The 72,089-nt window shown below is 42.7% G+C and overlaps 2 protein-coding genes across 6 annotated transcripts in view; both read right to left on the reverse strand.

The window, feature by feature from the left end:
* Window positions 1–13,394: 13,394 nt before the first annotated feature.
* LOC110503840 (T-box transcription factor TBX4-like) lies at window positions 13,395–45,799 on the reverse strand. 2 transcript variants are annotated; one of them, XM_036962006.1, is made up of 9 exons: window positions 45,539–45,799; window positions 38,477–38,619; window positions 38,145–38,239; window positions 28,723–28,842; window positions 23,097–23,244; window positions 18,114–18,266; window positions 17,791–17,879; window positions 16,885–17,123; window positions 13,395–16,635 (listed from the first exon to the last, which is right to left on the reverse strand). In XM_036962006.1, exons 2-9 carry the CDS (start codon window positions 38,615–38,617, stop codon window positions 15,956–15,958), a joined length of 1,665 nt encoding a protein of 554 aa, XP_036817901.1. In that variant the 5' UTR covers window positions 38,618–38,619; window positions 45,539–45,799; the 3' UTR covers window positions 13,395–15,955. The 2 variants fall into 2 exon arrangements, with proteins under 2 accessions (XP_036817901.1, XP_021438069.2); XM_021582394.2 differs by lacking the exon at window positions 45,539–45,799 and adding an exon at window positions 43,145–43,487.
* A 23,063-nt stretch (window positions 45,800–68,862) lies between these two features.
* LOC110503841 (T-box transcription factor TBX2b) overlaps window positions 68,863–72,089 on the reverse strand; it is a 9,731-nt gene continuing 6,504 nt past the window's right edge. For 3 of the 4 annotated variants that reach the window (XM_021582398.2, XM_021582396.2, XM_021582397.2), the window contains exons 6-7: window positions 71,341–71,948; window positions 68,863–70,496 (exon numbers count right to left, since the gene is read on the reverse strand). In XM_021582398.2, the coding sequence (XP_021438073.2) occupies window positions 70,062–70,496; window positions 71,341–71,948 (1,043 nt within the window). In that variant the 3' untranslated portion in view covers window positions 68,863–70,061. The remainder of the gene's footprint in view (window positions 70,497–71,340; window positions 71,949–72,089) is intronic. The other variant, XM_021582399.2, reaches the window with a different exon arrangement.

The raw sequence follows: 72,089 nt of genomic DNA on the forward strand, positions 1-72,089 counted from the left end.
TAATACTGTTGATGACGATAATACCCTTTTAAGGTAAGAGCTGAAATTTCAGATGGAGTTTTGGCTTGTCTGGTGACATCACCAGGCAGTAATTTAGTTGGTAGACCAATAATGAAGAGAGTTCCAGGACTTCCGAGAGGTGCAGCGGTCTAAGGCATCGCAGTGCCAGAGGCGTCACTATGGACCTGGGTTTGATCCCAGGCTGTATCACAACTGGCCCAGCATCGTGAGGGTTTGGCCGGGGGGGGGCTTTACTTGGCTCATCACACTCTAACAACTCCTTGTGGCGGGCCGGGCGCCTGCAGGCTAACTTTCAGGTTAAGCGGGCGGGTGTTAAGAAGTGTGGTTTGGCGGGTCATGTTTCGCAGGACCCATTGGGGAGTTGCGGCAACGAGACCAGATCAAAAGAGCGGATAAACATTTTTTTTTTTACAAAAAAAAGACATTTCCAAACCTCTCTGCCAATAATCAGTTACTTTTTAGTTTCCCCCTCTCCACTCAGACCACCAAGAAGCAATTTGTGTTTGTCTTTGATCATTTCAATTGAAAACAATCACAGTAAGGGACATAATTGTTACATAAATGATTTGATGTTGAGGTAAAAAAAAATTGTCTGCATTGGACCTTTAAACAAGTGCACAATCGGATAGTTACTGTATCTGATGCTACATTAAATTGGACCAGCAGTCCACTTACTTTATGACCAGTTCAAGCTAGTGCATACAGCCTAGTCGTGCATCCCCTTTCCCCATACTCATCTAGGGGGTGTTTAAGCCAAGATGACCATGTGTTAAACCTTGATGGTGTATGACAAAACACTAAAGGCAATCTCATTTTGTATTATCTGTGCACACAATTGCTGAGCACTCCATCGCTCTCCTCCTCAGCTCTTAGTTAAGCACACACTTATCATGCAATATGCCTGCACAGCAAACCAAAAATGCTTCTGTGAGAGTTCCCAGAACATTCGTTGAGTTGCGGCAAATGTTCTCATAACACAAAAACAGTTGAGTCATAGTGATGATTACAGAATGTCTGTATACAAAACATTCTGATGTTGCAAGAATGTTCCTAGAACACATTTCATCTGTTCTTTAAAGTGTCTCAGCATGTGTCATTAGGAAAGGGAAAGGGGATACCTAGGTTGTGGGAACTGTCTTGTGTGAACAATAAGGGGACAAAATATTTGTTACCAAAACACAATGTGTCCATTTGTACAGATACATACAATGTTTCTGTTAGGGTGCAAAAAAACATTCACCTGATGTTATAATAAAGTCCCCAGAACACGTTTAATCTGTTCTTTAAAGGTTCCCAGACTGTTTCATTAGGTTGTGTGAACAGTCTGGTGAGAACATTGTGGGGACATCACAAAAAATAGGTTCCCAAAACACAAAAACTGTCATGTTGTGCAGATGATTCTACAATGTTTCTTTTAAGGTGTAAAAAACATTCACCTGATGTTACAACTACGTTCCTGGAACACATTACGTCTGTTCTTTAAAGGTTTCCAGAATGTTTCATTAGGTTTTGGGAACATTGTATGGACATGACGATATCTTCCCAAAGCACTCAACTGTCCAGTTGTTCTGATTATTACAATGTTTCTATTGGGTTGCAAAAAAACACAGGCTCAGATATACTCTACTAAAAGAGGGAATCTCTTTATTTTGTCAAGATTCATAGATCCAGTCAGAAATGCATAATGGGTGATGGTGAATAGCCCAGTTACCAGTATTTCCCTGGGTTAATTATGTCTAAGACGGCTAAAAACGAAGAATGGATTTCCTGATTGACTATACTGCCATGGTTATATACTCAAAAAATAAGCCATAAGAGAGCTTCCCTGGTAGCGCAGAGGATGAAGGACCTGGCTTGGAAACCAAACATTCCAGGTTCAAACCCAACATGTGCAGATTGTCAACATATAAAGTGTATTAAAAAAATTTGGTTGTGTTTGTATGATTAAATGCTGTTCAAATGTCCTATAATTTAAATTAAAATGCCACGTGGCTCTGTGTCACTTACAATATAGTCCTCAAATGAGAATTGCTATTAAATCTGGAGAGAAACATAATGGAGATGTATTTGAATCTGCTTTAATTTGCATGCTGGGAATGGGGTAAAACCTAAATATAATATTTTCTAAATATTCTTAATGTACTGAGGTACTCCAAGACAATACATATTATGTGAACATCAATGCAATATCACGTTAAACCTAAAACACATATGCTATGAACATCATACAAACGTACTTATTTCATTCCTACAATATTAAGAGAATATCCTTTGCAACCTCGTTTAAACATTGTATGAATGTCATCACAACTGTATTTCTTGTAATATACCCACACTGTTCCCACAACTAAATGACATGTTCTGGGAACCTTTAAAGAACTCCGAAAGGATGTTCTGTCAACATTCTTGCAACATCAAATGAATGTTTTGTGCAACAGGATACAAACATTATCTGAATGTCAGCACCACTGGAACTGTTTTGTGTTTTGGGAACATGTTTTGGGAACAGCACGATCATTACAAAGGTACACCTTGTGCAAGGGACAATAAAAGGCCACTCTAAAATGTGCAGTTTTGTCACAACACAATGCCACAGATGTTTCAAGTTTTGAAGGAGCGTGCAATTGGCATGTTGATTGCAGGAATGATGCATATGCATATCTTTATTCCCAGTCATGTGAGATCCGTAGATTAGGGCCTAATTAATTTATTTAATTTGACTGATTTCCTTCTATGAACTAACTCGGTTAAATGTTTAAAATTGTTGCATGTTGCGTTTATATTTTTGTTCAGTATAGAACTTAATGGGAATCTTAGCTAATGTTCTGGGAATGTTCCTAGTTTGCTGGGTTGTCAGCTGCTCTCTGGAATTGTCTATTACTGCCTACACATGGCATTTTTTCCTCAAGGATGTCCTGAACTCCAGTGTTTATCAGAGTTTTAGATACTTTTTAAAGAGCAAAGCATGTTTCCCACGTTAGAGAATGGAAACTACTGTGATCGTTCAGTTACCTCCCCTGACCAGTAGAGGGGATAGGCACTCCAAGTGTGGCTGTCCAGGCTGCTCGGTTCATTGTCTCACTGCGCAAGGTTGTCATTGTTCCTCCTCCCCATATCTAACAGCCCATCTGTATGTGGATTGATGTCACGCCTCATCACAACACAGCAGCAGGAGAGGAGTTGGCCATTTTGAACCGAACCAGCCTTCTCCCTCCAGTGTGTCTCTGTCAGCTGGTGCCAGTTCATTTGTCTCTGAATTAGATAAACAGAAACCTGGCAGTATTTGAGATGGATCTGTCTCCCTATTCACGGGTCAGCATCAACAGAGACCCACAGGGAAAACAGAGAAGCATAATCCCTTTAAAGGGGTGGTGGTGGTGACTGTATTGTTCCACAGTCTGTGTCCTAAAGGGCACCCTATTCCCTATATATTGCACTACTTTTGACCTGAGTCCTATTGGCCCTTTGTGCCATTTAGGACTCAGCCACAGATTACCAGGGAGTCTGTCGGGAGGAATTTCCTCATTGGCTCCCAGTGGCTTACACACACAGCGGAGCACATAATGGCAATCTTGTCACCAAGCTGCAGTGAACCTGAAGAGGGGAAAGGTGAAGGAAGGAGGCGGTAAGATGGTTGGAGCCATGGTGCTTGCCTTGGCCGGCCAGACATCAAATAGGCTCTGGCTTGAGGTGGCAATGGGCTTAGCTGGTGGGGGCTGGTCGGCAGTATGGGTATGGGGGGTGATGCGAGTGGCTAGTTATAGGATGTGGCTAGCGGAGTGTCATGGCGGGGTGAGGGGGCTGGCCCTGCCCTTACCAGACCTCCGTCATGGGTCGGCAGGTAGCCTAGTGGTTAGTGTTGGACTTGTAACCGAAAGGTTGCAAGATTGAATCCCTGAGCTGACAAGGTAAACATATGTCGTTTTGCCCCCTGTTCCAAGGCCGTCATTGTAAATAAGAATTTGTTCTTATCTGACTTGCCTAGTTAAATAAAGGTTAAATCACAAAAAATAAAAATCAGTGACGAGAGTAACCCTCATGTTTATATGCTTGTCTGGCGTGGCTTAGACCAAATGGCCTTAGTGTGTCACTGTGATATTGAAGCCGAAGTTAATGGTATACATTGAATATATGGCAGATAGCTTATCCCAGGGGAGAACAACTGCCTCCTCTTATTGAAGCCAAAGTTAATGGTATACATTGAATATATGGCAGATAGCTTATCCCAGGGGAGAACAACTGCCTCCTCTTATTGAAGCCAAAGTTAATGGTATACATTGAATATATGGCAGATAGCTTATCCCAGGGGAGATCAACTGCCTCCTCTTATTGAAGCCAAAGTTAATGGTATACATTGAATATATGGCAGATAGCTTATCCCAGGGGAGAACAACTGCCTCCTCTTATTGAAGCCACTGAAGTTCAAGGCCGACCGTAGTACTGCATGCATTGTTAGCAAAAAAACAGGATCCCCTTTATAGTGAACGGACAAATGTCAATTTTCCTGGTCAATCTTTGTATTCTAAACATTTGTTTCTATTTACACAATCATGTTACCAATAATTGCTTGTAATACACAAGATAAATGTTATAGAACCGATCATTAAAAAATCGCACACAGAAGTTAAGGACAATTTGGTTGCTAATGGCAGCCTGCAGTACCCTGATCGGCCTTCAACTTGAGTTACTCAGAGAGGGCAGCACTGGGCTAGCCTGCAACATCACTTCCTGGAGTTGCTCAAACGGTCTCCATGAGCAGGGACGGATTAAGAAATCATGTTTCCATTGCTTCTACGGACAGATTAGTCTTTTCCTTTCAGCAGTAGGCATTTGTTTTCCAAACTGTACGTTTTCCCCGCGATTGTATTTTGAAATCTGCAAAAGACAAAGTGACAGCTGCAACCAACCATAGAAATTTAAGCCATGACTGGCATCCATTGTAATACCCTTTTAAGACACTTTATATTGGTGTTTCCTTACTTTTGTCAGATACTTGTATGTGCTTGTGATAAAACTTATGGAATCATGTGGTAACCAAAAAAGTGTTAAACAAATCAAATTAAATGTATCTTTGCGATTCTTCAAAGTAGCCACCCTTTGCCTTGATGACAGCTTTGCCCACTCTTGGCATTCTCTCAACCAGCTTTGAGAGAAGCACACAGCCAAAACAACACAGGAGTGGCTTCGGGACAAGTCTCTGAATGTCCTTGAGTGGCCCAGCCAGAGTCCGGAATTGAACCTAATCAAACGTCTCTGGAGAGACCTGAAAATAGCTGTGCAGCGACATTCCCCATCCAACCTGACAGAGCTTGAGAGGACCTGCAGAGAAGAATGGGAGAAACTCCCCAAATACAGATGTGTGAAGGTTGTAGAGTCATACCCAAGAAGACTGTAATCACTGCCAAAGGTGCTTCAACAAAGTACTGAGTAAAGGTTCTGAATACTTATGTAAATGTAATATTTCAGTTTATTTTTCATAAATTAAAAAAAAATGTAAAACCGTTTTTGCTCTGTCATTATGGGGTTTTGTGTGTAGATTAATTAGGGGAAAAAACTGTTTTTAATCCATTTTAGAATAAAGCTGTAATGTAATTATTTTTTTTTAAGTCAAGGGGTCAGAATACTTTTAGAATGCACTGTACACAGTCATTATCTTATCCGCATAGAACATCCTATTTTTCTTCTCTATTCTAATGATCACCGTTTTGTGTTGTTACTTTTAACCTCTTCTGCACCAATAAGGAACAACCTACGCTACCGTTCAAAAGTTCGGGGTCACTTAGAAATGACCTTGTTTTTGAAAGAAAAGCACATTTTTGGTCCATTTAAAATAACATCAAATTGATCAGAAATACAGTGTAGACATTGTTAACGTTTATATGACTATTGTAGCTGGAAATGGCAGATTTTTTAATGGAATATCTACATAGGCGTACAGAGGCCCATCATCCGCAACCACCACTCCTGTGTTCCAGGAGTTGTGTTAGCTAATCCAAGTTTATAATTTTAAAAGGCTAATTGATCATTAGAAGACCCTTTTGCAATTATGTTAGCACAGCTGAAAATGGTTGTACTGATTAAAGAAGCAATAAAACTGGCCTTCTTTAGACTAGTTGAGTATTTGGAGCATCAACATAAGTGGGTTTGATTACAGGCTCAAAATGGCCTGAAACAAAAAACTTTCTTCTGAAACTCATCAGTCTATTCTTGTTCTGAAGGCTATTCCATGGCCAAGAAACTGAAGATCTCGTAGAACGATGTGTAATACTTCCTTCACAGAACAGCGCAAACTGTCTCTAACCAGAATAGAAGGATGAGTGGGAGGCCCTGGTGCACAACTGAGCAAGAGGACAAGTACATTAGTGTCTAGTTTGAGAAACAGACATCCTCAACTGGCAGCTTCATTAAATAGTACATGCAATACACCAGTCTCAACATCAACAGTGAAGAGGCAGAGTTGCAAAGAAAAAGCCATATCTCAGACTAGCCAATAAAAAGTAAAGATTAAGATGGCCAATAGAACACAGACACTGGACAGAACACAGACACTTTTTTGGGAAAAGGTGTTATGGACAGACAAATCTAAATTTGAGCTGTTCGGAACACAAAGAAGAACATTCGTGAGATGCAGAAAAAAATGAAAGATGCTGGAGGAGTGCTTGACACCATCTGTGAAGCATGGTGGAGGCAATGTGATGGTCTGGGGGGTACTTTGGTGGTGGTAAAGTGGGAGATTTGTACAGGGTAAAAGGGATCTTGAAGAAGGAAGGCTATCACTCCATTTTGCAACGCCATACCCTACCCTGTGGACGGTGCTTAATTGGAGCCAATTTCCTCCTTCAACAGGACAATGACCCAAAGCACAGCTCCAAACTATGCAATAACTATTTTGGGAAGAAGCAGTTAGCTGGTACTCTATCTATAAAGGAGTGGCCAGCACAGTCACCGGATCTCAACTCTATTGAACTGTTGTGGGAGCAGCTTGACCGTAGGGTATGTAAGAAGTGCCCATCAAGCCAATCCAACTTGTGGGAGGTGCTTCAGGAAGCATGAGGTGAAATCTCTTCAGATTACCTCAACAAATTGACAACTAGAATGCCAAAGTTCTGCAAGGCTGTAAATGCTGCAAATGGAGGATTCTTTGACGAAAGCAAAGTTTGAAGGACACAGTTATTATTTCAATAACAATCATTATTTATAACCTTGTCAACGTCTTGACCATATTTCCTATTCATTTTGCAACTCATTTCATGGATGTTTTCATGGAAAACAAGGACATTTCTAAGTGACCCCAAACTTTTGAACGGAAGTGTATGTGTCCCTCAAGTTGGGGGTACTTGTGTAGGTTTTTTTCTGGGAATGTATTATTGTTTTGTGTAGTGATGGGGGGGGAAATCGATACAGTTACATATCGGGATATTATTTTTGGATGATATTATATTCTGATTGATATTATACCACCCACCACTGCGACCTGTATGCTCTAGTCGGCTGGCCCTCGCTACATATTCGTCGCCAGACCCACTGGCTCAAAGTCACCTAAGTCTATGCTAGGGAAAGCTCCGCCTTATCTCAGTTCACAGGTCACGATAACAACACCCACCTGTAGCACACGTTCCAGCAGGTATGCCTCACTTATCATCCCCAAAGCCAACACCTCATTTGGCTGCCTTTCCTCCCAGTTCTCTGCTGCCAGTGACTGGAATGAATTTAAAAAATCACTGAAGTTGGAGACTTTTATTTCCCTCACCAACTTTAAACATCAACTATCTGAGCAGCTAACCGATCGCTGCAGCTGTACATAGTCCATCTGTAAATAGCCCACCCAATCTACCTACCTCGTCCCCATTTTGTTTTTATTTTATTTACTTTTCTGCTCTTTTGCACAACAATATCTCTACTTGCACATCATCATCTGCTCATTTATCACTCCAGTGTTAATCTGCTAAATTGTAATTATTTGCTCCTATGGCCTATTTATTGCCTTACCTCCTCATGCCTTTTGCACACACTGTATATAGACTTTCTTTTTTCTACTGTGTCATTGACTTGTTTATTGTGTTATTGGCTTGTTTATTGTTTACTCCATGTGTAACTCCGTGTTGTTGTCTGTGTCACACTGCTTTGCTTTATCTTGGCCAGGTCGCAGTTGCAAATGAGAACTTGTTCTCAACTAGCCTACCTGGTTAATTAAATAAAGGTGAAATAAATACAAAATAAGTAAAAATATTTGATTTCAAGTAAACCCTTTTTTTGCAACTGTAGGTAGCGTTAGCTAGCGCTAATCGGCTGTACCTGACCCAAAAGCTTGTTCTCCATCTTCTTTTTCAAATAGTGCAGCAACAGGTTTTCAGCACTTATTTCCCAGACTGTCCGAAACGCGTTCTCATGCTCTCTCTTGTCCACCTGCAGCAGACATATAGTAAGCAATCTGTTTGGAACATCAAATCACATTTAATTCACAGTATCAGATTGCAATACATATAGAATTGTGAGAATCGCAATACATATCATATCTTCACCTAAGTATAGGGATAATATTGTATCGTGAGGTCCCTGGCAATTCCCACCTCTACTTTGTGTGTGTGGTATGTGAGTGTGTGTGTGTGTGTGCGTGCATTTGTGAGAGAGAGAACTATAGACTTGGACACTGTCATTGGGCATGTTTGTTGTTTTCCTTGTGCCCACTGCTCAGGCTCAGGGACATTGCTGTTTTCGTGGCTGGAGCAGGGATAGAGGAGGAGGGAGGAGAGGGTAGGGAGACAATAAGAGAGGTGCTGATTGGCTAAGGAGACTCAGCCTTGGCAAAAAAAAACGGGAGGAGGGAGGAGGAGAAGAATGCTGGACACGCAAACCTCTGAAAATGAATGTCTCACCCACACAGTGTATACTCGTGCAACATCACACACATATTCCAACACACACACAATACATTCACTTCGATAAACACTGGCTTTAATCAGAGCTATGCGGAGAAAGATGAGGTCATTTTCAGACCATGCATCTGCATCATCAAAGCAGTTCAGAGCCTCCTTCCACCACAACAGCCCATAATGAGATCCTGTTCTGTTTGCTCCCTCCAACAACGTGCATATTTCGCTGAGCTGAGGTAACTATGGATTTGGATGGCAACCCGCTTCTACCACGTTATAAGTGCTGTGCTCTGATTGGTTTTAGGGCCAATTAGATTGAGCCGTAATGCTAAAGCAGAGGGTTTCAATCTTAGTTCTTAAAAGTTCTAGAGCTTGTTTGTTCTGTGTTCCACTGCCATCACCATCATTCTACTCACGTTGCACAGCGACGACTCAGCGATCGCAACAAAGCTCGTGGAACTCTTACTTAATCTGCTGGATACAACACTTAATCCACACCCCCCATTTCATCCCTAACGCCCTAATCCAGGGAGCACTCACAATATAATTGTTCATTTTTACTGATGCTTTTATCCAAAGCCACTTATTAAAGTGGGAGCCCAGTTTCATACAGTGGGGTTTAGTGGAGCCCACCAGATGTAGGCTCTACCTTTGATCAAGAGACACCGCCACAGTTAAGTGTCCCACCACCGGAGAGTTGAACCCGCCGCAGGCCCCGCCCCCCCCCCCCCCCCCCCCCCCATCAGCACACACACATCACATACATACATACACTCCCAAAACACCTATACACACCCTTCAGAAGGAAGAATTCAGAGTTCTTAGGGTTCCCTCTATGTGGTGTATTAGGTTGACCTCAAGATGGGTAGCTAGATGAGTTAGAGGAGGATGTGGGACGATGCACCAACGCCACCACTCTACTGGCCTCCTACATCTTCTACCTGCCTACCCTACCTGGTGCTCAGGGCAGGGAAATCTCTGTCTCACCCCACCAGCTCCAACGTCAGTGGCTTGAGGGAAACATGCCAAACCATGCTGCACACACACTCCTCCCACCGTCCTCTTCTCTCCTCCCTCCTCCCCCACAGCGGATCTCTCTGCATGTGGATCAAATCAGAATCATCCACTAATTGACTATTTACAGGGCACCAGAAAGGCCGTAATGGACTTGTTATTAAATCCCCCCTCCACAATTTAAAGCGTGTTTTCAGAGTGCCTGGGCTGGGCTGAAGGAGAGAAGGAGTCAGAGATTTTTTACAAGGCAGCCCAGTTAAGCCCATCAGAGTGGGTACCACCCAGCCCAGGTGTGTGTTCAAAATAGCACCCTATTCCCTATGAAGTGCCCTACTTTTGACCAGGGCCCATATGGCTCTAGTCAAAAGTAGGGCACTATATAGGGAATCGGGTGCCATTTGGAACATACCACCAGGCAGCTCTCAAATGGGATTATGGGACGACAGCGGTATGGGAAAGAAAGGGCAGTGTGGAGTGTAGAGAGGCAGGGGAAAGAGGCACCGGCACAGCCAGATCTCAGAACCAATGAGTTCCAGATGGAACCCTAGGCCCCCTGTCAGGTTCTCACAGATAGGTTGCATCCCAAATTACTTTTGAAAGGTAGTGCACTATAATGGGAATAGGATTCCATTTGGGACGGAGACATGCAAAAAAAGAAATGTCCTCTCACTGTCAACTGCGTTTATTTTCAGAAAACTTAACATGTGTAAATATTTGTATGAACATAACAAGATTCAACCACTGAGACATAAACTGAACAAGTTCCACAGGCATGTGACTAACAGAATGGGAATAATGTGTCCCTGAACAAAGGGGGGGGTCAAAATCAAAAGTAACAGTCAGTATCCGGTGTGGCCACCAGCTACATTAAGTACTGCAGTGCATCTCCTCCTCATGGACTGCACCAGATTTGCCAGTTATTACTGTGAGATGATACCCCACTCTTCCACCAAGGCACCTTCAAGTTCCCGGACATTTCTGGGGGGAATGTCCCTAGCTCTCACCCTCCGATCCAACAGGTCCCAGACGTGCTCAATGGGATTGAGATCCGGGCTCTTCGCAGGCCATGGCATTCCTTTGACATTGACATTCCTGCCTTGCAGGAAATCACATACAGAACGAGCAGTATGGCTGGAGGCATTGTCATGCTGGAGGGACATGTCAAGATGAGCTTGCAGGTAGGGTACTACATGAGGGAGGAGGATGTCTTCCCGGTAACGCACAGCGTTGAGATTGTCTGCAATGACAACAAGCTCAGTCCGACACACCGCCCCAGACCATGACGGAACCTCCAACTCCAAATCGATCCCACTCCAGAGTACAGGCCTAGGTGTAATGCTCATTCCTTCGACGATAAACGCGAATCCGATCATCACCCCTGGTGAGACAAAACCGCGACTCATCAGTGAAGAGCACTTTTTGCCAGTCCTGTCTGGTCCAGCGACTGTGGGTTTGTGCCCATAGGCGACGTTGTTGCCGGTGATGTCTGGTGAAGACCTGCTTTACAACAGGCCTACAAGCCCTCAGTCCAGCCTCTCTCAGCCTATTGCGGACATTCTGAGCACTGATGGAGGGATTGTGCGTTTCTGGTGTAACTCGGGCAGTTGTACCTGTCCCGCAGGTGTGATGTTCGGATGTAGCGATCCTGTGCAGGTGTTGTTACACGTGGTCTGGGTCTGCCACTGCGAGGACGATCAGCTGTCCATCCTGTCTCCCTGTAGCGCTGTCTTAGGCCTCTCACAGTACAGACATTGCAATTTATTGCCCTGGCCACATTTGCAGTCCTCATGCCTCCTTGCAGTATGCCTAAGGCACGTTCACGCAGAAGAGCAGGGACCCTGGGCATCTTTCTTTTTGAGTTTTTCAGTGTCAGTAGAAAGGGCTCTTTAGTGTCCTAAGTTTTCATAACTGTGACCTTAATTGCCTACCGTCTGTAAGCTGTTAGTGTCTTAAAGGCCGTTCCCCAGATGCATGTCCATTAATTATTTATGGTTCATTGAACAAGCATGGGAAACCGTGTTTAAACACGTTACAATGAAGATCTGTGAAGTTATTTAGATTTTTACTAATTATCTTTGAAAGAAAGGGTCCTGAAAAAGGGACGTTTCTTTTTTTGCTGAGTTTAGATACACTGCCGTACCTCCGCAGCTCTAGAGTGGGGATACACTGTGCTCTGCAAGTGGCTTAAACTTGGCTTCTTTATAACAGAGATAGACTGTGTTTTATGTGGAAAGTTAGTATAAATGTAGGTCTACTGCTACGTCTGTCTTTTTATGCTCTATTCGAGCTACAGCCGAAAAAAGGTCATTATAAATTTAAGAATGAGAATTCAACTTTTTTCCCAGCAGGTTCTTAAGAGTGGCTTTTGGGTGTTTCCTGTTTTACAGAAGTTTTTTGTTCAAACCACATGATGCTTTTATTTATTTGTCCTCACCTCTCACACCATAGCACGGTTTCTGTTAGCCATCGTTGGCCTCTCAGCCATCGTAGGACAATCAAATCAATTATTTTGTAGTCAAATAACTCTTGACTTAGTCTGAATTACTTAGTTTTCTGATTATAACATCGTCAAATTCTGCTCAATACTCCAGACCTATTGTCCCTCCCAGTAGAACCACCTGTGTTCAGTTGGACATCCTCCATAGACACATGGAGGTCAGTCTAACGCTTCACAACCACCATACCCTTCACACATACACGGCCATCCTAACCATATTTCCTCCTGGTGTGCACATGTGAGAAGAACACACTTGTGTATATTACAATACACATGGTTTGTTACTAATTATAAACTGGGTGGTTCGAGCCCTGAATGCTGATTGGCTAACAGCCTTGGTATATCAGTTCGTATACCACGGGTATGACAAAACATTTATTTTTACTGCTCTAATTAGGTTGGTAACCAGTTTATAATAATAATAAGGCACCTCGGGGGTTATATATAGCCAATATACCACAGCTAATGGTTGTACCCAGGCACTCTGCATTGCATCGTGAATAAGAACAGCCCTTAGCCGTGGAATTATTGCTTAATTATATCCTGTATCTAATTTTTGTCATACATGTGATTTGTATGATGCTCTATGTCATACATATGTCTCTTAATTAATTATATATTTTTATTTAACGTTTGTATAACTAGGCAAGTCAGTTAAGAACAAATTCAAATTTTCAATGACAGCCTACCCCTGCCCAACCCTAACCTAACCTGGACAACGCTGGGCCAATTGTGCGCCGCACTATGGGACTCCCAATCACAGCCGGTTGTGATACAGCCTGGAATCGAACCAGGGTCTGTAGTGACGCCTCTAGCACTGAGATGAAGTGCCTTAGACCGCTGCGCGGAAGCCCAATTAGGCCAGATATTTTATACTGTATATTACTGTAAATATGTATTATGGTAAAATGATGATTTGTACCCACAGTGGTTAGGTTCTCTTGTGTAGACACACTGCAAGGCCCCACATCCAATAATTTCTACATCCATTTCAGAGAGGAAATTATCTTTATTTATTTTATCTGTGGTGTATGTATTGTGGGATGTTTGTCACACCAGTAAAAGTGTATACTTAACCTAAGTTGCCTATACAGCATATGGGAAATACATGCATAGCCACTGTCATGTTAAGTACAAATGTAATTAATGTTCAAGATACTAACATGATCTCTGTTTACAAAAAATAAGCACCTCTCACCCACCGTTTGACAAGGTAGACATTTCATCCTGTTTGAAGACCCTAGATCTCTGAACATTGATTTGTTGGAGTGGGAAGTTCTCCTAGAGACAGAGAAAGAGAATGAGGGTGAGAGAAAGAATGAAGGCAAGAGAGAGAGAGAACAAGGAAGAGAGAGAGAGAGGAGGCACTGACAAGAGCCAGGGCAGAACCATAACTCAGGACCCTAATGATTGCTGTGTGTGAGAAAGCAGAGGGCTACAGTACCGGTATGTATGTATGCCCTGGGATGTTGTACCTCACCCATTCATTTACATACTGTACTGTCCAGCCAGCTGCCCTGACACACATACACACACATACACTGACATATGACATACACACAAATTATCTCACTTGACAGATAACTAACTAACCCAGTCAATGTTCATGGTTTGATGCCATTTAGGTGGGTGTAGTTGTTAATGTTTAAAAATGTCGTTGATAGCTTGATTGGTTTTTAATAATAATAATTTGGTGGGTGCTTATTTGTCCTATTACACAAATGTACAACTGTGAATTGGAAATGTGTTTTTTTGCATATCCCACCTCTCCCCGAGACACCCTCGGTGAGTGGGGTCATGGCCAGGATTTTCCATTATCTGCGGCGACCCTGGAGCAATTAGGGTTAAGTGCCTTGCTCAAGGGCACATCGAAAGACGTTTCACCTTGTCGGGCTAGAGGATTCGAACTAGCGACCTTTTGGTGACTGGCCCAACAATAGAAATATAATTTATATTTCTGTGGGCCCAACGCTCTAACCTGCTAGGCTACCTGCCGCCCGTAATGATTGATGTGAGCCTATGTGTCTTAGATCACCAATGACAAGAAGTGCTAGTGGAGGATAGACGGAAGTTAAATTCAGACTGAATCCAAGATAGCCAAGGTAATAACCATTAACATTATTACCAGTGCAATACATCCGCAAAGGTACTCTGTTGACTGTTTATTTGTTTTACATAACGCTAAGCAACAATGGGAGGCATTCAAATATTTATTTCATCATGTTTGGGAGAAAAAAAATTCAAAGAAGTTATATGGAGAAAAAACATGTAATAATGAAGAGATAATGTGGGTCTGCTAGGTAATAGACCCACCATATTGTTCTATTATTACCCATCCCTACTTATCAAGGTCAGACAGGCCGGGCTGAATGTTACCCAGTCGTCCCTGCTTCAGTTCAGCTCAGCTTGACTTCACAATGTGGCTCCTCGCCCGCCCCACTCGGGCTGTTTTACATTTGCAGTCTTGTAAGGATTTTTCCAACGCAGTCATTTGGGGCTGGGATTTGTGCGGAGCTCTGTGTTCTGCACTAGCGTTGGCTTAACAATGATTCCTTAAGCTCCCATCTGGTTGGCCAGGGACCTTCTCTGAAGTCTCACTTCAACAGGCGGGAACGCTGCTTCGGAACGGACCGCAGGTTTGGAGCCAAAGTGCTAAGTGATTACTGCCCTATTGTGGTTCAAAGACTTGGGTTACCGCTAACTAAGGGCCGTTTGGCTTCATGCTTAGTAGTGTCACGCTAGCTTACAATATGGCTAGCAGAGGAGTATGGTTGAAGATGAGATCTAGAACTACACTCACTTAAGCTCTGCTCAAATGGACTGCATGGGTGGGCTTGTTGTGTAGTTTACCTGCAGCCCATGTTTACAAGTTCAACAGATTTCTAACTGGCAATGTATCTCAATACAAGCAGAGATTGCAAAATTAAATGAAGGCTTTACTCAAAGTTTCAACAAAACACTTGGCCTGTTACTTCAATCTCTTTACACATACACATCCATGTCCCACTCCCTCGTTTGCTGATAATAATATGATCAAGTTTTGCATTTAAATGTTTTTCTTAGAAACCTTAATCAATTCATTACTGGTACTTGTCCATCTTTACCATAAACACACTACTTCAAAGGCATAATGGATATTTTTCACTTTGCTGAACACATCTCCTTTTGGCAGTTTGACATTGAACGTTTTAGATGATTTTTTTAAGCCATTATATGGCAAGCTTTTGCATAATTCTATAGAGGGGTTCTTCCTCTGGAATACTCATTATCATCATCACAGGCACAATGCTCCTCCAGTCAGGACAACATGGATCTGAAGGAGCAGATCTTTTAGGCAGATGTAGGCTTCTATTGGAGTTTGGTCACTCTGATCTGCTTCTCCTCATGCTAAACTACTATGGCTTCATCATGGTCATCATGGCTGTATTTCAACATAATCTAATTTCAGATGCCTCACAGGCAGTTCAAAGTTGGCTGGCTGGCTGATTCTGAACTGACCGGATGGGTGGACATTGCCGCTGCCTCAGGAGCCACACAGCACTCCCTAGCCCTAGCTATCATTCCAGTGGGCCCCTACACTGCTCTGCCCCATCTGGTACTGGTAGGACGGGTCCCGGATGGATGGGAGGGTGCTCTGTGTTGGGAAGGCCGAGAACTCCCTGTGAGGCCGGAGAGGAGACCCAGGCCCAGGCTTCCTGTGGTACAGAGGAGGTTGGACCACCGGCCTGCTACCCCTGGAACCAGGAACCGGTGGAGAGGAAGACGAGATGGAGGACGACGAGGGGATGGTGGCCAGGCCTCGCTGTGCTGTGGCTGGACTGTAAATTCCTATGTCGGACTGGGGGCGAGGGGGTCCGGTGGGGGTGTGGTGGGGCACCACGGAGGTGGCGGTGGCAGTACTGGTGAAGTGAGCAGTGAAGGGCTGGTAGGGGACAGCCTCCACTGTCTGCACGCTGTACCGCGGGTAAGGCTGCACCGACGCCCACATGTTGCAGTTCAGAGAGGGGGGAGCCAGGTCGTCAGCACCCCCAGCCCCGTGCCCGTTCTCTCCCTCCATCCCTCCGTACATACAGGCCTCCCTGGAGCTTATGGCCTCACCGCAATAGGGGTGGGACAGCAGTGGAGGCTCGTAGGTGGGAGGAGAGCAGAAGTAGTGTTCCTCTGAGACTGCTGGAAGTGCTGTGTCCAGATATGGCCGTTTACAACCCAGTTCCAAGTGCCTGGTGTTATCTGTAAAGAAATTAAGATTAAATCATCATCACTGAGTGAAAAAACTCAATGTATCAACCTTGTGACCTATGATGCTTCTTTATACTGTTTGAAACTGTGTACCAAGCCATTTATATTGTGTGATATTGATGTGTAGCACCAAAAGATGTGTTGCAAGACAACAAAGTTTTCTGAAAGACTAATGAGGACTGCCCATTTTCTGTGATTGACAGGTGTGGAGATGTTCAGGTAGGCCTGTATCTAACCCACCTCTGTGTTTGAAGCAGTGGTAGAGCAGGCTGGGCTCTCGGCTTGGAGGGAAGGAATTGGAGATGTGTTCCTGGTGGTCTGAGTTCCCCAGGGGCACCCCACCCTCGTACTGGTAGTGGGAGAGGACCTGGGGGTGCCCCGACAGGTGCACCCCAGCTCCCAGCTTCCCCGTCCGGTGACCATGTGAGGAGAGGAGCCTCTGGCGAACCATGTTCTTAGAAATCACTGGGTAGTCTTTTCTACGGAGAGGAAGAAGGGAAAACAAGAACGGAAGGATTAGTGTTAGTGTTGGGGAAGCTACTCTGAAAATATAGTTTATCAAGCTACCAGTTACTTCACACTGGAAGAAGTTAACCTACATAAAAGCTACCCTTAAGAAAAATATAGCTTACTTAACTCAATTTTTCTTAGAAAAAGTGGTTAATTACATCCAAACTACTTCTAAATCTAAAATGTCAGACCACAAATTGCAAGAGCAGTTCACTCTGGAGCCAGCTGTTAACAGAATGTGTAAAAAGTAAATTCTTGCCTACTTCACCAATATTTTATTTTTGTTAAAGTGTGTCTGTAGTTCCAGTAGTTAGCTTCACCACTACATGGTAAAACACGACAAAGATTTGAATTTAGTTCAACTACGACCAAGCTACTGCAAAATTTAATTAAATCACTAGTTGAACTAAACGTAGTTCACCACTACTTGCGTTACAGATTCTACTTAGCAGAGAGAGAGTGCTGTATTAAAGGAAGCAAGCACAGATAAAGGAAGAAATGGAACAAGTTCCAAAAGGAACAAATGGTTCCAAGGAATGATGTACTGTCCCAAAATAATAATTGTTTCTATGATAAAGTAAGTATTCCATATACTTTTTATTGAGTGGCACATTCCCATAAACATACAGAACATACCCCTGGAGTCTGGAGACACGCAGGTCCCCTTCGTCGCTACCACGGAAACCCTTGGCAAACGGGTTGTTCTCGATCTTCAGCTGAGTTATCTGAGAAGACAGCAACATATCTTGTCACTGCACTTGAGACTCATCATGAAATGTGCAGCTAGGTTCAGTCAAAAATAGTCTTTCTATAATTTGGAACATTTCTCCTGCAGATAGTGTTTTGAAGACATGCTCTCGTATTACTGACATTAGAAACGTGTCAGACTGTGTGTGCAGCAGACGTTGAACATCAGATAGCAGGTGGCACACATAACATGGGTGGCACACATACTGTACCTTATGGTTCTGGTAGGAGGTGACAGAGATGAAGGCTGTCTCGTGAAACACGTGAGTGCAGTAGGCTGTGTTCTTAGACCCAAAGGCGTTGTTCTCGTCGGCCTTGACGATGTGGAGCCGAGGCTGGTACTTGTGCATCGAGTTCAGGATGATCTATCAGGGGGAAAGATGGAAAGTACAGGGTCAGACGAACGACAGCTGAGTCGATCACAGCACACAGTCCTCTTAGTGGCATCAGTGAATGACCAGACACCACCACAGGTTTAAGACTGTTTAAGACGTTTTTATTTCTTTTTTAAGGCTAGTTGTTCCTCCTTTAAATGAATGGTTGTCCCTGGCCTAGATGTTAAATTCCAAGTGATGTAATTGTATTGACTTGAATAGATTGGGGTGCTTAAGATGCTCAGGTTTTCCATGGCTAGCCTTTTTAGCAGGTAGGCCTATTGTAATACTATTGGAGTCAGCATTAGTGGGCATACAATGCCCAACTTTGTCCATACAATGTGGAAATTTGTCAATATACATACTGTAGTTCAATGTGTTGATACTGAAAAGTGGGCACCCCTTTGTCACACTTGAGTTGCAACTGTATAGTGCATCAATCAGCACGTGTGGAGCGTGCTCAATGTTTGGGTTGGGCGGGGCTAGGTCAGCACATCGGCACCAGTCTGCTCAGACTAGCCCAGTAGCCTAGCCACGTGCTCACTAGAGTGTCAGCAGGGTTGGAGCAAGGGTTATCTCCAGCGCAGCTCTGTCAGGGCCGATGAGCATCAAGCTCTCCCCCACTCCCACCTCCCCTACATTCTAGACTCACGGACCAGTAGTACAAGGGCATTATCTTAACAGGCGAACCCCTCCAGGAGGCTACCACAGAGAGGGGTTAAGACTATCAAGCACAGGCGGGCCGGTTCACCATAATTGGGGAGGATGGGCTCATAGTAATGGATGGAACAGTATAAATTGAATGGTATCGAACACATCGCTACAAATCACTTAAGCTATAGACTTATATCTCCTGCTCTAACTTTAAGCATCAGCTGTCAGAGCAGTTTACCGATCACAGCCAATCTGTAAAAAGCACACCCAACTACCTCATCCCCATATTGTTATTTATCTTTTTGCTCTTTTGCACCCCAGTATCTCCTTGCACATCATCATCTGCACGTCTATCACTCCAATGTTAATGCTAATTTGTAATTATTTCGCCTCTATGGCCTATTTATTTCCTTACCTCCCTAATCTTCTACATTTGCACACACTGTACATAGATTTTTCTATTGTGTTACTGACTGTACGTTTGTTTATATGTAACTCTGTGTTGTTGTTTTTGTCGCACTGCTTTGCTTTATCTTGGCCAGGTCACAGTTGTAAATGAGAACTTGTTCTCAACTGGCCTACCTGGTTAAATAAAGGTGAAATAAAAAATAACATCAAACGCATTTCCATGTGTTTGATACCATTCCATTCACTCCATTCCAGCCATTACTATGAGCCGTCCTCCCCTCAGCAGCCTCCTGTGCTAATCAGGGCACAGGCAGCCGGGGTCATAGTTGCACCCTGAACAGCACAATGCTCACATGCCGTTGCACCCTTTTGCTGAGGCAAGGTTCAGACAGAGATAAACAATTGGTTCATTGGCTGCCTAGAGACCTGAGGCAGAAAACGGATAGAGTTAAGCTACTGGTTGGTTGACTAGAGACTCTCTGGTGATGACCTTTGTCTAGTCTGCTAGTCTGGCCAGTGTCTGTCTGGGGGGAGTGCAGGAAGGAGTCTGACTCTCTCTGTGCTGTCTGGTTGCATTGAGCAGGACAAGCTTTCCTTGGATCAATCCAGAACCAAATCATGCATTCTCTCTTTTATCTTGTGGGTGAAAATGCCAGCCCCAGACAGTCTGCTAACTGTTTTTTAAACCAAGACACTCAGTGACAGCTGGGAAGTGACAGCATTTCAGGAGTGATTCCTTGGACCATCTCTTGGTCAACAGTAGCATGGGTCAGTGGGAGCCCAGATCCCAGATCAGTGATAGTGTTTTTACTGCTGATGCTGAGCAGGTCAGCCTCAAAGGGAAGGGAAGGGCAGGGCAGAGTTTGTGGGGGATGGTCAGAAAGGGGAAGGTCTGTCATAGATATGAGACACCTGGGTTGAATCAAGCTGACGGCCATCCTGCTCTGGACTGGACTAGCAGCCATGCTGACCCACATACTTGCACACACAGTCATGCAGACCGCATACTCTCACATATATAAACACACTTGAAAAGACACACTCTCAAATGCACAAACAACAGAGTCTGTCATTGACTGTCATTTGCTCACTTCATTCACAGGCTGTTTTATTTTGGCTGTGGGTCAGTTAAGAGCAGTGGTGTCAAACAAATTTTTCACCGGAGAATGCATTCAGTCTTCAATGAGGTCCGGAGGGCTGCATTGAAAATATTTTCAATGCTCCCTGACTGTCTAACTTTCATTTCAGTGATTATTAGCGAGCTGGATTTAACCCCCCATGGGCCGTATGCTTGACACCCCTGGTTTAGTGGGTCAGGTGGGTGGTGGATCCAGTGCTATGCAGGGCAGGGAGGAGAGGCTCTCTGGCTCCCCTGCTGGCGTGGGCTGTTCTATGGCCATCAGCAGGGCTTAGCTAGACCTGGCCCCTCTTTCTCTCTGTCCTCATTACTCGCCCTTATCACTATCCAGGCGGCGGACTCAACCTGACAGCGGGCCCCGCCGCTGATCCCAGAGGTTATGAACCTAATGAGTTCTCCTTCTGACGGGATGGCTTTGGACAAGCCTGCTCAGAGTTCCTCTGGGCAGCACTGCTGCCTCCGTCACAGCAAGACACTCACTTTCTCTCTCTTTCCCTCTCTTCTCTCTCTGTCACTCCCTCCACTTCACTCCCTCTTTCACCCTCTGTTCCTTTTCCACTCCGGCCATCTTTTCTCGACTCCTTCCCCCTCTCTCCTCTCTCTCTTTTTCCCTCTCTTCTCTCTCTGTCACTCCCTCCACTTCATTCCCTCTTTCACCCTCTGTTCCTTTTCCACTCCGGCCATCTTTTCTCGACTCCTTCCCCCTCTCTCCTCTCTCCCTCGCTTTCCATAAAGACAGCTTCATGACTCAGTCTCTTATTAAAAAACGCTCTATCCTGCTGTTGTTTTAACGCCGGTCTGTTGAAGTCTCATCCACTGTGTAGTTTTTACTAAATGAGCCGTATCCAGTCACCTCTCTTGTTTTACATGGCCAAGAGAAGTGAGAAGCTATATTGTGTGAAATGACCCAGTGCCTTCCTGGGATGTGACCTACATTGTGAGGCCTCAGTAGCTAACCATCCCCCTCGCTCTCACTCTCTCTCTATTCCTTTACAGTTAATTGAGCTTAAAGATTATAGACGTTGTTGACATTATTCAGAGCAGTCAAGCTGTTGATCAGTTGCATCAGCAGGGCCAAGTGATGTGACAAGCAGAACACTTCGCTCTATGACAAAGAACTAAGTGGCTTTAAGGGCCAAGTGTGAGGTCACATGGCCAAAGTACCTGTTGTTGTTGGGCAATTGTCCAGCATATACCCATAGTTTAGTTGTGTACTGTTACAGTTGAAGTCGGAAGTTTACATACACTTAGGTTGGAGTCATTTAAACCATTTTTTCAACCATTCCACAAATTTCTTGTTAACCAACTATAGTTTTGGCAAGTCGGTTAGGACATCTACTTTGTGCATGACACAGGTAATATTTTCCAACAATTGTTTACAGACACTAGGTTAAGCTAGCTAGCTTCTGTCCTCCTCTGGGTACATTGACTTCAATACAAAACTTAAGAGGCTCGTGGTTCTCACCTCCTTACACAGTAATTATGACAACTTCCGGAGGACGTCCTCCAACCTATCAGAGCTCTTGCAGCATGAATTGACATGTTGTCCACCCAATCAAAGGATCAGAGAATGAATCTATTACTGATTCATACGCTACAGCTAGCTAGCACTGCAGTGCAGTGCATAAAATGTGGTGAGTAATTTCCTCAAAGAGAAAGACGATAGTTTAACAGTTTTGAACAAATTAATTTCTTACAAAATTAAGGAGAAGCGAGAGAGAGAGAGCTATATTTGGTTGTATTTTTTAAATTTTATTTCACTTAGCTAGCAAATGCAGCTAGCTAGTTTAGCCTACTCAAACAGAGAGGGATGCTATGTCAGCTAGCTGGCTATGGCTATCCAACACTGGAACTCTTCCACGTCAAGGTAAGCTTTTGGTTTTATTAATTTATTGCCACCGGGGTCCGCCGGTGTAACTGTAAAACTACTTTCTTACTGTACACTGGGTTTACTAAAGCATTAGTTATTGTAGTTCTAGTTGACTATGACGTGGCAATGATGTTGGCTGTGTGTAGTGGTTTAGCGGTCATGATATGAAGGTTTTTTCGTCTGGTGTCAGACAGCTGATGTGCTGTGCACTGAAGTCCACAAGCGAAGGGAAAAGGTGTATCACGTGTGCTATGAAAGTGAACTGTTAGTGTGTTACCAGGGGTCTATTCATTGCACCGATTCTGTTTAAAAAGGTTTCTTAAATGGAAGCAAACGGAACGAAACAGTGATAAACATTCCTGAATTTGTCCAACAGAAACTCTCATTTGCAACTGTTGGACTAATGATTACACCCTAGATCAGCTAGATGCAGGCAAGGCAGTATTGAATGTGTCACTGTCTGTCACCTTGATTACTCAAATTTCTCTCAACCTGTGCACCTGCGTCATGAAGGGTACAGGGAAAATTTGAGTATCATGTAGTAGCCTAAACCTATCACTGTTACATTGAACTAGGTGAATGGAATATGAATGACAGTCATCCAATATGCTATAATAGAAATAAGGCTGTGCTCATAAAAAATATATATATAATCCTCCCTCATCTTAAATGGCACCGACAGCCACTGATTTGAGTGAATGTTAGACTGTGTGCTGGGATGCTGTAGGTAGGTAAACTGAGGGTCACTCACATGCCCAAAGGGGTCCAGGTGGTTGTTGGTGAGTTTTAGCTTCTGAAAGGACACCAGCTGCCTCATCCAGTGGGCTCCTGTAGCTGGGGAGTCTGGGTGGACATAGAGCCTCCCTGGCATGGCTGGCTCCGCCTTGCCTGCCACCATCCTGAGTAGAAAAAGGAGGAGAAGAGAGAAGAACGAGAGTGGGAAAGTGAGAGGGAGATGAAGAGACAAATTAAGGTGCAACATCATCATCCTCATAAAGACCCCTTGGCTATCTGCAACCAATGGTCATTACTCTGCCAAGATGACTCAGCCATTGCGGTAATCCTGCAGCCATATACAACCCAGCAGCCCTGTGATCTACCAAACCATATTGTCACAGCATGGCCAAATCCTCCAGCAGCCACACGACTCCATTCAGGCTCACTGATAGGCCACTGAGACTTAAGGATCCCTTTTTATACTAAACACATGTAGCTACAGTCAGTAATCATAAACAATTACAGCCGTTTCAGCCCTCACTCCATGGGCTATAGGAACCATTCTCTCAGACTGGAGATGCTGGTGGTTGTTTCAACCGTAACATCAATGCTAATTACGCTCCTCCAAGGTGTCGCTGAGAGAATCCAGAACACCACACTGGCAAACGCTGGGATTCCATGCCCTCCCAGGCCATCCCACAAAGATCTGGAACAAATGGCCGTTAAAAAAAATAAAGAATGGCAGCTGGAGAAAGCAAAGCACGGTGGTGCATTTTATGGAGGCTTTGTCTAAGTCTCAAATGGTACCCTATTCCCTACATAGTGCACAACTTCTGACTATGGGCCCTGCGATTAGGGTGCCATTTGGGACGTAGATTTTTCATGGCATGACTAGGGTTCTGGTTTCAGTACACCCTACCCTGGATATGGTTGTTTTGTCATTTGCACGGCCGGCAGTGCTAATGATTGATACCGCTCCGGTGGGCAGTGGCAGATGCAGGCTGTGGTGGCATCACTAGTCATGGCTAGAGGAATACAGATTATGTCAAATTGACTTCAAAAGTAGATTTGGTTTTGCATTTTAGCTAACCCTAACCCTAACCGTAACCTAATTATCCTAACCTGCTAAGTTAATTATCCTAACCTGCTGCGTAAGTTGCAGCCAGGCGCTCCTTTTCACAAGAGCAATGGTTAAATTGACAGAAACCTGTCAGTTTTCCTCCTTATTCAACCACAACAGACTCAATGTTACGAAAAGTCAATTCTTTCTGGTCAAATTATTTTTTTTACCCCTTTTTCGTGGTATCCAATTTGTAGTTACAGTCTTGTCTCATTACTGCAACTCCTGTACGGACTCAGGAGAGGCAAAGGTTGAGAGACATGCATCTTCCAAAACACGACCCCGCCAAGCTGCACTGCTTCTTAACACAATGCTCGCTTAACCTGGAAGCCAGCCGCACCAATGTGTCAGAGGAAACACTGTATACCTGGCGACCGTGTCAGCATGCACTGCGCCTGGCCTGCCACAGGAGTCCCTAGAGTACGGTGGGACAAGGACATCCCTGCCGGCCAAACCCTCGCCTAACCAGGACGACACTGGACCCATTGTGTGCCTCCCCATCGGACTTCTGGTCATGGCTGGCGTCGACAGAGCCTGGACTTGAACCCAGAATCTCTGGTGGCACAGCTAGCCTTAGAACACTGCGCCACTCAGGAGGCCCTTGTTCTGGTCAATCTGACATAAGCTGTATCCCATCTAGTCAAAACCGGCATCACCCAAGGTATAGGGTCACTGGAAGGACAGCGGGTACAGCCCAGCAGGCAGCTTGCTAATGACAATCTGCAGCTACAGTTTAGTTAGAGCAGCGACTGAGACATGAGGCACTGATCTTGCTGTGCTCAAGGAGCATGCATGGTTTGGCATAATATTATAACATGACCTCAATAACAACAAAGCTGTCTGTGGACAGACTTGTCACAAAAAAATATTACAGTACTAGAGATTTCGATGATCATCATACTGTTTTTGTGTCCTCTCTCTCTCGTTCTGAGAAGTGGTGATTTTCTCTGCAGCCAGGCGCTCCTTTTCACAAGAGCAGTGATTAAATTGACAGAAACCTGTCGGTTTTCCTCATTATTCAACCACAACAGACTCAATTTAGGCTGCTTGCTGAAGGCAGCAAGTGCCTGGACTCATACTCCATCTCTCCATTCCATCAATGAATGTATACAAATGAATGAATGAACAGATGAGTTGGAGATGGACATCACACATGTTGGTCTTGAACACAAAGAAAATGTTGTTAACCAATACACACACAAAAATAAGGGTTCCTCAAGGGTTCTTTGTGAAGGGTGATGGTTCTATGTGGAACCATACTGACCCAAATAACCCTTTGAGTCGTTAAATGGTTATTTGTAATTAGCAGAGTCAAAAAAGGGTTCTTTCCTCTTTTAGTGCTAATTAAAATGTAGGGGTGGTGGATCATTAGAAAAATTTGGGGGCGTGGTTTGAGCACTGCTCTTTTTGTAAAACCGAGTGTCATTACAGTTTATCTCATCTTTTTTGCTATGCCATATTGAAAATGACTATGGCCAATGACAGTGTTTTGTGAAAGACTCATGTATGGCCTTGTGTCAATTGAGAACTGTTGCTTCAGTCAGTGGTTCTCAATTCTCTCCTTAAGGGTCCTTAAGGAGAGAATTGAGAACCACTTACTGAAGCAACAGTTCTCAATTGACACAAGGCCATTCCAGAGCTAGCACACCTGATTAAGCTTGTCAATGAACACAACAATAAAACCTATGGAATTTTAACACTATAATATGGCTAACCAGAAAAAAATAACCCTGTATGGTTCTTCAAAAGGTTATTTGGAGAACTTTTGAGATTGATTATGGTTCTATAAAAAAAAACTTTCTCCATATAGGTTCTATAAAGAACCATCAAGGGTTGTAATCATAACACCAAAAAGGATTCTGCTATATAGAACCTTTTATAGTGCTTTATAGGAAAGGGTTCTTTATAGCAACATAAAGCTTCAATTTAGAACTGTATTAGCATGGTTCTTTATCGAACCTTCAAAAAAGGGTTCTATATAGCACAAAAAAAAGGGATTGACTGTGGTTACAACCCTTTTTGGTGCTGTATGGTTCCACATGAAACAACGTTACATTATCCAACATGACATTTGTGGGGGGGGGGGGGGGGGGGGGAGAAAACATGGTAATTTCTACCCTTCCATTAATTTGGTTTGCATAATGATGTCACAGCATGTAAAGTGTTTGTTCAAGAGGGCCCTCTGCCTGGGATGTGTGTGTGTGTGTGTGTGTGTGTGTGTGTGTGTGTGTGTGTGTGTGTGTGTGTGTGTGTGTGCATGTGCGCACATGTGTGTGTGTCTGTCTGTGTACTGTGTGTCTGTGTGTATACTGTATGTGGGAGGCAGCATCACCTGAAGCATATAAAACTGTCTGAGAGTGTTAAATGTCTCTCTCATTTGCACCCACCGTTAATGTCTACTCTACAGCGTTGGTGATTATTTTCCTACGGTGAGAGGAAGGCCTCTGCTGAGTGGTGGGGGTGAAGCTGTGGGGTTGAGAAGATAATAGCTACTTTCACCTTCCTTAAGCTCACCGCTCCCTCCCCACTCTCCCTAACCTCCACATTTCTTTTGACCCCCCTTTCCATTTCAAAACATCCCTGACTCCTGAGGTCTAAAACCAAGCAGCATCTGAGACAGAGATGAGTAGGTGGATTTCTCATAACAACCATTAAGGATGTTACTAATCTAAGCCCTGAGCTTAGAGAAGAACTTGAGCAATACTGCAAACTGGAAGAACCACTCTGACAAGGTTTTTGGCAGGATTTTACAATTGTCTATGTATATTTTCTATTATGGTGTATTGTATGTATTGCTGTATTGTCTGTTTTTAATATGTACAGTTGAAGTCAGAAGTTTATATACACTGAGGTTGGAGTCATTAAAATAATTTTTACAAACACTCCACAAATTTCTTGTTAACAAACTATAGTTTTGGCAAGTCGGTTAGGACATCTACTTTGTGCATGACACAAGTCATTTTTCCAACAATTGTTTACAGGCAGATTATTTCACTTATAATTCACTGTATCACAATTCCAGTGGGTCAGAAGTTTACATACACTAAGTTGACTGTGCCTTTCAGAAAATTACATCATGGCTTTAGAAGCTTCTAATTTGAATCAATTGGAGGTGGACCTGTGGTTGTATTTCAAGGCCTACCTTCAAACTCAGTGCCTCTTTGCTTGACATCATGGGAAAACCATAAGAAATCAGCCAAGACCTCAGAAAAAATATTGCAGACCTCCACAAGTCTGGATCATCCTTGGGAGCAATTTCCAAATGCCTGAAGGTGCCACGTTCATCTGTACAAACAATATTACGCAAGTATAAACACCATGGGACCACGCAGCCGCCATAGGAAGGAGACGTGTTCTGTCTCCTAGAGATGAAATGTACTTTAGTGCGAAAAGTGCAAATCAATCCCAGAACAACAGCAAAGGACCTTCTGAAGATACTGGAGGAAGCAGGCACAAAAGTATCTATATCCACAGTAAAACAAGTTCTATATCGACCGAACCTGAAAGGCCGCTCAGCAAGGAAGAAGCCACTGCTCCAAAACCTCCATAAAAAAGCCAGACTACAGTTTCCACTGCACATAGGGACAACGATTGTACTTTTTGGAGAAATGTCCTCTGGTCTGTTGAAACCAAAATAGAACTGTTTGGCCATAATGACCATCATTATGTTTGGAGGAAAAAGGGGGAGGCTTGCAAGCCGAAGAACACAATCCCAAACGTGAAGCACGGGGGTGGCAGCATCATGTTGTGGGGGAGCTTTGCTGCAGGAGGGACAGGTGAACTTCACAAAATAGATGGGATCATGAGGAAGGAACATTTTGTGTATATATTGAAGCAACATCTCAAGACATCAGTCTTGAGCTTTGTCGCCAATGAGTCTTCCAAATGGACAATGACCCCAAGCATACTTCCAAAGTTGTGGCAAAATGGCTTAAGGACAACAAAGTCAAGGTATTGGAGTGGCCATCACAAAGCCCTGACCTCAATCCTATAGAAAATATGTAGGCAGAACTGAAAAAGCATGTGCGAGCAAGGAGGTCTATACACCTGACTCAGTTACACCAGCTCTGTCAGGAGGAATGGGACAAAATTCACCCAACTTCTTGTGGGAAGCTTGTGGAAGGCTACCCGAAACATTTGACCCAAGTTAAACAGTTTAAAGGCAATGCTACAAAATACTAATTGAGTGTATGGTAACTTCTGACCCACTGGGAATGTGATGAAATAAATAAAACCTGAAATAAATCATTCTCTCTACTGTTATTCTGACATTTCATATTCTTAAAATAAAGTGGTGATCCTAAATTACCTAAGACAGGGAATTTTTACTAGGATCAAATGTCAGGAATTGTGAAAAACTGAGTTTAAATGTATTTGGCTAAGGTGTATGTAAACTTCTGATTTCAACTGTACATTTTTGTATTGACTGTATAGCTGCTGTCTTGGTGACCAGGTTTCCCTCATAAAGTAGATTCCTTAAGGGTCTTCCAGATTAAATAAAGGATCACATTTTTTAAAATGTGTCTCTGACTAAACTCACCACTTGTTGTCACAGAACTTGTAGCGATGGTCGTCGGCGGGGACAATGTCTGTGAGGAGGATGTACTTCGTTTTCGGGTTCATGCCCGTCACTTTAACCTTGTAGCTGGGGAACATCCTCCTGTGAAGGACACAAGAGAAGGGTCTTACATTAAATTAGACATTTCCTAATGATGATTCCACCCACCATAATACCCACTAGACCTAATGCTCGCTCCCCAACTCACTCAAACACGAATTGGGTCAGCAATTAGTTATTGGTGACAAAGTCACCTCATCCTGATCCAATTTGGAAAGACCTGCCATTAGCTTCTAAGCACCTTTAGTATCGTAAGACCCGTAAATACGGAGGTTTATTTAATGCCTTATGTCTTCGTGCTGTCCTCACACCTTGGAGCTTTGAGGGATGTTGAACGGGAATCAAGGTGATAAGACGCTTTGGGCAATGATGTCACCCAAGCTTTTTGAGCACCTAAGTATCTTCCCTCACCTAGCTACCTTACACTGGAAAAGATTTCCCTCTTCAGATGAGCTAATGAAAATCAGCTTTAGCCCCAAGGTGTCTCTCCATGGGGCTGAGTGCAAAGGGTAAACATGCATAAGAGGCTCTTCTCCGGCTTTGCAGGAGGGTTTAAGCCAGCCCTGAGTGTAGCATCAGCACGGAAAGTGTTCTCCCCGCGGCAGATGAGCGGACGATTAGCACTCAGAAAGCGGCTCAAGCCAGGCTTAGAGACTGATTGGGACGGGTAAGGAGCTAGAGAGGTCACAGTAGATCACAGAGTTGAAGGAGGTATGTAACCACAAACTGGTTTAATCAACTTTATTTGTCAACATATTGTGGTGTGGAAGCTATGTGGAAAATACATTGGATTTGAAAAATGTAATCAATGTAAAAGTATGTTTTGAGGGTGGAAATTCAACCACAATATTGTCATCATTGTTCAACATAGACAAACCTTGTATCAAATATGTTGAATTTGTAAGTTTGAAACATTATATCCACTATCAGAAAGAAGACTATAGGCTGGGTAGTATCTCCTACTGGAGAGTTAATCTATCTACTGCTATTAATTTGGTCTCCCATCCAGGGTTTTGACCAATCCGAGCCCTGTTTAGCTTTTATATGTGTCACTGGCTACTACCAATGTGCTATCATGAGAATGAATACTGAGCAATCTCTAAATAACTAAATCTATTCACTATTGCTACCGAAGTCATTCCAAGGGATAGCTTTAACAGAGCAAATGAAATGTAACCATACTTTATAAGTCATACTGTATATCATCAATTACACTAGTTAGGCCTATATAGCATTTGCAAAGTCATCAACAGCTTTTTTAAAATTATTTTCTTTATTTTTTAAATTATTATTATTTATTTTTTTTACCTTTATTTAACCAGGAAAGGCTCATTGAGATTTAAAATCAATTTTTCAAGAGCGTCCTGGCCAAGATGGGCAGCACCAAGTCATTACAAAAATTACAGACAAACAACATGAAAAACTACAAGTAATCTAGTAAAAACCATAAAATTCACAAGAGTATAACAAAAATAAAAACAGCAAATTAAAAACATTGACAGGTCAGGGAATCAGTCACAAGATCATTCATCAGTGATTTAAAAATACCAATTGGGGCACGTTCTTCCAGTTTAAAAGTATTTTGTAAGGCGTTCCAAGACGATGGCGCAGAGCAGCTTTTGTTCAAATTCAACCCAGGGTTCAACTAAAAGTATAAACTGGGTGGTTCGAGCCCTGAATGCTGATTGGCTGAAAGGTGTGGTATATCAGACCGTATACCATGGGTATGACAAAACATTTATTTTTACTGTTCTACTTAAGTTGGCAACCAGTTTATTATAGCAATGAGGCACCTCTGGAGTTTTTGGTATATGGTCAATATACCACGGCTAAGGGCTGTGTCCAGGCACTCTGCATTGCATCGTGCTCAAGAACAGCCCTTAGCCATGATATATTGGCCATATACCACACCCCCTTGGGCCTTATTGCTTAAATATCCAATACATGTACGCTTAGAGTTTCAAGCTTTAGTTGATTTCAAATCATCTTCAATTGAATCATTAATATGTTGGATTCACATCTCCATCTCAACCAAAAATACTCTCTGTCTATTATCTATGCATAGTCACTTTATCTCTACCTACATGTACATATTACCTCAATTACCTTGATTAACCTGTGCCCCCACTTATTGACTCTGTACCGGTACCCCCTGTATATAGCCTCGCTACTGTTATTTTATTGTTGATCTTTAATTATTTGTTATTTTTCTATTTTCTTCTTTTTGAACTTTGTTAACACTTGTTTTTTTTAAACTGCATTGTTGGATAAGGGCTTGTAAGTAAGCAATTCACTGTATTCGGCGCATGTGACAAATACAATTAGATTTGATTTGAAATCAAGTCAAACTTTAAATGCACTTTACATAAAGTTTGATTTGATTTAGTCCTATTCTTTCAATTTGAATCTTGGTTGAGATGGAGACGTGAATTTAACAAATCAATTATTAATTTGTAGACGAACTGGAATTAAAGCCAGACTAAGTCAGCGGCACAAAATATACATTTCCTTCAAATGTTGATATTTGGTTGCACTGACAACAAAACACAATTCAATATGGGGCCGATTCCAACCCGAGTTAAGCGCGCGTAAATGGAACATAATTCCCTTTTTATGCCCTTTTCTCTCTCCGCATATACTGAATTTGAACTTAAGCATGCTATTCACCCGCTGTTATTTTGGGTGGGGATCGAATAAATGAAGGCTTGGCAAAGGTGTGTCTGATATGCCGTATTCTGACCTTGACTTAATTCCCTCATAATTCCACCACATTTATGTGCAAAGAAACCATAAATAATGTCTAGCCAACATACCGGTTCCAAGTGGAAAAAGCATCCTTTTTTCCTGATACAAATAACACCATTCTCCATGCACTGTAATTTACAACTTGATGAGAGCTATTGATAAGAACTAGGTAAATGAGTAATCCGTTTGAATCAGAGAATTGTAAATATAAATTATATATTTTACCTTATAATCGCTGGAGACAAATGTGAAACCAGTCATATGGCAGCAAACTGAAGCATATCAACATATCAACTTTCCCACAGTAAAGATTATGAAATGCAGAATTTAAATTGAAAGACATTTTAACTTGCACTCTCAAATGTCTTAATTATAGGCTACCCGACATTCTCTGTATCCTATTTCTATCAGGTTAAATATTACCCACTACTGGGTAATTTAATGTTAATTCCCTTCAGTTGGTATAGCCTACATTATCATTCCATTTAATTACATTGTTTTGTTTACAGCCGTGTGGTTGTTGCTGAGGATTATTGGTAACAGTTGATAATATATATATATATTTAAAGACATGTAGGCTAATTAAATCGTTATGGAGTAAAGCGCAGACCAAGCCGTAACAGTTTGAACCTGATGCATGGTGCAATACTCGGCTGTGTCATCACACAATTCCATGGTTAGTGCAGGCAATAGACGAGGGTATAGCCTGCTATTGTACACTATTCTCTCTATTATATTTCTATGTACACTAATCTTCCAACATTACCATGGGTTGAAGAACTGAATGTGAACATTTTCAGAATGAATCAAAACACTGTCTTTTTTCTTTCGTGCATAAATGCTCTCCTATCCTGTTTTTTTATGATTCCTAAATACTTCCTAACCCTAAATAATTTATTCAGCATGAGAAGGAATCACGCCTGAATCACGCCTGCAAATCCTGTTTCATGCCTACACAAGGTAAGTCTGAATACTAACTACTGAGAAGTGTGTGGGAAAGGTGTTCCTAAATCAGAATCGGGTCTTTCCCTTTTGTAATACCGTAAATAGCCTATTAACGTGTCAATAAATGAACAAATTATATGTTGGATTCATGTCTCCAATTAAATCAAAAATAAAAGTTAAAGAATAAGATTAAGCCAGTGGCTCAGATGAAACTATCCACTATCCAAGCATTAGATATCCATAAAATGTTGATATTTGGTGGCGTTGTCCACCAAACACAATTAAATATTACTTTTGTAATTCAGTAATACAGACTAAAGTTTAAGCTATTTTACAAACTAATGTAACAGTATTTATTCAACCTTAAAATAAGTAACATATCCATGGCCACATTTTGAAGTTAGTCTACAGTAACTATAAATGTCTTCTTATGTTCTTATGGGCTTCTGAGTGGTGCACTGGTCTAAAACAGTGCATCGCAGTGTAGGAGGTGTCACTACAGTGCCTGGTTCAAATCCAGGCCGTTGGCCGGGGTAGGCCGTCATTGTAAATAAGAATTTCTTCTGAACTGGCTTGCCTAAAATGTATCATAGAAAGATAGCATGCAAAGGTTGCAGGTATGTGGAGCTTGACACAGTTTCTATAATAATCTGTGCAGAATCAGTATTGATGTACTTTTTATGCAATCCAGGAAATTTGGTTGTGCTATTAGATTAAATAGAGTGATAATACATTAAGTTGTTGTATAAATACAAAATATCTGACATTGTATTACTATTTGAACTTTCTGTGCTTTTAAATGGTTGAAAGCGCAGTGATAATACATTTAGATAACAGCGACGGAAAATCTGACATTTTTCCATTGGAATTTGGTTGGGCTTTTAGATGGTGGAAAGCATAGTGCTAACACATTGGGAATTCAACAAACTTATGGCTGTCTTTTTGAGTGGGTGAATAAAGGTTGAAATTGAATTGATCCAACATTTCAACCAAACATTACTCACATTTCCACGTTGAAATGACGTGGTGTGCCCAGTGGCATGTTCCTACATTTCACCTGATGGTTTTTGAGAGTGCATCGGCAGCACCGCCAAAAAAATTGTTCTCTGCTCTCATCCGTCTCAGAGAGAGAGCAAGAGAGAGAGACTCGGGAATGATAGACAGAATATACTAATATAGCAGACAAGGCCATAAAACACATGAATACCCCTACCTTCCGTGACCTCTTCCCTGTGAAACGGCCCTCTTTTTCATCCCTTCTGCAAAGCAAAAAGTTGCAAAGGGATCTGCAGCACCCCTTATAAACCCCTAAGTGCTTTTTAATGGCGGTTCGGATCGGACAGCACTTTGTACATCTGACTTGTCATCGTACCGCATCCCCCCCCTGAGAGTATGGTCGGTCAAAGGGTCTGTACTCCAGTACAGTTGATCTGCTGCTTCCCCTTCTACCGACAACCGGTTAAAATAGTGGGAGTGTGAGACACACTTGTGAAAGACTGACAGTGACATGCTCTCTGAATAGATGAGTGTAAGAGCGGGCAGATAGCTGGCCCCCTAAGCAGGCCAAGCATAAGGCTCTGGATGCATCAAAGGTAGTGCACTATGTAGGGAATAGGGTGCCATTTGGGACTCAGCCTCTATCTGTTGCTAACGCACAAGGCTTCAAAGGACCCATCCAAGATCTTTCTGGCCTGACAGCAGCCCTAGCTAAAATTTTGTTCATGGATCACATTACTGTAAATACTCAACCCGCCCTGTACAGTAGAGGGGATTGAAGGCAGGTAATCTCTCTCTGTCTCTCTCAGGCTCCAAATCAGTGAGGAGATCAGTCCTGGTGTCATGCTCACAGAAAGACCTTTTAATCTGAGGGGAACATCCAAAACAGATCTGCAGCTCATCCCAGCCCCACTCACACCATCCAACCAGGCCCATATTGAGGCCTGTGTCAATAGATCAGGAGGTCTCCAGAAGGATATAAAGCTATTTCTATGTAACCCACCCTACCATTATTGCTTTTGGCTTTTCAGCACATCCATGATTCCATTTTCCCACAAAGACATGACTTGATCGAAATAGTGGTGTACAGTAACCCCTCAGTTACTGTGGAAACATTGTTCGATCGGGCCCTAGAATTACCATCTCCCTATCTGAGTCCATTTCCAAAAGACTCCACGAAGGGGTAACACAGCACAGCTCTGCGAGGGGGCCCACACTGGATCACATAGCATGTCTAATGGCTAATCGGGGACCTCAATGGCTCAGCCACCTCAGCCCTGCCTGATGACAGATGCTGTGGTTTCCATGGCAAAGCTCCCAAACAGCCATGATAAAATATCCAAGTTGTACTGTCCATCCCCTTGAAGTGCAGCACTTTACTCAAAAGCACGCCTTTGTGTCATCCAAAACAGATTATGACAATGTATGAACAATGGAATAGGGATTCATTTGTTAAAGTGAGTGCCTGTCAAAACTCAAGAGCAGTCAGGACCAGCTGATTGCCACATAATCCCAAGGCATGCGTTTTCTGTGCACGTGCGTGTCTGAGAGAGTGTTTGTGTGTGTAGAGGACTGGAGAGAATGAGAAATGGAGATGGAGAATGTGTATGATATCAGTGTCAGTGTGTGGGTGTGTGTTTGTGTGGCGTGAGCCAGCTGTTTTCCTAGCAGCTCAGCACTAGGAGCCTCCCTGCCTCCTAGGCCCTCCAGTCCAGGGATCTATCCAGGCTCTGTTCCAAATGGTACCCTATTTCATTTATAAAGTACTACTTTTGACCAAGGCCCATAGGGCTCTGATCAAAAGTAGTGCACTACATGGGGAATATGGTACCATTTGGGAATCCCATCCAGTCTCTGGGAACCTCCAGCACTGAGGGAGATCAAAAGGAGTGGCGGGGGGATGATGGAGCGTTCCAGGCCCCGCTAGACCCAGCTGAAAGCGGGCGCCGGGGTCCTCTAATCACCCCTCCACCACCGCTCCCACTGACGGACTGTGTACAGAGAGAAAGAGAGGTGAGAAGGAGCACCGTGTGTACAGCTAGGGAGAGAGGGGAGAGTTGGAGCACTGCCTGGGTATGTTAAAGGGCAAGGATTAAGACTGAGACTGTGGCACTCACAATAACAAACTACATCTACGTTCCTCAGTCAGGAGTTCACTGACTGCACTGTATGAGGCTGAAGGGCCAAGCTGCACTGTAAGAGGCTGAAGGGCCAAGCTGCACTGTATGAGGCTGAAGGGTCAAGCTGCACTGTAAGAGGCTGAAGGGCCAAGCTGCACTGTAAGAGGTTGAAGGGCCAAGCTGCACTGTAAAGAGGCTGAAGGGCCAAGCTGCACTGTAATAGGCTGAAGGGCCAAGCTGCACTGTAATAGGCTGAAGGGCCAAGCTGCACTGTAAGAGGCTGAAGGGCCAAGCTGCACTGTATGAGGCTGAAGGGCCAAGCTGCACTATAAGAGGCTGAAGGGCCAAGCTGCACTGTAAGAGGCTGAAGGGCCAAGCTGCACTGTAAGAGGCTGAAGGGCCAAGCTGCACTGTAAGAGGTTGAAGGGCCAAGCTGCACTGTAAGAGGCTGAAGGGCCAAGCTGCACTGTATGAGGCTGAAGGGCCAAGCTGCACTGTATGAGGCTGAAGGGCCAAGCTGCACTGTAATAGGCTGAAGGGCCAAGCTGCACTGTAAGAGGCTGAAGGGCCAAGCTGCACTGTATGAGGCTGAAGGGCCAAGCTGCACTGTATGAGGCTGAAGGGCCAAGCTGCACTGTATGAGGCTGAAGGGCCAAGCTGCACTGTATGAGGCTGAAGGGCCAAGCTGCACTGTAATAGGCTGAAGGGCCAAGCTGCACTGTAAAGAGGTTGAAGGGCCAAGCTGCACTGTAATAGGCTGAAGGGCCAAGCTGCACTGTATGAGGCTGAAGGGCCAAGCTGCACTGTATGAGGCTGAAGGGCCAAGCTGCACTGTAATAGACTGAAGGGCCAAGCTGCACTGTAAGAGGCTGAAGGGCCAAGCTGCACTGTATGAGGCTGAAGGGCCAAGCTGCACTGTAATAGGCTGAAGGGCCAAGCTGCACTGTATGAGGCTGAAGGGCCAAGCTGCACTGTATGAGGCTGAAGGGCCAAGCTGCACTGTAATAGGCTGAAGGGCCAAGCTGCACTGTAGGAGGCTGAAGGGCTGAACTGGTCATATGTTTCCCAAGCCATGGTCTAGTCTAAAGACACAGCCATAACTTCTACCTAGTCCTGCCACTCTGCCCCTTCCAAGGAGTGCTGACCGGGCACTGCCCGCCCTCTATAGGGTGTTGACCTCTCACTGTTCTGAGAACCTTCATTCATTAATTTATTAATTTGTTCATTCATTCATCCTTCATGTACTGACACTGATTAAAACCTGCTAGCTCATCAGAACCTTTAGCATCTAGCAGCACCTAGCACCACTGCCTGATGCTCCTTCCAGATTCCTCTATGAAAAAGTCTCTGCTGGGATAAATTGGCATTGAATTGTTTTGGCAGTCTCAGCTGCAACTTGAACAACAATATGTCTGTTAGAGAGCAAAATGTCGAGCAAAATGTCTAGCTAGAGCTGGTGTAGCAGTGAAGCAGCCTTGCTATATTTACTCGTCATTTTTGCATAGAGATTCAGATTACAATTTTGGCACCTATAGTTTTTCTATAACATTCTCAACAAAACCAATTCTCGCCCACTGTGTTGAGGCCTACAAGTAGTTAAATTTACAATACATTTTTATGTTCAATAACATTTTATACTTCACATCAGTTCAGACAGAGTTCATTCTTAGAATTATTGAATTACGTACTGTAGCTGCTCCTGCTCCATTACGGAGCAACATAAACCTGGTGTGCGTCCCATATGGCACCCTATTCATGCTCACCATGGGCTTGAGTCAGAAGTAGTGTACTATAAAGGGAACAGAGTGCCATTTGGGAAGACGCCCTGCTTTTCTCTGGCTTCTTAGGCTGACTGACTGGATAAGCCTAGTCAGTCAGTCAGGTTTTCCAGCTGAGTGCAGCTGGCGGAGCTGCGTAGCTAAGCGTCACTCTGAGGCCGGGCCCTTCAAAGGTTTTAAGGAATTCTCAGCACACTTTATCAGCTGGACAAGGGAAAGCCCATCTTTCACAGTGATGCGGCATTAAAGAAAAATGGTGGTGACCTTTTACATTTTGGACTGGGAAAAAAGCCCCTGTGAGGAATGAGGGGTGGGCGGAGGTTAGTTAGAAAGCATCTAGTCATCTTCTGGTTAAAGTCCAGGTTAAGGGCCAGACTGTCTAATCCACGGGGCGGCATTCAATCTAACACACAGAGCAGGGCTGTGGGTTTGTGTTTTCAATTAGATATTCATTGGGGCAGACATGACGACTCTACCACTACCTGAGACCCAGGGTGCCATAACTGTAGCATGGTGTAATTGGTTGCCTTAGCTCCAACAGATGGTCATAGCTGCTTAAAATGGAGGTGCCGTAATGACTACATTTTAACACTATTGAAAGCAGCTACGCAATTAGCAAAAGTAACCCATATTTTTGGAGAGTCTCAGATGAGTCTAGTACAGTTTAGCATAGTGTAGTGTAGTATATAATGTGTTGTGCTAGTCTACTAATATGGTATAGCCCATGTATTGCTGTGATATATGAACTGTAGGTACTCACCTGCCTGCTTTCGTTATGATCATCTCTGTTCCCGCCTCATGGAACTTCTTCCACAGCTCCCTCTCATGAAGAAGAACCTTGATGTTCTCAATATTCTAATAGAGAAAGGTAGAGACAGCCATGAGGGTTGGCAACCTGTTGTGGGCTTATAGACAACTCAGATTATACCATCTGCATTTTTAAGTTAAACCAGTTCATTCAGAGAGAGAGGACAGAGAGCAAGGACACATACCCATTTGGCCATTTCCAAGAATAAGAAACTTCTGAACATACAAAACCTTTGCAGTTGTGGTTCTGGCTCTGTGTTGAGAGCCTACAATACCCATGATTACCTGGTCTGGCTCATTGCCCTGGGGGGTGCTAGGAGTTGTAGGCAGGCCCAAGTGTGAGGAGTCAGGGCTGAGATCTGGCCCTCCAGATTGGACCCCAGTCACACTGTCATCCGTCACAGCTGAGGCCTTCTCCTGGAGCATCTCTATGAGATGAACAACGGCTTCAGTTCAATACACAGACTTACAATACACAGACTTACAATACATGGACCATAGAATTACATATAGAACTTATATAGAACTTATATAGTAATGTAATAGAATATATGTGACACAGACTTACTATAATACTAAAACAAAACAAAGCATCTCTACAGATACTAACAGACTTACAATACCAACATTACACTGCCTCTTAAAATACTTAAACATACAGATAATAACAGACTTACAATACCAATACTACACTGTCTCTTAAAATACTTAAATATATCACATTTCCATAAAATGGACTGGACAAAATATGTTCCAATGAAATTCACTGTGCACGAACAAAATGTAACATCCCTTCAAGCTACAAAGTTGACCCCCCCCCCCCCCCCCCCCCCCCAAAAAAAAAGTAGTCTAATATTATATCATGGCTAAATATTTAGCTATTATTTACTTTTTCAACTAGTAATTGACATTAAGTACATTTAAATAATGTACTTGTATAGCAATTGCTATTCATTTTGTATTTCTACATTAATTATCCCTATTAATACTGTAAGGAAATTGAACACATTTTACTGGAAAGCTTCTAATTAATTCAATATTTTCAAACCTTACAGGGACATTTCAAGGATAGAGAAGTCAATGCCTCATTCTTGCACTGCATTAATACACACTTGAATGTGCGTACTCAACTAAAAATGTTTGCAATGAGAGAATATAAATATTTTTTACATTCATTCAGGCATGCTCTATCATTGTGGGATATTTCTTGGAATTAATTTTTCCGTTCTTGGAAACCAGGTCACTGTTTTGTCCCCAAGCTACTAACTATTGTTAATAGAAATATCTGTTGAATTGTGTAGGCGAAGTCATTTCAAGGTGGATCACTGCAGCAAGGGCCATGTGCTATTGGGGGAATTTGGTCACAATGACCCAAATATGATGATGGGCCCTCATTCATACAAAATAGAGCTGATCTAGGTTGGCAGTGAGGTTCCATGTGAGTTTACAGGAGGACCTGCGTCTGAATTGTCTACTGCATACTGTACCCTCAGCTCTGCTCTCCATTCATGTGAAAAGATGGAAGAGTAGTGAGCAAACTTGGTTGTTCCACACATAGAATTCAAATTACTGGACCCATTCAAGTGAAGTTGTTCACACATACAACTACACTGTTGTGCTTGTTAGGTCATCATAAATACACAACTATTAGGTAATCATAAATATTCAAGCAACATTCTGGCCATTGAATTAGAATTACTAGAATGGACAATCCCATTCCACTCTGCACTCTGTGATGGGTGGACCAGCAGCCATATTGAATACTTATATTTCTGTTATTTTGGTACGATCGCCATTTTGATTCTCTGACGTTAAGTTTGATAAATAAAATTCCTAATATATATTTTCATATTAACTTGAAAATCATAAGAAACTCTAGACATAAGCTAATTACTCAATCTGCATGCTTGGAGACCACAATAAAAAACACACAGGGTCAAGATTAATTGTTCGTCAGAAGAGTTGGATTAAATATTTACTCTTATAGCATTATGGCGGGATAGTTTTATGTAACGGCTCCTAAACACTGTTCATTCCATTAGTCCAGGTCACCAACTAAGCTTCGCTTTCTCACGGCTCTAAACCCATCTCAAAGACAAACATCTTTCATGAGAGACACAGACACACAGACAGCCTGGTATAGCCTCGTCTGCTCCATACAGTTCAGTTTCACAATGCCCTCTCCTCTCCCATAGCAACCATTCCCCCAGCCATTTTACCATACAGACTCAAACTGTAGCTCCACGTCCCAAATTGCACCTGATTCTCTATATAGTAAACTACTAGTCCTATGGGCGCTTTTCAAAAGTAGTGCACTATATGGGGAATAGGGTGCCATTTTGGAAGTACATATAAAGGTCTACAGTGTACATTTCGGAGAGTTTTACACTCACCCCAGCCCCCCCTTAATCTCAGGCATGTAAACAATTAGAGTGCTCTCTCTCAGGATGAAAGAGAAGGGGCTCCAACTGTAAACCAACGCAGACATTTGCTAAAGCGAATAAAGATAAGGCGCGCTGCAAATCAGCCGTGGTACTTTTTTACCCTCCTGAACAGGGCCCTTTCACTTACCCTGTTTAACTAAACACACTGAGCTAGCCCTCTGTTTATATCTGTGTCACTCCCAGACATATAATCCACTAAACTATTCATGGCAGATTGTCCTGTGTGAGTGTGAGTGTGAGTGTGAGTGTGAGTGTGAGTGTAAGTGTGAGTGTGTGTGTGTGTGTGTGTGTGTGTGTGTATACCCTGGGTGCAGTAGGGAGGCTATTCTCAGTGGTGAGTCTGATATGCTGGGAGCTGGCCAAACTCAATTAGCAACTGTTGCTTTTAGGCAACTCCTGAGTTTTTTATGAGGAGCAATACCATGACAGTAAATGGAGGGGAGAGCATGCAATGTACTGTATCTATATCTCAGTACATTTTGTGTGTGTGTGTGTGTCTTTGCCTGTATCTGTCTGTGTATCTGTGTCTGTGTTTTTGCCTCCCAGTCTGAAATATAGATATGATGCATGTTATTGAGACAGCTGCCATAAATTCAAACCTGACCTGCCATTTTGTGCAGAAGCCAGTCTCATGCATCTGGTATTGTGTTGCAGAGAGAGGGGGGAGGGGGTCTGACTGTGCATCAGTACATTGCATCTTTGTTGTTGTATGTTTGTCTCTGGCAGGTACAACTCAGCTATGTCAGTAGAATCACATCACGTAGCCTTGGGCTTAGGGGCGGCAGGGTAGCCTAGTGGTTAGAGTGTTGTAACCAGGAGGTTGCAAGTTCAAAACCCCGAGCTGACAAGGTACACATCTGTCATTCTGCCCCTGAACAGGCAGTTAACCCACTGTTCCTATGCTGTCAATGAAAATAAGAATTTGTTCTTAACTGACTTGCCTAGTTAAATAAAGGTTTTTAAAAAAGGCCCGCCGTTAGTGCAAATAGTTATGAATGTGAAACTGACCTATCACAACAAAAATGTAATGGTACCAAAGTAGTAAGTGAGTATGGTGCTGTAAAATCTCTCACCTGGAAAACAGCTCTCTAATGTTGGATTCCCTCCGCAAAATTAGGCCTGTTTATTATTTATTGGCTACAAATGTCAGTATCCTACCTAACAGAACATCTCAGGATGTAATGTTTAGAACAAATAAAAAATAAAATATGAATTATAGTCCACATTTTAGCGACATCCCACATCATTGTTCGAGGGCTTTGTATTTTGGTATTTCTTATATTAATGTAAATGAAAATGACATTATTTAGACTCCCATATGTAGATAACATTATTTGTTTGTAATTTGTGATCATATAATTCTAAAAGCATATTCTAAAATCATTATCTGGCAATCGGCCTGTATAAAAAAATATATGAATAAGATGAATAGTATTTGCATTATCATTTTGAATGGTTAATGATACTAATAATAATATTTGTAACATTATTTAAGGATAATAACTCTAATAAGAAGACAGTCTTTTTAATCTTAAACTGAACAGATAGAATTGTTGTTTGTTTAACGTTCTATATTAAAGCATGAATCCATAGTTGCTACATCCATTTTGGACTTAATACACCCATCGATTCTTGAAGGATATAACTTACAAATGCCTCATGAGCTTAGTTCAACTGTCTTACCCCATCAGAACCTAAAATAAAACGTTTTTTTACTCCATGTTTCTATACAATGTAAATGTTAACAAACACTGTATAGCCTCAAAACATGGTTAAAACTATAATTTTAATACAATGGATGGTCAGTCCTTGCATCCATAGTTCTCATTACTTTAATGTCAATAAACTCTGAATACCTTCACAGGGCCCTGAAACATACATCAGACTGGTATTTTGGTGTTTAATATGACATTTCATGTCATTTCTACACAGCATATAGGCTACTATCCATAAAGAAAAGTACAATCTCAGACAAGGGCTCTCTCCTGGCATTTAAAAAAAAAAATTGTAAATATCTGTTCTTAACTTGTTGTGATTTTCGTCATATTTACAGTAACCTAAAAATCATATTGTGAAAATAATTATTATTTAGCATATATCTTTTTTGGGTATAGGTGAAATGTATAGAAATTGTGACTTTCAAATGTGACTATAGGCTACATGTTCATATCAGTTAAAATTTCATTTTTTATAGACCGTGTGACCATATACTGTTATTCATCTCCATAATATTATACCGCAACATACAACAACGGTTTACTGCTTTAGCTTGTATTGTTGAAATAGGCTACAGACACAGCGTTGTCACGTTCAACATCACTATCAAGGCAGTCAAATTACGCGTGAAAAAAAGAAAGTAGAAAGTACATCCTAACACTAATCGCATTAAAGAAGCTGAGCCTATCCAACTCCGCCGTTTTCAGATTGACTCTACTATGCCTGAGCTTGTTTACAAAGCATGTAGACAGGCAGATTACACTGAAGATAGGCAATAACATTTTTATATTACCTCATGAAATATTAAAAGCTTGAATCCATTTATTTTCCAAATGGTAATTTTCTGTCTTCACGAAGGAAATATCAGAAAGTTACGTTCCATTGAGACGTAGTTAGGGCAAGTCGTCCAGCATCTCATCTTAATAGACTTGCTTATCTTTCTCCGGTATAACGGTTCTCGAGTAAACTCCCGGTCACGCGTGAGCGCCCGTGTTAACCCTGCCTTGATGTGATTCAACAGCTCGTGAACTGAACTGTAGCATGCTCTGCGCGTTAGCAGTGCGGTTTGAGCGTTAGAGAGAACGAACTTGGTGCGTGATTTTTTCTTGGAAACACAAAAAAGAATTATTTGGCTCGTTCCACCCCTCTCCCTCCCTCTCACCGTCGCAGACCTGACGTCGCTCCCCTACCAACGAGAAGAGTTTACAGCGCGATGCACTGCTCCTCTGGAGCCAGAATATCTCCACCAACGACTATTCGACTAATAATCGTGGTGTATGACATGAATACAACCTCATCTCCTTCGCCATCCCACTGTCTATTGGTTACATCTTTAAAAATACTAACCCCATGCTACGTGTTGCCTATAAATTGAGCTTGATAGGGCCTATAGGCTATTAATATGCATAATATAGTACACATATAGGCTTCATAAATAAACTATTCTGAGAATAATACATATTTTACCCGATAGACCTTTGCTACTAGATATTATTTTGTCAACCAACTCAGAATAGCACAACTTGATCATTGAAACATCTGCTCTGACTCTTTGTCAATCAGGTGTCACTGTGAAAACAGACATGTGAGGAACTGGGTTACCTGTGAGGTGAACCATGTCCAAATCGAGATTGTTGGGTTCGAAATGAGGCTCCTCTGTTCCAAGGCCACAATGAAGACGAGTGGACTAGCCTATAGCCTACCCATCGTCTGGTTCAGTTAGGCTATATATTTGATTTCTTTATCGTTATTTCGCAGGCCATGTTTTCCTTTCAAAACAGCAAATGACCTCTGAGGACAACAGTGAAGACGAGTGGACTAGCCTATAGCCTACCCATTCAGTTATAGATGGTATTTCTGGACCGTTATTTCGCACACCATGTTTCCATTCAAAACAGCAATAGCCGTCAAAGAATGATGCTAAAACGCTCATACATTTTCAGGTGAAATATGGTTGTGGTTTTGGAGTAAATGGGTCGAAGCACGAGGCTGAAAGACCAATAAATCAACAATAGAAGTTGGCGGGTCGGGTTGGTCGGTGAGAGTTTGACTTATATTTACTGGTGACATGACCAAATGAACGAGAACAGCCTAAATGTCCTTCCCGCGACCGTTTGTCATTTCCCCCAATGCGTTTTCAACCCTTTCAATATTTCTCAGCCAAAATATGACTGGTGAGGAGGCATCGAATGATCAAACGACAGTGGTCCTTGTTTGAGTCTGTTGAATGTTTGGACATGGGTGATGCATTTTATCAGTTAATGGCAGGTTTTAGAGACTTATTGATGATTTGTTGGCTCATAACATATTTTCATATGCATTCTAATTAACAAATGGCTTGATTTTGGTATCATTTTGAGCACAATAAATTGCATCTAGGCTGACTGTATTTGTCAGTTTGTTGAAATCATAGGCTGACATTTAATACACTAGTTGCCTTTAATTTATTTACTTTGTCAATGGGGTGATTTTCGTTTTTTGTTCGTCCATTTAACTTATGAATGAACAAAAACTGTACGAATAATAGTTTTAATATTTCTTTATTGTGAACATAGCCTACTACAATTACTAATAGCTTACTAATAGGGTAATTATCATAGGCTAATATAATTGAACGCACACATGCATTTTTTTCGATAGGCCTGTCATCATTATTGTATGATTAATCAATATAATTAATATTAACGTTTTTTGTCAGGGAACAAACATACAGAATAGTCAGTTTTCTATGGTCTTCCATCTCAAATGGCTATGTCAACCAATTTGCTGAATGGGACAGTAATCTTTCCTTGGTTATGTGGCGCCAAAAGGCCAAAGCCTCTTGAGTTCACGTGAAGGCCTTTTGTTCTATATTGAACATACAGTCCATCCAAGATCGAACGCAGTCCTCCAAACATCAGTCATTTGCGCGGGAAGAACATATTTAGGAAAACATGTAAATATTGACCTTAAATTCATTGCATCATATAAACACAACGCCGGGCTGTGTTAACGCATAGGCTATGCTAAGTTTACACAAAAGCCTCGTAAATATATATTTACCTACCTCATGAAAGTGAAAAAGCAATGGATTGACCATTGACCAACAACAAATATGCTAAATGTAAAATTACCAAAGGCACATACTAAATTCTGTGTAACTGGCACTCACAAACATAACACGTGATGTAAAAGTAGCCGTTCTTACCTCCACGTTATTGCTCTGCCCTTCACACGAACTTGACCTCTGCTCTGTACTCCCCTTTAGCTGTGCTTTTCTTCAGGGAATCTTAGTCCCACAAGGACAAACCTCATTCGCCGTGGTATAGAAGATGCCTCTGTTATAAAATGGTTGAATTTTTTTATAGGAGCTGAATTGAGTTGGGTTTCTGAAGGAGTTTAAATTTGACTCACTCCCACCGTCACGTGGTGTAGAAATTAGGAACAGGAGTCCAGTGGAGTTGTGGTGGGCTCGTGCAGGGCTGGGTGTTGCTGGGGGGACAACGTTCAAGCGTCCTTAAAAACTCCCATATTATATACGTCGATTCCTTGGCGTTTTGTTCTCTGGCCCGAAACTTATAGTATTTGTTGGTTTAGAAGTTATACTATATTGATGTTTATGAGAAATACTAAGCAAAAAGATATAGACATTTCCTTTTATTCACGTGTCAACAGGTTACCTATGACTTTGATGGGTCCATTAGTAATCCTTGCTAATGTCATAATTTTGGTTTGAATAATGACAACATCAGTTGCCAAAACATTAATTCCAATACATACATCAGCTTGTTTTCACAAGTCGTATTTGTATAGTCTATTTTGAACCATTTTAATTCGTTATTTCGATATCAAATTAAACCAGAAACTTTAAGAAAAAGACATGTATGATGAATGAACATGTCATTGACCTTTGGCCCTGAGTAGACAAGCACGAAGTGCAGTAGTTGCAAAAAAATTCAGGATGTGAGTATGACATTTCTAGGAGCATCCTTAGAATATAATAGTTTGCTTCATGGAGGTATACCACTATTTTACCTACACATTGTTATTTATTTATAGCAGAAAAACATAGGCTTCATTCAAATATCAGTGAAATAAAAAAAATTAAAGGTTACCTGACATTTTGACTTCTAAACCCTACGTTTTTTTGTAGGATATGTATTTTTTTTCTTCGATTTTCAGCAATTAGAATAGCAGATGTTTTAGTCATTATCATGATTGGATGGATATACACTAACTGTATATGATATTGTTGGTTGATGCCTATTCAGAACCAGTTACGCATCTCTAACGAATTTGACATTACCAATGCAGTACATAACAATGGGATATTTTCATATATCTGCCAATTTTACTCTAAACTCTTTGATGTTCCTAACATTTATACAATGTTGTATGAGTGTACATGTTCACTCCATCTATTCCATCTGACTGTATGGAAGTAGACGGAGCTCTGTAATGAGTTGTTTACACTAATTTAGTTGACCTTTGCCCTCTCTGATATACTTCCATACAGACATTGTATTATTTAGAGGTTTGACACCACTCCGCCTCTTATGGTTTCAGAATAGTTTTTATGTTTTGTGACATGGACTTAAATTGGGGTGTGAGGTTAAAATAGGACACTGCATGTATAGCTGGAGTTGTGTCTTTGTGATATTGTATAACTAGGGTGAGCGTTGATGTCACAGCATACAGAGTAGTCCACTGGCTGATTTATGTCGGACGGAGTCAGGGTTTTTCTTTCCTTGGGAAAACATTTTCCCGTGTAATTGGCAGTGGGTGAGAGAGAAAGGGGTCTCGGCTAATAAACAACAAAAGAGGAGGGGACATGCTCTCTCCCTCTCTCATTGCTGTCTTCTTTCTCTTTATAGCCACACTCCGTAAGGTGTGCATGTGTCATATTTTTCTAAATCAAGGATTACATAATTAATTAGTTGAAATCACCTTACAGACTGTTCAATCTTGCAGCCTGTGCCTCTCGTTGCTAATTTGTGTGCAGTCAAAATGGCGGAGATAGAGTGGTGGATTTGTTCTTATTACTACTACAGTCCTTAGATGCCTATTAGTTTTAGTTTAGCAGTTAGCACAGTGCTAGCTAGCACACAGAGGCTATTTCCCCCACTTACCCTGATATACTGTATGTGTGCCCATCACCCACCATTACTCAGATTCCAATTGGACTGATCCTTTCCCCTCCACTGGCCAGTCTGGGGGATAGAGAGCCGGTCGGACCAGCTGGATCTACAGGGAGAGAATAGTCACTTACACTTCCTGTGTGAGCAGCCAGTCAGAACCAGGGGTTTGCCTAAATTTGCCACCCATGGTTCTGTTTGGCTGCTCACACAGGAAGTGAAAGAGACTATTTTCTCTCTATAGATCCATCTCTCTTTCCCCCAGGCTCCACTCTATGGCCATGGTGCATCATGGGAAACCGGAAGTGCCCAAACATGGGGCAGATTAACTGTAGAGGGGGCTAATGTTACGCCCCTGTTACATCACGTTAACTTTAAATGTTCATCGTTAAATGTTAAGGATGTTACAGAGACACACACACCATGTCCCAATTGTCACAGCTCAAGTGTCCCTTGACTGTTCATTTTGGTAAACCTTCAATAATGGATTGTGTGTGCAGTTCCAATAGGTAATGTACCAACTAGTATCAAATGGTATTATTCATATAATCAATATCTTCTGATTTAAGATTACTTATCATTTTTAATTTTATTTATAACCCTAACCCTTCTTGGTGCTCTAGGAGGTGTTTCAATCTAAGGGGGCTGGTGGGAGGAGCTATAGGAAGACCTGCTCATTGTAATGGCTGGAATGGAATAAATGTGGTTTCCATGTTTTACGCTACTGCTACTGTCTGTTCATCATATATGCATAGTCACTTTAACCTTATCTACATGTACATACTACCTCAATCAGCCTGACTAACCGGTGTCTGTATGTAGCCTCGCTACTTTTATTGCCTCGCTACTGTATATAGCCTGTCTTTTTACTGTTGTTTTATTTCTTTACCTACCTATTGTTCACCTAATACCTTTTTTGCACTATTGGTTAGAGCCTGTAAGTAAGCATTTCACTGTAAGGTCGACATCTGTTGTATTCGGCGCACGTGACAAATACACTTTGATTTGTTTTGATTTGATACTGTTCCATTTAATCCATTCCAGTCTTTACAATGAGCCTTCCTCCCATAGCTCCTCTCACCAGCCTCCTCTGGTTTCAGTCCAACCACAAGCAGGCTGGTCTACCTTGAAACAACAACCTCAAAATAAGCTTTAACCCTACTATTTTTTTCAAAGAAGACTTCATAACATTTTTGTTTATTTCCATTTTAAGTGACACACACTATTAGGTTGTTTGAATGTCAAAAATTAAGTATCCTTAATTTGGGAGGTAAAGTTGAGTCCAAATAAATGTGTGGTTGGATTAAAACAAGCATAAATTCCCAAAGGCCAATTAATGTAGAAGTTCTGCTTTGTTGAAAAACATTTTAAATGCAGTCAAAGGTTATCACAGATAATGAGGTTGACAATTATAAGAAGTTAACTTTCTATTTTCCCCCAATTTCTGACAATCCTATTCACTTTAGGATGCATTTATAGATATTTTGCCAAGTGATAAATTACAAACTCCAGTATTCTCTCTGGTGAACATTAGCCCAAATATTGAATATGAAGTGCAGATGATTATACTGTATGACAGTGTTTCCCAACTGGTGACCTACAGGTGGAATTTGGCCAGCGGGTGGTTTTATTTGGCCACACAGTTTTTCTGAGAATTTTATTTTTGGAGGGTGGAGGGGGGGGGGGGTAAAATACAGTGCATTCGGAAAGTACTCAGACAGTCACACCCTGATCTGTTTCACCTGTCCTTGTTAGTGTCTCCACCCCCTCCAGGTGTCGCTTGTTTTCCCCCAGTGTATTTATCCCTGTGTTTCCTGTCTCTCTGTGCCAGTTCGTCTGGTATGTTTAAAGTCAACCAGCGGTTTTCCCCATACTCCTTTTGCTATTCTCCTTTTTCTAGTCCTCCCAGTTTTGACCCTTGCCTGTTCTGGACTCTGTACCCGCATGTCTGACCATTCTGCCTGCCTTGACCACGAGCCTGTCTGCCACTCTGTACCTCCTGGACTCTGAACTGGTTTTGACCTTTTGTCTGTCCACGACCTCTTGCCTACTCCATTTTGGATTATTAAACACCTCAAGCTCCCACCATCTGCCTCTTGTGTTTGTATCTGGGTCTCGCCTTGTGTCATGATAGTACAAACTGGCCATGACAGACCCAGCAGACTTCACCATGCTGTCTTCTTGCAGGGAGCCACCATTGGGAGACATGAGGAGCTGTTACAGGACCTTCTGGAAGGGCTTTGTTCTCTGACAGAATGCCACGACCAAGGGTTTAAGGCTACTATGGAGCTAATTAAGGAGTTAACTCATAGGCTGTCTGCCATCCCTGAGGGACCCCAACCTCCCAGTGCATTTTTTCCTTTTAGTGGTGAGTTGGTACAGCCTAACCCGGTTCCCCGAGAACCCCGCTTACCTCCTCCGGAGCGATATTCTGGAGATTCTGGTACCTGTCGGGGCTTTCTTTCTCAGTGCTCACTTATTTTTGAGCTAGCTGCTCGGGAATTGCCGGTAGATCTCGACTCCCTCATCGCCCTAACCATTAAGATTTATGGACGCTTAAGGGAATGCAGGAGTGAGAGGTCTGGCCTCGGGCACACTGGTTCACCCGCTATGGCTCGCTCATCTTCGAAGGAATCCGGAAGTTCACGAAGCCAGTTTTCTCGAGAGGATTCGAAGCCACCTGAGCTCCCTCGTGAATTATCAACAACGGGTGAGTTGGATTCTCCTGAGCCTATGCATTTAGGAAGAGCTAGTTTATTGGTTGGGGAACGCTCACGTAGGCTCAATTCCAACTGTTGTCTGTACTGTGGTGGGGCAGGACATTACACAGCTACATGCCCTGTTAGGAAACCCTTGTCTCTGGTGGATACTTTGATCAGTCATACTGGGAGTTCCCAAATTCTCATCATCCTCACACCTTTCTTTGTGCTTGTGCTGTGGGGAGACCAATCTAAGTCTCTCCGAGTGCTTATTGACTCTGGGGCGGATGAAAGTTTTATGGATGCTACTATTGCTTCTGATCTAGGTATACCCATTCAACCTCTCTCGGTTCCCATGGATGCCAGGGCACTGGATGGCCGCTCAATAGGTGGAGTCACCCATTGTACTGTGCCCATTCAAATACGGATTTCCGGTAACCACAGTGAGACCATACAGTTCCTCCTCATTGCATCTCCCCATGTTCCTGTTGCCTTGGGGTTTTCCTGGCTCCAAAAACATAACCATGTTATTGACTGGACCACGAGCTCCATCATGGGTTGGAGCCCATTTTGCCATTCCCACTGTCTTCAAGCAGCACAGCCTTCCCCCAGATGTCTTCCTCAGGACGTCAGCAAGGATTTGGATGCTTGTCATTCCCCCTGAGTACCATGACCTACTTGATGTTTTCAGTAAGGCACATGCAACTTCCCTACCCCCGCACAGTCCTTATGATTGTGCCATTGATCTTCTCCCAGGCACCACACCAGCTCGGGGTCGGCTATATTCTCTATCCGGGCCGGAGACCAAGGCCATGGAGGAGTACATAGAGGAGTTTCTGGCTACTGGGGCCGTCCATCCGTCTGCATCTCCTGTCGGCGCAGGGTTTTTCTTTGTGGAGAAGAAGGACAAGACCCTGCATCCATGCATTGACTACAGGGGACTGAATGCCATTAACATAAAACATCATTACCCCTTACCACTCCTCTCCTCTGCTTTTGAACCTGTCCAGGGGCCACTATTTTTCTAAGTTGGACCTTCGGAATGCCTACCACCTGGTTCGGATACGTGAAGGGGATGAGTGGAAGACAGCCTTCAACACAGCCAGAGAACATTATGAGTATCAGGTCATGCCGTTTGTACTCACCTATGCCCCTGCTGTCTTTCAGGCTTTGGTAAACAATGTGCTCCGGGACATGCTCAACCGTTTTGTGTTCATCTACCTTGATGACGTCCTGTTTTTTATTTTTTCCCGGTCTGCCCAAGAACATGTTCTTCACGTCAGGCAGGTCCTTCAGCGTCTCCTGGAGAACCAACTGTTCGTGAAAGCAGAGAAGTGTGAGTCCCACCACTCTACAATTGCTTTTCTGGGATATGTCATTGCTGAGGGTAATGTAATGTTCTCAATTCTCATCTCAGTTTTGGAAGGCGTTCTGCACCCTTATTGGGGCATCAGCCAGTCTATCCTCCGAATTCCATCCCCAATCAAATGGCCAGTCATAGCAAGCCAATCAGGACCTGGAGAACACCTTAAGATGCCTGGTCTCAACCCACCACACTACCTGGAGCCGTCAACTGGTCTGGGTGTAGTACGCCCAGAACACCCTTCCCTGTTCTGCCATGGGACTCTCCCTTTTCGAGTGCTCCATGGGGTATCAGCCTCCACTCTTCCCTGAACAATAGCAGGAGGTCAGCATACCTTCGGCCCAGATGTTTGTCCGCCGCTGTCGACGTACCGAGAGAAGAGCCAGGGCAGATATTCTCAAGACCAACTCCAGGTAACGTCGACAAGCGGACCGTCCCCCCCACCCTGATCTGTTTCACCTGTCCTTGTTAGTGTCTCCACCCCCTAAAGGTGTCACTTGTTTTCCCCAGTGTATTTATCACTGTGTTTCCTATCTCTCTGTGCCAGTTAATCTTGCATGCTTCAAGTCAACCATCGTTTTCTTCCATACTCCTGCCTGTGCTATTCTCCTTTTTCTAGTCCTCCCGGTTTTGACCCTTGCCTGTTCTGGACTCTGTACCTGCCTGCCTTGACCTCGAGCCTGTCTGCCACTCTGTGCCTCCTGGACTCTGAATTGGTTTTGACTTTTTGCCTGTCCACAACCTCTTGCCTACACCTTTTTGGATTATTAAACACCTTAAGCTCCCACCGTCTGCCTCTTGTGTCTGCATCTGGGTCTCACCTTCTGTCGTGATACAGACCCCCTCACCTTTTACCAAATTTTGTTACGTTACAGCCTTATTCTAAAATTGATTACATTATTTTTGTTACACATCAGTCTACACACAATGAGCTCAGGTGTATCCTGTTTCCATTGATAATCCTTGATGTTTCTGTAATTGATTGGGCATGCTTTGGAAAGGCACACAACTGTCTATATAAGGTCCCACAGTTGACAGTGCATGTCAGAACAAAAACCAAGCCATGAGGTTAGGGTTTTCTTCCGTCGAAGGAGAGTCGGACCAAAATGCAGCGTGGTTATTCTGATACATGTTTAATAAAGAAGAAACACGAACAGTACAAAAACAACAAACGTAACGTGAAAACCTAAACAGCCTATCTGGTGCAAACAAACACAGAGACAGGAACAATCACCCACGAAACACTCAAAGAATATGGCTGCCTAAATATGGTTCCCAATCAGAGACAACGATAAACACCTGCCTCTGATTGAGAACCACTCCAGACAGCCATAGACTATGCTAGAAAACCCCACTAAGCCACAATCCCAATACGTACGAAAAACCCCAAGACAAAACACACCACATAAAAAACCCATGTCACACCCTGGCCTGACCAAAATAATAAAGAAAACACAAAATACTAAGACCAGGGCGTGACAGAAACTACGTCTGGTAAGACGAGGGGTGTGTGTGTCTTTTTGTCAATAACAGCTGGTGCGCATTGTCTAATATTAAAGTAGTCGAGGTATTGTTCGCCTGAGGTAGAGTACCTTATGATAAGCTGTAGACCACACTATCTACCAAGAGAGTTCTCATCTATATTATTTGTAGCTGTCTGTTTACCACCACAGACTGGTGCTAGCGCTAAGACCGCACTCAACCAACTCTATAAGGTCATAAGCAAACAAGAAAATGCTCATCCAGAAGCGGCGCTCCTAGTGGCCGGGGATTTTAATGCAGGCAAACTTAAATCAGTTTTACCAAATTTTTACCAGCATGTCACATGTGCAACCAAAGGAAGAAAAAAAACTCTAGACCACCATTACTCCACACACAGAGATACATACAAAGCTCTCCCCCGCCCTCCATTTGGCAAATCTGACCATAATTCTACCCTCCTGATTCCTGTTTACAAGCAAAAACGAAAGCAGGAAGTACCAGTGACTCGTTCAATTTGGAAGTGGTCAGATGACACGGATGTTACACTATAGGATTGTAGGACCTTGACAGTTCTACCCCCAAGACTGCTGGACAATTTTATTTATTTTTATTTTTTATTTTACCCCTTTTTCTCCCCAATTTCATGGTATCCAATTGTTGTAGTAGCTACTATCTTGTCTCATCGCTACAACTCCCGTACAGGCTCGGGAGAGACGAAGGTTGAAAGTCATGCGTCCTCCGATACACAACCCAACCAAGCCGCACTGCTTCTTAACACAGCGTGCATCCAACCCGGAAGCCAACCAATGTGTCGGAGGAAACACCGTGCACCTGGCCACCTTGGTTAGCGCTCACTGCGCCTGGCCCGCCAAAGGAGTCGCTGGTACGAGATGAGACAAGGACATCCCTACCGACCAAGCCCTCCCTAACCCGGACGACGCTAGGCCAATTGTGCGTCGCCCCACGGACCTCCCGGTCGCGGCCGGTTACGACAGAGCCTGGTCGCGAACCCAGGGACTCTGATGGCACAGCTGGCGCTGCAGCTGAACAATTAATCAAATGGCCACCGGACTATTTACATTGACACTCCCCATTTGTTTTGTACACTGCTGCTACTCGCTGTTTATTATCTATGTATAGTCACTTCACCCTTACCTACATGTAGAAATTACCTCATCTAACCTGTACCCCCGCACACTGACTCGGTACCAGTATCCCCTGTATTTAGCCTCGTTATTGTTGTTATTGTGTTACTTTTGATTATTTTACATTTTTTACTTTAGTTTATTTGGTAAATATTTTCTTAACTCTTCTTGAACTGCACTGTTGTTTAAGGGCTTGTAAGTAACTATTTCACGGTAAGGTCTACACTTGGTGTATTCAGCGCATGTGACAAATAAAGTTTGATTTGATGAAAACCTGCTCCAGAGTGCTCAGTACAACAACCCTAAGCACAGAGAAGAAAGGGAGAAACTCCCTAAATACAGGTGTGCCAAGCTTGTGCCAAGAAGAGTCAATGCTGTAATCACTGCCAAAGGTGCTTCAACAAATTACTCACTTACTTTTTTAAATATAAACTTGCAACAATTTCTAACAAACCAGTATTTAATACATTTTAGAATAAGGCTGTAACGTAACAAAATGTGGAAAAAGTCAAGGGGTCTGAATACCTTCCGAATGCACTGTACTGTAAAAACACCAAGAAATCAGTTCCAATGGATTACATTTTTGTAAATTTGTTCTCAATTATTCCCACGCATAATAGAGAGAAAAGTGATCGTATACAAATGCAAGGTTTGAAATGATTAAGTTTTAGTCAAATATTATATCTGTTTGGGCTTCTTGGGGTTCATTTGCAATCTACAACTTATTAGTAATTATGTTCCGGCCCCCCGACCATCCGCTTAAGAAGAAAATCATCCCACAGCTGAATCTAGATGATGATCCCTGCTGTATAATAAATCATCATATAATTCCTATGTTTTCATATACTTCTCATAAGTTGTCATTCCCATTGACAATATTTAATGATGAAGCTACTGCCTTGACATTTGCAAAGGCGCTGAATAGCCCTGCTTACATACAAATCACAAACCAAAACAGAGCCATTGATGACCAGTATGGGAAAACATTTGGATAAGAGGAGAAACTGGGGCTCACCCATACTGGGGCTCACCCCACATGGGGAAAGTAACTCAAGTGCAGTTGACATCTTCTGGCCTTCTGTCAAGGCAAATGGACAGTTTATACACATGGTTCAGAGCTGTCCGAAGCAGATGAAACACTGAGCCCTGGCTGTCAGCTAGCCGAGGGTGTCATGCTACAAATCTCAGTTGAGACCCACTAGGTTGTTTAGCTTCAGACTCAGGCAGAGGCAGTGAAGAGGCAAGGTTCACATTCCTATCTAAGTGTGGAGGTACTGGACTTGTACAAATGACCACGTTACATCTCTGCCAGAGCAATGTATTTCATTCAATATATATTTAAGCAATAAGACACGAGGGGTGTGGTATATGGCCAATATACCACGACTAAGGGATGTTCTTACACACGATGCAACGCGGAGTGCCTAGATACAGCCGTCAGCCGTGGTATATTGGCCATATGCCACAAACCCTGAGGTTCCGTATTGCTACTATTAACTGGTTACCCACGGAATTAGAACAGTAAAAGGTAATATTTGGTCATACTCGTGGTATACGGTCTGATATACCATGGCTTTCAGCCAATCAGCATTTAGGGCTCAAGCCACCCGGTTTATAATAATAAATACACTGCTCAAAAAAATAAAGGGAACACTAAAATAACACATCCTAGATCTGAATGAATGAAATATTCTTATTAAATACTTTTTTCTTTACATAGTTGAATGTGCTGACAACAAAATCACACACAAATTATCAATGGAAATCAAATGTATTAACCCATGGAGGTCTGGATTTGGAGTCACCCTCAAAATTAAAGTGGAAAACCACACTACAGGCTGATCCAACTTTGATGTAATGTCCTTAAAACAAGTCCAAATGAGACTCAGTAGTGTGTGTGGTCTCCACGTGCCTGTATGACCTCCCTACAACGCCTGGGCATGCTCCTGATGAGGTGGCGGATGGTCTCCTGAGGGATCTCCTCCCAGACCTGGACTAAAGCATCCGCCAACTCCTGGACAGTCTGTGGTGCAACGTGGCGTTGGTGGAGGGAGCGAGACATGATGTCCCAGATGTGCTCAATTGGATTCAGGTCTGGGGAATGGGCGGGCCAGTCCATAGCATCAATGCCTTCCTCTTGCAGGAACTGCTGACACACTCCAGCCACATGAGGTCTAGCATTGTCTTGAATTAGGAGGAACCCAGGGCCAACTGCACCAGCATATGGTCTCACAAGGGGTTTGAGGATCTCATCTCGGTACCTAATGGCAGTCAGGCTACCTCTGGCGAGCACATGGAGGGCTGTGCGGCCCCCCAGAGAAATGCCACCCCACACCATGACTGACCCACCGCCAAACCGGTCATGCTGGAGGATGTTGCAGGCAGCAGAATGTTCTCCACGGCGTCTCCAGACTCTGTCACGTCTGTCACATGTGCTCAGTGTGAACCTGCTTTCATCTGTGAAGAACACAGGGCGCCAGTGGCGAATTTGCCAATCTTGGTGTTCTCTGGCAAATGCCAAACGTCCTGCACGGTGTTGGGCTGTAAGCACAACCCCCACCTGTGGAAGTTGGGCCCTCATACCACCCTCATTGAGTCTGTTTCTGACCGTTTGAGCAGACACATGCACATTTGTGGCCTGCTGGAGGTCATTTTGCAGGGCTCTGGCAGTGTTCCTCCTGCTCCTCCTGGCACAAATGCGGAGGTAGCGGTCCTGCTGCTGGGTTGTTGCCCTCCTACGACCTCCGCCACGTCTCCTGATGCACTGGCCTGTCTCCTGGTAGCTCCTCCATGCTCTGGACACTACGCTGACAGACACAGCAAACCTTGCCACAGCTCGCATTGATGTGCCATCCTGGATGAGCTGCACTACCTGAGCCACTTGTGTGGGTTGTAGACTCCGTCTCATGCTACCACTAGAGTGAAAGCACCGCCAGCATTCAACAGTGACCAAAACATCAGCCAGGAAGCATAGGAACTGAGAAGTGGTCTGTGGTCACCACCTGCAGAACCACTCCTTTATTGGGGGTGTCTTGCTAATTGCCTATAATTTCCACCTGTTGTCTATTCCATTTGCACAACAGCATGTGAAATGTATTGTCAATCAGTGTTGCTTCCTAAGTGGACAGTTTGATTTCACAGAAGTGTGATTGACTTGGAGTTACATTGTGTTGTTTAAGTGTTCCCTTTATTTTTTTGAGCTGTGTATATGGCTCTGATCATGACCAATCTGTGTAGGGAGACAAAATGTTGAATATATTGGTATCCTGTTACTTGCAATCCTTTGTTTGTTCTAGTTGGAGCAGCTCAATGTTGATTGTGAACCGAATGAGCAGACTGATCACGTAACTCATGAAGCTGATTTTAGTTAGCTAGTCTCTGAAGTGTAAAGAGGCCTACATCTAAGCTGTGAGAGAAAAAGGGAAAGGTCACTCAACAGAACCACTCATATAATCCGCTATGCAAATAAGCACAACTGTACATGTCTCTTTAAAACAATTCACATATTTGGTGGTATTGCCATCAGTACTCTATCGCATCACCATCATAAGATCCTTAGCTAGTGTTATTATTAGAAAAGTCAAAAGTGCTATGCCCTCTGTTCTTCTGAGGTAAGCCCTTCAAGCTTTGACGTGAGATGGGGTTTGGACTGTTAGCGCTCAGTTCATGGCAGTGCTACTAGACATTAGTGCCAGAGTTAATTGGTGTGTTTAGTCCAGTTTAGTAGCTCTCTTGGCTCTCACTCGTGTTCAGTATGTAGGCATCAAGTGCTGTCCGATTCAGGATCCGGTCAAGCAAACCCCATAGTCTCACTAACACGACACACACACTTACTTACACAACACACACACTGTGACACACACACACACACACACACTGTAACATCTCCTCCTGTCCACCGCTCTCTGATCCCCAGCCATGTGACAAGGGAGACATGGGACCTTAGTTTGGCCCTCCGACATTACAGAAGCCATGGGGCTAGGCCTGCTCCACACACTGTGTGTGCGTGCTGTGCTGCTTGGACCTCCCAGGGAGCCTCCAGCATCCCAGAATCCCCCTTTAACTTGATGGCCCCTTCCTTAGACTCCTTTTAAAACGACACATCTTCCTTGTCCTCTTCCTTGTCATCATTGGGCCACCACGAGCCAGAACAGCTTCAATGTGCCTTGTCATAGATTATACTCGTGTCTGGAACTCTATTGGAGGGATGTGACACCATTCTTCCATGAGAAATTCCATAATTTGGTGTTTTGTTGATGGTGGTGTAAAATGCTGTCTCAGGCATCGCTCGAGAATCTCACATAAGTGTTAAATTGGATTGAGATCTGGTGACTAAGAGGGCCATGGCATATGGTTTACATTGTTTTCATGCTCATCAAACCATTCAGTGACCACTCGTGCCCTGTGGATGGGGGCATTGTCATTCTATGGGGCCTATATAGGGAGTTGGGTGTGATTTGGGACGCACACTGCGTTTCTTTTAGTATAGTAATTGAATATGGTTTGGTTCTGGTTAGCCTTTGGATGATGGGACTACTTTCCTAACCCCTCTCTTCTTTGTGTTGCTCTCTGCTCTATATACGTGGCATAAGGGAGGTCATTTGTCATGCAACACTTAGCTGGTTCCCTCCATTTTTATTGGGTGCGATTAACTTGTCAGTGGTCATCTAAAATGTATTTCAAAAGACTTCCCGGGTACTTAAGTCTTTGTTCTCGAGGGAAGAGAAGCGTTGAGAGTCGTCGATACACAGAAACACCTGGACTAGAGGAGACAGACACTAGACAGTGAAGAAAGCAACATGGGACGCCCACACTGTTAGCGTACTGGTGACATTGATACCCCATCAATGTGCAGGGATGGCGTGTTGTGAGATGTGTGTGTGAACACGTGAATGTGCGTTTGCATGGGTGCATGTAAGTGCATGCCTGCATGCAAGCTATTGAATAGAACTATGTGCGTATGTTTATGTAGTACACAGTGAACCAATATCTTTTTAAACTTCTGTCGTTTTGTAAATGACCCGGATTCAATCAGATAAAGCATTAACCGGTGATAGCTGACACCCGCAGAGCTGATGTTTTGGGGGTGTAACTGCGTTGGAGCTGTCACATTGGTGAGCAGCTGCTCTTGTGATTGTAACGAAGTAACACCAGTTCCACGTTAGAAGTTCAGAACAAGAAAGTTTTTTAGTTTTTTTATTTCACCTTTATTTCACCAGGTAGGCCAGTTAAGAACAAGTTCTCATTTACAACTGGGACCTGGCCAAGATAAAGCGAAGCAGTGCGACACAAACAGCAACACAGAGTTACACATGGGATAAACAAACGTACAGTCAATAACACAATAGAAGTGTCTATATACAGTGTGTGCAAATGTAGTAAGATTAGGGAGGTAAGGCAATAAATAGGCCATAGTGGCAAAATAATTACAATTGAACAATTAAACACTGGATTGATAGATCTGCAGAATATGAATGTGCAAGTAGAGATACTGGGGTGCAAAGGAGCAAAAAACAAACAAACAAAAAACAATATGGGGATGAGGTAGTTGTGTGGGCTATTTACAGATGGGCTATGTACAGGTGCAATGATCTGTAAGCTGCTCTGACAGCTGATGCTTAAAGTTAGTGAAAGAGATATGAGTCTTCATTCCAGTCATTGGCAGCAGAAAACTGGAAGGAAAGGCGGCCAAAGTAGGAATTGGCTTTGGGGGTGACCAGTGAAATGTACCTGCTGGAGTGCGTGCTACGGCTGGGTGCTGCTATGGTGACCAGTGAGCTGAGATAAGGCGGGGCTTTACCTGGCAGAGACTTATAGATGACCTGGAGCCAGTGGGTTTGGCGACGGATATGAAGTGAGGGCCAGCCAGCGAGAGCATACAGGTCGCAGTGGTGGGTAGTATATGGGGCTTTGGTGACAAAATGGATGGCACTGTAATAGACGGCATCCAATTTGCTGAGTAGAGTGTTGGAGGCTATTTTGTAAATGACATCACCGAAATCAAGAATCGGTTGGATAGTCAGTTTTACGAGGGTATGTTTGGCAGCATGAGTGAAGGATGCTTTGTTGCAAATTAGGAAGCTGATTCTAGATTTAATTTTGGATTGGAGATGCTTAATGTGAGTCTGGAAGGAGAGTTTACAGTCTAACCAGACACCTAGGTATTTGTAGTTGTCCACATATTCTAAGTCAGAACCGTCCAGAATAGTGATGCTAGTCAGGCGGGCAGGTGTGGGCAGCGATCGGTTGAAGAGCATGCATTTAGATTGACTTGCATTTAAAAACAGTTGGAGGCCATGGAAGGAGTATTGTATGGCATTGAAGTTCATCTGGAGGTTTTTTAACACAGTGTCTAAAGAAGGGCCAGAAGTATGCAGAATGGTGTCGTCTGCATAGAGGTGGATCAGAGAATCACCAGCAGCAAGAGCGACATCATTGATGTATACAGAGAAAAGAGTCAGCCCGAGAATTGAACCCTGTGGCACCCCCATAGAGACTCCCAGAGGTCCGCACAACAGGCCCGCTGATTTGACACACTGAAGTCTGTCTGAGAAGTAGTTGGTGAACCAGGCGAGGCAGTCATTTGAGAACCCGAGGCTGTTGAGTCTGCCGATAAGAATGCAGTGATTGACAGAGTCGGAGAAGGTACGGTGGGATTCGAAATGGTCGGTGATCTTTTTGTTAACTTGACTTTCGAAGATCTTGGAAGGAAGGGTAGGATAGACATAGGTCTGTAACGGTTTGGGTCTAGAGTGTCTCCCCCTTTGAAGAAGGGGATGACTGCGGCAGCTTTCCAATCTTTGGGGATCTCAGACAATACGAAAGAGAGGTTGAACAGGCTAGTAATAGGGGTTGCAACAATTGCGACAGATAATTTTAGAAAGAGAGTGTCCAGATTGTCTAGCCCAGCTGATTTGTAGGGGTCCAGATTTTCCAGCTCTTTCAGAACATCAGCTATCTTGATTTGGGTGAAGGGGAAATGGGGAGGCTGGGCAAGTTGCTGTGGGGGGTGCAGAGCTGTTGACAGGGGTACAGAAAAATGCTTATTGAAATTCTCAATTATCGTGGATTTATCGTGGTGAGGCCTAGGTTATATGTAAAGTGTAGTCTATATATAAATAATATGTATAAATAATAGACCTAGGCTATATATAAATAATTATGCTCAAATTGAAAATCATTAAACAAAATAATGAGGATTTCTATCAACCTAATCAAGGTGTAGGCCTAGATTATATCCCACATTCCAGTGTTCGAACTTATAAACACAGCTGCATGGAATTCCAACACTTTGGAAAAGGTCAGTGATGTAAAGTACTAAAAATACTTTAAAGTACTTCTTCATTTTTTGGGGTGTCTGTACTTTACTATATGTTTTTGACAACTTTTACTTTTACTTTACAACATTCCTAAAGAAAATAATGTACTTTTACTCCATACATTTTCCCTGACACCCAAAAACTTGTTACATTTTGAGTGCTTAGCAGGACAGGAAAATGGTCCAATTCACACACTTATCAAGAGAACATCCCTGGTCCTCCCTATACTGCTTCTGATCTGGGGGACTCACTAAGCATAAATGCTTAATTTGTAAATGATGTCTGAGTCTTGGAGTGTGCTCCTGGCTGTCCATAGATTTGCTTAATATAAGGAATTATAAATGATTTATACTTTTCAACCTCTGAAAAAAGGGTTCCAAAAGGGTTCTTTGACGGTCCCCATAGGAGAACCTTTTTTAGTTCCAGGTAGAACCCTTTTGGTTCCAGGTAGAAGTCGTTTAAGTTCCATGTAGAACCCATTGGGGAAAGGGATCTACATTGAACCCAAAAGGGTTCTTTAAAGGGTTCTCAAAATGGGAACAGTCGAAGAATCGTTTTAGGTTCTAGATAACACCTTTTGTTCTAAGGGTGTACTAATATGACCGTGCAGCCAACGTCCACGATAGCTATGCCGGGAACCGCTTGTGGATTTGACAGCTCTAACGCGGTTCCACCTCTATCCCGTCAAAACACCAGCTATGTGGGTGTCGGCTAGCGTGAATCTGATTGAATCAAGCCCTATGTCTGTGTCTGTGTCTGTGTCTGTGTCTGTGTCTGTGTGTCTGTGTCTGTGTCTGTGTCTGTGTCTGTGTCTGTGTCTGTGTCTGTGTGTGCACTATCTCCATGTCAGCCGTTGTGACTGTTTCTCTCTTTGCTTAACCCGGGGTTGTGTGAGAGGATTGTATGTTTTTAGAAGAGCTGTCTGGTTTAGTCAGCTAGGCCCTGCGCTCCCTCCGTTCATCATGACAAACTCTGTTAGTCTAAATGAATCTCCTATGTTCATCTCTGCGTCAAAACCAGGGGCGATGCGTGCTAGGAGCAAATGATTTCTCCCGGGTCAGGTCTGAAAATCCCTCAACCCTCCTCTGCAGTGTTTTATGTCTTCTTAAACATGTCCTCAAGGACCCAGGAGATCAAAAGATGCTTTGGACGTCTACTCTGTCTACTCTACAGGTCCTACAGGATGCATGGAGCATGTGTCTGAGAGTTGGACTGTTTCCCAAGTGGCACCCTATTCCCTATATAGTGCACTTCTTTTGACCATGGACCATGGTCACAATGTAGGGAATAGGGTGCCATCTGGGACACAACCTTGGGTTCAAAAGCTCACATATCTTTAGTATAACATTGTTTGGTTTATCGTTGATTTACTGGTTTCCCTATTGTAATATTTTAGTTTATACACATCTTTTTCCAGTGCTGTAAAATACCTAAGTAAAAATACTTTAAAGTACTACTTAAGTTGTTAGTTTGGGTTCCTGTACTTTAGTTTACTGTTTTACTTTTACTCCACTACATTCCTAAAGACAATATGTACTTTTTACTCCCATACATTTTCCCTGACACAAAAAAGTACTTGTTACATTTTGAATGCTGAGACAGGACAGAATTATGGTCCAGTTCACGCACCTACTAATATAAAGCATTGTCATCCCTACTGCCTCTTATCTGGCGGACTCACTAAACACAAATACTATGTTTGTAAATTATGTAAGTGTTGGGATGTGCCCCTCTCTGTCCGTAAAAAAAAATATTGTGAGGTATGGTTTGTTTAATATAAGGAATTGTATAGCATTTACTTTTACTTTGTACTTTTACTCAACTTTGAACATTTAGTACTTTTTACTACATTAATACCAGATACTTTTAGACTTTTACTCAGGTAGTACTATACTGTGTGACTTTTACTTTTAGTCAAGTATGACAGTTGAGTACTTTTTTCACCACTGTCCTTTTCAAGTATAGTTGTCTGTACATTAACAATGTAGCATGCGTTACATAACAAGACATGGTAGGTAGTCTTTGCTCAGGGCCTCCTTAAGGCATCCTTCTCAATAAGTATGGCTATACATACTGCTGGGTGCATACACACACACACACACACACACACGCACGCACGCACACACACACACACACGCACGCACGCACACACACACACACACACATTTTACATTTGAAACCACCAATTAAATTGACAAAAAAGGGATCCAAACATTTCAAAGGTCCCTGTATACACGGCACTCAAGGAAAGCACCTCCTCCAGACAGACAGGCTGCCCACGACAGCTGAAACAGAGCACTACCTAGCCAATTGCTTTTCCTTCGTTTTTGTCTTCTTTTATTTCAAGGCTTTAACTCTCAGTACTGGAGAAGTTTGAATGAATTGGACCCATCACTAATGTGTTAGAATTCATACATTTTGATTAGTATTTATAACATGTACCTAAGATGCTTATTTTTGTTTTCTTTTGTTGTTGTTTTTTCAGCTTTTGTGACATATCACGGAAGAATGCTTCACTAGGAGGTAAAATAATTATTTGATCTCATACTGATATTTCCCTAAAAAACTGGTTGTTTTTCAAAAGTAAGTAGTTGTGACATCTAGTGGTGAATAGTGGTACTTCAAAACTGTTTTGCGTAGGTACACTCAGAAGGGCAAGAACAAGCAGAAAGTCAGAGCCAGAAGCAGCTCCAGCGCACAGTACGTGTATGCAGGTGATAATAATGAAGTGTATAGGACATTTATGGTCATATTAAGATGTGATTATATTTTATGCCAATAAACATAGTGGTAATGGTGTAAAAATTACATTGGACCTACAAAGGACAAAAATATAGCACATTTCATTTTGAAGTTGCTGTGGAGTTTACTTAATTGCATAAACCTGTGGCCAGGAGGGGGAGACGGCTTGCGAATGCACTCTCCACGGGGCCTTATTAGCTTTCTATTCAACTGTGAAGCCCTAGAAGCAGAAATTAAACAGTTGCTGTAACTTAGAGAGAGACAGACAGGCACCTTTCTATTGTGAAACAGTGTCTGTCAAACATTGACCAGTAGAGTAAACAAACAATTCTACTTCCCTTCTACAATTTTCTACATTGTAGAATAGTAGTGAAGATGACATCAAAACTATGAAATAACACATATGGAATCATGTAGTAACCAAAAAAGTGTTTTAACAAATCAAAATATATTTTATATTTGAGATTTTTCAAAGTAGCCACCCTTTGCCTTGATGACAGCCTTGCACACCCTTGGCATTCTCTAAACCAGCTTCATGAGGACTGCTTTTCCAACAGTCTTGAATGAGTTCCCGCATATGCTGAGCACTTGTTGGCTGCTTTTCCTTAATTCTGCAGTCCAACTCATCCCAAACCATCTCAGTTGGGCTGAGGTCGGGTGATTGTGGAGGCCAGGTCATCTGATGTAGCACTCCATCAATCTCCTTGGTCAAATAGCCCTTGTCTATTTGTCCTGTTGAAAAACAAATTATAGTCCCACTAAGCGCAAACCAGGTGGGATTGTGTATCGCTTCAGAATGCTGTGGTAGCTATGCTGGTAAAGTGTGCCTTGAATTCTAAATAAATCACAGACAGTGTCACCACCTCACACCATCACACCTGCTCCTCCATGCTTCACGGTTGGAACCACAAATGTGGAGATCATCCGTTCACCTACTCTGCGTCTCACAAAGACACTGCTGTCAGAACCAAAAATAAAACCAAAGGTCAGATTTCCACCAGCCTAATATCCATTGCTCGTGTTTCTTGGCCCAAGCAAGTCTCTATTTCTTATTGGTGTTCATTAGTAGTGGTTTCTTTGCAGCAATTTGACCATGAAGGACTGATTCACGCAGTCTCCTTTGAACAGTTGATGTTGAGATGTGTCTGTTACTTGAACTCTGTGAAGCATTTATTTGGGCTGCAATCAGAGGTGCAGTTAACGCTAATGAACTTAACCTCTGCAGCAGAGGTAACTCTGGGTCTTCCTTTCCTTTGGTGGTCCTCATGAGAGCCAGTTTCATCATAGCGCTTGATGGTTTTTGTGACTGCACTTGAAGAAAATGTCAATGTCCTTGAAATTTTCCGGATTGACTGGCAGTGATTTCTTAAAGTAATGATGGAATGTCATTTGTCTTTGCTTATTTGAGCTGTCCCTGGTCAATACAAAATACCACATCCCATGAGTCACAGAATGGGAATTACACCTCTGCCATGAGGTGCTACTTCAGTCTCCTGACCGGAGAGAGGTCCTAATATGGACTTGGTATTTGACCAAATAGGGCTATCTTCTGTATACCACCCCTACCTTGTCACAACACAACTGATTGACTCAAACACATTATTAAGGTAAGAAAGTCCACAAATTAACTTTTAACAAGGCCACACTTTTAACAACAACTGAAATGCATTCCAGGTGACTACCTCATGAAGCTGGTTGAGAGAATGCGTGTCCCAAATGTTGACTGGTACTGTGTGTGTATATATATATATATACAGTATATATATATATATATATATATATATGGAGTGAAAGGTGTCTTTTCAGGAATGTGTCTTTTCAGACCGCAGAGCAGGTGAGAGCTTCCAAGGAAATGTTTAGTAGCTTACATCTCCCTCCCTCCTTGCCGGTCTATTCTGGGCTGATATCTGCTTCCTTGCTGGTTATCTCCGCCAGGAGATCTGTCTCCACTCCCCCAGTGGTGGGTTGTCCGTGTTCTCACCCAGCTCACGTTCTGAGATAGCCAAGGCATGGGGCACGAGATAGGATGGAGGAGGGACTCCTCTTGCCCCCAAGATAATTACCAGCTTGTGTACTTCATTTAAACTGGAATCTCGATAAGATTGTTTAAGTTTACTTTTGCAAGTTAACCAATAACTTGTCTGTTGTCTGTGTAACAGACCGCTAATCACCAGAAAATCATCAGCTAATCATCACTGGCTGTAAGTGAATAGGCTACTAGTTCTGTAACATAATATAATTCAGATTATATCAGTTGTGGAAAGTTGAGTTGGGAGCAATCAGCAAAAGAAGATGTATTACTTTAAAATGGTGCTGTCCATGCTGTCGATAATGGCACAGATACAAAGAGTAGTCCTCTATATCTATGGCCTGTTGTTTACACATGCACCTTGTAGTTACAGTTGTTTGTATAAAAATATTATTAATCTAACTCAAACAATCTTTTCATAATTATGCAAAAGCCTGAACATGTTACTTTGTGACCAGTCCCCTAAAAACATGGAAACCATGCGTTTGATGTGCTGGATACCATTCAATTTATTCTGTTCCAGCCATTACTATGAGCCTGTCCTCCCCAATTAAGGTGCCACCAGCCGCCTGTGGGTAAACATCAGTGAATCTACAGAAGCACACAGAACACATATCTCAACTGTGATGGACAAACAGATTAGCATCATCATGTCATTGTCTGGCCCTGATTTTAGTGAAAGGAGTCTGTAGCCTACTCATCGTGAGTCATGCTGGGTTGGTTGGTTGAGATAAGGAAGAATGACCATTTTTCATACCCATGGGAATGCATGTGAAAATGTGGTCAAAACAGAATATTCAATTACAAAACAAAAACATTACATGAATAACCGTATATAACCATATAAATAATTGTAACCTAATTAAGATGAGCAAGAGATTTTGAGTTATCTGGTTTAGGCTTCTCTTGTGCTCTTTTGAATCATGCACACACTTTTAATTAACTCGTGCACACATATTACTTGATTTTGTTCCTCCAGGCCCGGTAGAGATTCCGTTCATGTATTTTGTAGAAACAATTTAAAAAAAATAGTAGCCTACACTGATCAGTGAACAAAGTTGTGAATAGTCTTGGCCTTTTTACCCCGAACTGTCACCAATCATTAGTTGCGATCCATGAGTCTGCTAAAGGAGCCTATTGATCAGTCATTGACTGATTGCTTTAGACAAATAGTTTGTTATCCGAGAGTGCGAGGTCGAGTAGCTCACTCTTTTAATTGAAGATAACAGAGTGGGCAACAATGGCCCCATAATAGAATGAGAGTTTTGTGATTATTGCTGCAGAAAGAAAAGAAAAGAAACAAGAAGGGGTGCTCTAATTAGAAGAACCGTGGCTGGCGGGATCTCCCCCTGCTCCCGCTGCCATTGTGCGCGGGTGTGTGGAGGCTGTGTGGCCGGTAGGCAGGCGACAGGCGCCGGTTGCTGGACAAAGGGCTGTCTGCTGCCAAAGGGACTAGGCGTCCAAGCACCCATCCTCCCACTTCCCAGCCTGAGCTGTGGAGCTTAATTAACCCTTTCACGGTGATACGGGACAATTTGTCCCCAACCAAGGCATCTCTCTCGCGCATAAAATATGTCCATACAATAACAAAGTGTTCATCTGTACTAGCTCATGTGAACACAATATTTGCGTAATTTTTGGAAAGTTATGCCTTCAGTTTCTGTAAGCCATTCGTCAACAACAAAAAAAGCGTATAAGTCCTATGACATGTTGGGCGCTACTGTTTAATTGAATTTGTGGCAAATTTCTTAAGGAAAATTATTATTCATTTGACCCTCCTTAAAAGTCCATTCTTGTTGATTTGAGTAGACCTATGGACTACCCTATGTGTGTCATACAGTTTTTCCCATTCACTCAAACAGTTAACTGCGTCTATAGGCCAAGTGCTATTGAACGTGCAGAGGATATGTGCGGTTGAAGTGGAGAGGGGGAGAGGGGGAGACGGAAGTTCAGTGTCTCGCCCTCCTTTAAATACTCCTATATTACTATTCTGTTCTATTAATAGTAGAATACAGACAATACTACAGGAAACACTTATATAAACACTAACAGTAGCTCAGTTTAAAAAGAAATGCCTTGCATGTCATCACTCACGCTCCTCTATTCAACGGCATCGCAATGTAAATATGACAATTATAGGCCTTATAGGCCTAATAGTTATGAGAATAAAATTATTTGGAACTAATGACAGTTATACATTCTACATTGCTCCTATGAACAGAAATATACAATACATCGATTTGCCTTTTCAATATGATATAATGTAATATTTCGTTTGAATTTGTTACACAATCATCACTGATAAAGAACTAGAGAAATACTGGGCTGAAAAACTTGAATTTTATCCTCAAATATACTGCCGACAGGGGGCACCATACACTAAGATTACTACTTTGGTCTTATTTCAATTTGTAAGGGGTATTATCATTCATTTAGAGGCCTCATTCATCTGATGTTGGGAGATAATAATAATCATAATTAGGCTATAATTATAAAAATAGGTAGCATATATACATTATTAATAATTAATTTAAATTATTATTATTATGAATTTCAAAGATACTTTAACTGTATCCAATAGGTACAAAATATGAGTGAACACAACTTTAACACATTGTTTTTTTTTATTGAAATTGTGAGATAATTCAACAAAAAATCACAACCAGCATAAGCGAGATACGCTTTCAATTTTAAATATATTTATATATATAGATAGATATGCATTATGCCCCATTTAAAGAGAACTGTTATCATCCTCTCCTGTGTTGGAGTGAAATGACCTGAGGTTTTCCTACATCTCTGCCTCTCCTGCAGATAATAGTCAGGTAATGTGACAAATAGGCAGCTTTCTCTCTATCTATCTCTCTTTCTCTCTTTGCTGATATTAGTTTTTGCAGACAGAGATAAACATGGCACACATGTTAGTTTCCTTCATGTGTCACAGGCAGATAATCAGCTATGCATTACAGATAAAAACGTTCTGGTTCAAACCAACAAGCGCCTAATAGCTTTCATTTTCAGAATACGTTCATGTAAAATAAAAAAGAATCAAAAGCCACGAGTTAAACTCTAAATATTATATACACGTCAATGTACAGTCTTAAATAAATTAATACCAATTGCATATTCTTGGATTCCTTTATAGCTTATTTACAGAATTTATTTTATTTTATTACATAAATAATTCAAACAAAAACATCTGGCAGAAACGATAGGCCTAAGCGTTCTTCTATCAATTATTTTTCACGGAACGTTCATTTTATGCATCCCTTTTGAAATAATAGCCTATGTTTTAAAAACTTTTGGGATGTAGCTTGTTTTCCTGTCGTTTTACAGGTTGCACCTTCTCCATAATGCGGGCAAAACGCACACCAGTGTTCATTCAGTACTTATGCTGCTGTAGTGCTCTCATCATTAAAAAAAGCACGTCTATTGATTATAGTTTGAAACTGTTCTCTCTTCAGTCCTTAAAAACAATGACACGACGTTGCCACTGTCGTTTAACGTCAATATGCTCTACATGAAGAATGTTGTTAGTAGGTTTTCCTCCTTGAGGTATCCTCGTAGTGTGCTCAAGTTTTAGCCAGACGCCTAAAAATTCAGTGCCCACTTTTGGTTTTCAAATTATTTCGATGCTTCAGTTTCCTATAATATTGAAAGCGTACCCCACACAGAAACAGTAAGTGACGACGCTGGTTCTCTCTCCTTCATTCCCTGCCTCTTTTCTCAGTCCAGGCGCGCGAAAAGGTAGGCCTGTATTGACATTTCCTCGCATAATGTGCTGTACAAAATGTCTCATAAAGTCCTCTGAGTGAGATCACTTAGGAGAGTCTCTCGGGGGGTACGTCTCTCTCTGGCTCTCCAGGCCGCTCACTAGTCTCTGGATGTTTTGGAGCTCATTGATAGAGTCCTTCATCGATTTGGGGGAGCTGGTCCTATGACTCGACCCCGCTTTGTGGTTGTGGAGCTCAGGCACGGGACTCGTCTCCCTGCTGCCCGATTTGGACGACTCGGAGCTGGGGTTTAGGCCGCCTGGCAGGCCGGTGGTGAATAGACTTGTGCTTTGAGCCATAGACACGGGGAGCTGATAAGGGTTGAACCGGAGCCGGGGGCGGGAGCTGGTGAGGAAGGGATTTCTCGAGAGCGAACTGGCTGTAGTGCTAGCGGGCATGGCGGAGGCCGCGGCTGCAGCGGCAGCCATGTAGGTGTACGGGTACGGGAACAGGCCTCCAAAGGTCGGCATGGAAATGCCCTGAAATCAGACAGGAGAAAATGGCAGTTAGTACTGGGACCGTGATAGTGATATATTCAGACCACGATGTAGCCTACTCAAATGACTAGGCTTACTGAACCTTGGGGAGCCAGCTCAACGACCAAATTACGCACGGCCTGAATAGCTAGTTCACTTCAATAATTAAACCTACAAGGAATTCGTCTTCTACGATGTTAAAGAACCCTTTAGAATAATGAATGTTATATGGATGGGATGTTAAAAAGGAGAATGCTTATTCGCATTCCAAAGGGAGGTAAATAAAAGCCAGGCCTCTCGTTTTTACTCCCACACATTCCCTTATGAGTGGTTGATTTATGGGTGGTCTTCTAAAGCATGTTCTTTTAAAACAATTATCAGACTGCTTTGAAACACCATTAACAGAACTGTTGTTCAAAATAACAATAATAATAATAATAATAATAATAATAATATAGGCCTAGACATGTTTTGGTCGCTCTTCTGGCAGCATGTATCCTCTCACTGCGGTAAGTGTGCAAGAGCCCCAGGACTCCCTAATCCTAGTGGCAGTGACCTGATAACTCAACAACATGCTGCGCATTTTTAGTTATGCCGAGATTGGGCCTGCTAAATATGGCCAGTCACATGTACAATACAAGGCGTCTACAGTGGACTTTAGGCACTACGTTTGCACATACTTTAGTTTACTTGTAAGACTCGTGCTTTGTTAGTCAACGTCTATTCTAGTGCTAAATAATAATGTCCCCAACGGTGTTGGCGCCATCAAACGAGCATAAAGGGCTATAAGTGATCACTGAGTTCAAACAAACAATTTGTTACCGTGTAGAATTAAAGTCGCCCTTACCTGAGAGGCGAGCATGTGCTGCGATAGATGGAAGGGGAAAGGGTTCGGCGCGCCCCCGGTGCCCTGTGCGGAGAGGCTGCCGTTTTCCATACCACTTGCCCCGGATACCGAGGCCAATAGATGTCCCATGCTCATGGCAGAAAACGCACCTGGGCCCATAGCGAACTGTCCAGGGTGAAATAGCATTTGTCCGGCGTTCATTGGATTAAAAAACTGCTGGCTGTGCAAGCCAGACAGGGCCAGACTCTGCAGGTGGCTCGCGCTGAAGTGTGAGGGGCTCTCTGTTTGAACCATGAGCGGGGAGAAACTTTCTTTGGTTGCGCTTATCCCGCCGCTGTCTGCGGTGTCCTTTTTTGAAGAATCTGTAGTGTCTTTCCTGTGCCTGTTCTCCGTTTTGTCTCCTTTCTCAATGTTCCTAATACTGAATATGGAGTCGCTCGACTTTCTTGAGTCCGGAAAGTCGTCTTTCTTTTCCAGACTCGGCTTTTCCTTAACCCGCTCCTCGCACCTGAAGGGAGAGGGCGGCTCCGGTTCAGGGCTGTTCGATGCGGTACAACGCTCATCCCGATGATCAAGTTCTTGCTCACTGTCAGTACAGGCTTTATCATCTGTAATAATAAAAAAAGTTGTAGTCAGAATTGGCTGTAAGTTTTGTAGGCTTAAATGTAAAATAACTGACAAAATGCCATGTCATGCTCAGACTTAATTGAAACATTTTTTTAAATAATGGAAAGTAAAATATCAGTTGA

Source organism: Oncorhynchus mykiss, chromosome 24 (assembly GCF_013265735.2).
Source record: "Oncorhynchus mykiss isolate Arlee chromosome 24, USDA_OmykA_1.1, whole genome shotgun sequence".
Classification (NCBI taxonomy): Eukaryota; Metazoa; Chordata; class Actinopteri; order Salmoniformes; family Salmonidae; genus Oncorhynchus; species Oncorhynchus mykiss.

Coding starts and splice junctions, on each gene's coding strand:
- LOC110503840 (XM_036962006.1), bottom strand. CDS start 38,617: ATGCTCCAGGAGAAGGCCTCAGCTGTGACGGATGACAGTGTGACTGGG. Junction 28,843..38,144: donor ATCATAACGAAAGCAGGCAG/GTGAGTACCTAC, acceptor TGTCCTTCACAG/GAGGATGTTCCCCAGCTACA. Junction 17,880..18,113: donor CCTCCTACCAGAACCATAAG/GTACAGTATGTG, acceptor CTGTCTTCTCAG/ATAACTCAGCTGAAGATCGA.